The sequence below is a fragment of the Drosophila obscura genome, unplaced genomic scaffold, assembly GCF_018151105.1.
Source record: "Drosophila obscura isolate BZ-5 IFL unplaced genomic scaffold, ASM1815110v1 contig_165, whole genome shotgun sequence".
In the NCBI taxonomy this organism is placed as follows: Eukaryota; Metazoa; Arthropoda; class Insecta; order Diptera; family Drosophilidae; genus Drosophila; species Drosophila obscura.
The window spans coordinates 1,837,832-1,901,740 of NW_024542752.1; the positions used below are offsets into that span (position 1 = coordinate 1,837,832).

Sequence of the window (63,909 nt, forward strand, 5' to 3'; positions counted from 1 at the left end):
GGCACTATTGGATACGATCCAATTCTGTTTCGGTTTTTTATAGGTGTGTGTGTGTATGTGTGTGTGAAAGGCACATTGCGTTCTCTGAGCAGATCCGGTTCAATAAATGACGGATATGCGGATCAGTCAGGCTAAAAGGGAACCCGTCAGTGAGTGAGCATGCTCCGGAATGGGTATGGGAATGGTGTACATACATCCTAGGCATATACATATATATGGGGGAGTGGGGTGGACAAACGATGCATTAAAATGTGGGCATGGCTTAGATGTCTTTACAAGATCTTTCGAGCAGGTGTTAGGGTGAGGAGGTTGGGTCGGGTCTAAGTACAGATGCCAAACTTAAAACTTTTAATACTAGAGCTTAATGCCGAAGCAATCGAATAGATCGATCGATGGATCGATCGTTGAATCGATGGATAGATGGATCGATGGCCATTGTCTGTGTGTGTGTGTGTGCTTTGGATGCACTTGCGTTGAGCTGGTATGTCCCCACATCTATCAATGGATTCCGTTCTATGAGTGGTGTCGCGCGTTGCGCATGAGTGGGACCAGCAGCGAGGGCGGCCCCGCCTGGCGCAGGAACGGATGGGCCAGCAACTCGGCGGCGGTGGCCCGCTGAGCCGGGTCACGCACCAGCATCCGATCGAGGAACGATTGCAGACGTGGCGAGACCTTGTGGGCATTCTTCAGATTCGGTGGCTGCATGTCCCGGATGCGACGCATCGCCTGTAGCGGCGGTTCGTTGAAGAATGGTGGCTCGCCGTCCACCATTTCAATGACCATGATACCCAACGACCAGATGTCCACCTCGGGACCATACGGCAGGCGTGAAATCACCTCCGGCGACATCCAGTAGGGTGTGCCCACCAACGATTTGCGTTTGGGCAGCTCCTGCGACACCTGGGCGCAGAATCCAAAGTCCGACAGCTTCACCCGTCCATCGGCGGCCAGTAGTATGGAGTCCGACTTGATGTCTCGATGGATGACACCCTACAGAGAGATAGAGAGACAAAGAAAGAGAGAAGACAATCAGTTAAATGTGCTCACTCTTTGTGGTTTTCACCCACCATTCCCACACCCAGCCCCACTTGATGCGACCTTTCTGCCAGCCAGCCACTTATCGCATTACCAACAGCCACTGTGGGCCTGACGCCCCAAATGATTCGTTCTTTACTCAGGAAGAACCCAAAGAACTTATCGTAGGAGGGCAGGGCAGGGCTGGGTGCGCGGGTTGGGCTGGGCTGGTCTATTCTTCAGTTACGATTTCACTTTTGCTTGCTGCGCTTAGTTTCGGGTGCTCATTCCACTGTGCGGACGGACAATAACTTCGGTGACAACATTTAGAAATTGAAACCTAAGCGACGCGAAAGCGGAGGCCAAAGAAAGCGCTACAAATGGCAATGGCAGCAGAAGCAGCAGAAACAGCAGCAGCGACAGCGACAGGGCAAAAGAATCGAATCGAATGGAATGGAATGGAAGGGAAAGGAAAGGAAAGGCGCAGCAAATACAGTAAAGAAAGCCCCCAATTGCAGGGGCAGTGGCAGGGTGGTGCCACAGACAATGGGGCGTCTGTCTGCATGCTGGTCACGCACCTGTGAGTGCAAATAGGCCAAAGCCTTCAAGCACTGCTTGCAGACAGTGGCAATCTGCTCCTCATCCATGCGCGAATGGGTGACAATGTCGGTGAGGGCGCCGCCCTCCAGATACTCCATAACAACCCAGAGCTCGTCGTTGACCAGAAAGCTGGAGTATGTCTCAACGATATTTGGATGATGGTAGTCCCGCATGATGACCACCTCGTTGAAGAGCAGCTCGCGTCGTTGCTGCTTGCGCAGGTCCATTTTCTTCACGGCCACCTGGCGACCTGCAAAGCAAAGAAGAAAAAAAAACAAACAAAGAAATCACCAAATCCATTTGGATGCAAGACTATCATAAAGAGGGGGAGGCGTCACACCCACCTGTGGACTTGTCGGTGGCTATGCAGACGGTGCCCGTAGATCCCTCGCCGATTTTGTTGAAATGATCAAGATTCTCGCGCGGATCGCCAGCGGAGACGACCATTTGGAGGGCGGCCCGAAATTGTTCGTGGGTCAGTCGCTGATCCTGCTTCGGCTGCTGCTGGGCGGACGCCTGAGAAGCGGCCAGGGTGGCACTGCTGGCCCCGCCGCTTGAGCTGGAGGCACGGGACGCCGACTTGGCATGGTTGTGTGGATGTTGATGTGGGTGCGGATGCGTCTGGGCGTGGCTATGCAAGGGATTCTGATTCTGGTCGCCCACGCCCACGGACTTTGGCTGGTGCGCCTGTGAAGCGGGGGGATACAGTGGGAAGCCGGTACTGTTTCCGTTGTTCGTGTGTGAGTGGGTGGATCGCGTTCCGCTGGCCACCGAGCCCACAGGCGATGTCTGTTGCGGGATGGCGCCCGGCGGTCCGACGCCTCCCATGGCTCGGTACTGCATATTCGCGCCCTGATCCGTTCGCACGGCCAGCGGACCTGTGGCCGCTCCATTGACGTGCGCATTCTGACTGGAATAGAGCATTGGATGGCCCAGAGGCGGCTGAGGCTTGAAGCCCGTCGCTGGCGTTGTTGTTGTTGTCGCCGCCGTCGACGACGACTCCTCCTCGGGAACGGAGGGTGGTACATTGGCCACGCGACGCACACGCGGCGGACTCGAGCTCCGCAGCGAATTGGAGCGCGCCACATGGGAGGTCTTGGGTAGGACAATGCCGGACGCAGTCATTGGATCCATCAAATGATGTTGCCCGCCAGCACCCAGCATCCCCATCGAGCCGTGCACTCCGCCTGGAGTACCCGGAATCGAACCACCACCGGGACCCCCAACCGAGGCCATCATCATGGTGCTGCTGCTGTTTAGCGATGTGGTGTCCGCCTTATTGTTGTTGTGGTGGGGCCGCACAATCGTTTTCAGGTCGAGAATTTCTGTGGGCGTGATCTCGGAAGGATCGACCAGGGGCAGGGGCCGATTGGTGGACTTGAGGATCTGATTGTTGCCCACAATGGAGGCCCACTGGAGTGGGAGGCCGACATATTTGTTCTCCCGCTTATCGAATCCCGTGTGCACGCGATGCTCAAAATTGCTGGGCATCGAGATCAGAGGTTTCTTCTTCTTCTTGGTGAACATTTTGCAGGGAAATTAGCTGCTGCTGCTACTGCACGGCGTTTAATAGTTTTTACTCGTTCCGTAGCCCCGTTCGCGTTCGCTTTCCCGTTCCCCTTGCAGTTTGTTGACTTTTCTTTTACCGCCCTTTTGCCCGACGACCCGACAATGTCTCTCCAGCTCTCTCGCAGACGCACAAACACACACACACAACCACCGCAATCACCTACACACACGCATGGCGCAGCGGATGCGATTCGGAATTTCGGAATTCTCGATGGCTCTGGCTCTGACTGCCCCAAGGCACTGGTCAGCACATTTTTTGCGGCTTGGAGGCGCACAAGTTAACGGATAGAAAAACACAAACACAATTGGGGAAACAACAAAAAAAATAAATGAAATTAATTCCCGATGATGCCAGATCTTGAATATATTATTTAATTCTGCATGGCATGTTCAATCGATATTTTTGTGCGATATAACGAATATATTTACATTGAAATTACGTTTTCTATCGATGTGCTATCGGAAATGTTCCACCGCCGAGAATTTGATATCGCGGACTATATCGAAGCAATTTTATAAACTTTCTTCATGGTTTATTAGGAATGTGGAGATTGATGAAATTTTTGACATCCTGGCATCCTGTTTGCAGTGACCGATTTTATAAACTTTTTTTTGTATATTTAGTAGGTACAGTCAACACTTCGGAATACTGAAGCAACATTTTCGGATGAACCATTCATTCCGTTGGTCCTTGGCTCGTTGGCTTCAAACAAATTTATTTTTTTCTGAATTCTGAAAATTTTGCCCATACAAATTTCCGCCAATGCACAATATAAATATGTACATACATACATATATATATGTAGATTCCCTACATTGGTTATTTAAATTGGAAAAACAGAAAACAGTAAAAGGCATCATAGGTCATTCTTTTCACAGATTTTTGTAGGTATATTTTGTTTTTTTGTTTTAATTATCATACCGCATATATTTACTTATTTACATTACGATACCGTTTCTTAAAACGAATTCTCTCCGATTTCCACAACTCAGTTTTTCCCGCGACTTACAAATGATCAATTAAAAATTATATTAAAATATTATTACTTTTTCAATATGTATATATGTATGTGTGTGTATGTATATATAAAACATGCGTATAATCATCATAACTGTTTGCTCTGCTCTCTATTATCGCCACTCTGCATCTTGGCCCTCTCTATTTTAATCTTTTTTTCTATCTTTTTACTTATCGTTAGCTATAGGTTTCTTTTATTTTCATTTACGTTTCTAAATAGTTTCTGTTTTCTGTATTTTGTTGGTGTACTGCTGTTGTGGCTGTTGCATCTGCTTCTGTATTCGGAATTCGTTAGTGAATTCCTTTGATAAATCTAAAAATGAAGCACAAAAACTAACACAAAAGTTTTAATGCGGTTCTCATTATTTCTTTCTAAACCTTTCCACTGATTCAAAAACATATCTAAGCAGAGGATGGTCTTTCTCGATTTGCAATATATATGTATATAATAATATAGTTTACTCTCCTTCATTTTCTTTTGCGCTATATCCCTCCTCTTCTTCATCTTGCATCTTCCTCCACCGTTCTCTCCCTCTATATCTCTCTCTCTCTCTCTCTTTACATTTTCACAACATAATTATTACATAATTATAGGTTACTAATTATATTTATAAAATATATATATATATATATATATATGTATCTCATGTATGCATCAAGAAACAATAGTTGCAAATAAAATGACTAAAAATACAATTAAATTGAAATTTACAATTCTGTCGCGTGTACTGTACTGGCAGGTGTATGGGATGGTCCTTGTTCCTTTTTTGGATTGATACGAGGACTACCTACTGTACACTACAACACTGCCCGAAGACCACACACTTTGACGACAAAGATGATGATCCTTTATTCCGGATTCCTGATTCTCTATGTTTTTCATACGCTTTCGGCTTGCCTGCGGCCACATCATACATACACTCACATATATATATATATATATACATATACATATATATATATAAATATACAATAAACATATATAGATATATATTTAAATTTAAATCAACAAAAAAAAACTAGTATAAAAAAGGATCCATTACAAACTAGAGAATAGATACGAGAGCTGCTTGATGAGGACGCAGTATGTGGGTATGTGTGTGCCCATAAAACCAACAATTTAATATAACTTAATAAAATTTTGTGTGTGTTTTAGAGAGAGGACTACGAAATATGGGTTGCCGTTGCCGATTCCGTGCCGTATCTGCATCTGCTTCCGGCTACCAGTTTCGTATGCGTGACTGCGTGTCTCATCATCATCCTCCAGCGATCCTTCACGGCTGCTGTGCTTCAGTCAGGGGTGCTATTGCTTCATTGTTGCTTCGGCGTCGCACCAGTTTGTAGCGGCTGCGCAGGACATGGGGGGAGCTCTTGGCACCGAACCCCGCGACGGAACCGCCTCCTGTTCCTGCTCCCTCGTTATCGTTGTAGCGCTGACGGTAGCTGATTCTCCTGCCACCTCCTCTGTGGCTCCGGTTGCTCATGATGGTGGTGACTCTGCTGCGTGTATACCGCTTGCTGTGCAACACTCCAAACCGCCTCTGTCTGGCCAGTTTGGCGGCTGCCGTGTTGAACATGGTGGCTGTGGTTTCTCCATCCTTTACTGTGTCGCTCCCACCCGTAGAGGCGCTATCCGTGACGCTACGCACGAAACGATATTTGGAAACGTGGGGAGAACTGCTGCTGATTTTGCTCGTGGGGGCGGTCACTCCGACTGCGAAAATCAACTGATGATGCCCCAAGCGTTCTGTCACTGCTTTCGTTGTCCGTCACCAGTTCATCCTCGTCCTCCTCCTCGTCTTCCTCCTCCTGCGGCGCCTGTCCGGTTCGCTTTTCGTCTTCCAGATCCAATCCCATTCGTTGTGCTTGTGGCTGTTCCTGTTCTTCATTCATGTGGTTGTAGTGTGGTCCGCCTAAAGCGATGGCGAGGACGGCGGCGGCAGCCTCAGTAGATGTTGTTTCGGAGGCCTGCGATGCCACTTCTACCGTGGCGGCAAACGGCGCACGGGGGCGCGCATCTTGCGGCGCACCATCTGTGAATTCTGGGCGGCGTTTCCAGCTGGCGGTGGATTGAAGCTGTGAATGTAACGGGATTCGTTAGTGTGTGTGTGGGTACTCTGCAAATGAAATCGGAAGTAGTTCCGGGTTTGTGCAGCACGCGGGGGCTGCGGAGCGAGTATGAAATTCAAATCTTGCGGCCATAAAAAAAAAACGGATCAGCAAATTTGGCGGTAACATAGAAACGTAAAATATCAACGTAATGGAAAAACTGTGAACGCAAAAACACGCGCGCGCGCACACACACACACAAAGATCGTTAAACGTTAATAGCAAACGGATTTTGTTGAACATTGACAAAACATTTAGATGTATGCAGTGTTTGGTGGGTGGGTGGCATCTCTTCAGAACAGAGATATGTAGTTCCATTCGGAGTATCATTTTGTTGTTTTTTTTGTTATTTGTTTGTTTTTTTCTTTTCTGTTAACATACATACATACATACATAACAAACAAACACAACAACAAATATCTTTACAAATTAGTTGTGTAAATGCAATAATAACGGTGAACAGTGCATCTGTGTACAGTTGTTTAGCTGTGTGGGTGTCTGTCTGTGTGTGTGTGTCTAGGTGATTGGCCAATCATTTTGGAAAATTGCAATAGACAGAGAGAGAGAGAACCACCACCAATGATAATGATCCTCTCTCTCTCCTAATCACTTTTCCACTCAGTATTCGTATCTACAGCTCGCTCACGCAGCATTCGCAAGTGCGTACTCTCTCTCTCTCTCCATTCTCTCTCCTTTACTTACGCGAACATATTGGCTGGCGCCGGAGCACCGGCACTAAATTGGAACGGTGCGTTGGCATTTGGCGTTGACTGCAAACAAACAAATAAAAAAAATTCGTGTTTCGGTTTTGTTTTTGTTTTTTCCTTTTTTGTTGGTTTTTTTTTGTCTTTTGTTCAAAGCAAAAATAAAGTTTTTGTTGTTCATGATGAGTGGATGGACGAAGGGTGGGGGAAGGGTTGGGGATTGGGAGATTGCGAATTACTTTCTCAAATGAAAAGTGACATCGGAATTTTGTACATACATACATATATACATATGTATGTTGTGGGTGGGTAGGTGAGTCGGTAGGGTGTGTGCAGTGTGTATGAAAGTGCAGAATGTTCGTCTATTTGTGTGTTACAAGTTTGTGTGTCTGTGTGGGGTTAGAGGTCACACATACAGTGCTGTCAAAAAAAAAAAAATGTATAAAAACGGCATGCATATAATTCAAATATTTATCAGATCAGATTCAATAGCACACGTAGATGTATATATGTAGATCGAATATCGCGACCTCATAGCAAATGTAAAGTTTACCATTAAACAATTTCAGTGAGTTCCACCCTCCTCCCTCCTCCCACTACCTCTAACCCCACTCACCGATACGGTTTGACAAGCACATAACAACACATAAGCAAATGATCGATATATATGTCCATACATACGTAAATTTAATTGTTTAAAATTGTTAAATGTTAATGCCACTGTTAGGGTTAATGTAAATGTTACCTTTAATGGAATGTAAAATGAAACAACTAAAACCAATACCTTTCTTCTATATACAGCTGGTACTATATATATAACTATAGACTACATATTTACAATACTCGCGTATTAAGAGTGCGCATAGGTGATACAAAAATCATTATCGGTTTGGCTTTAGAATCATTTTTTTGTATAGCCTGGCCATCATTTTGGGTTTACCTGCATCTGCATTTGCGGCGGCGATGTGGCGGTAAAATTGAACATTGCCGTACCACTGCTTGCCACACTAGCACCGGGCCCGGTAGCTGCGCCAGAAGGTGGAGCAGCAGCAGTGGCACCACCGAACTGAAAGACGCGCTGCACCGATGCCGTGCCGTAAATGACATATATATATTTTTTATTGTTTTTTTGTTTTTTTTTGTTTTTGAGATTGTTTCAGTGGTGATTAGTAGAATGGATAGTTGATTGATTGATTAATTTGATTTGATTTTGTGTGCCCGTGCGCCATAGAGGTTTTACAGTACAGGGGGAGGGGGTAGGTACAGTGTGTACATAGTAGTAATACATACATGGAGTACGTTATTTTTTTTATTATTTTGTTTTGTTTTTGGTTGTTTTTTTTTTTTTTGTTTTGCCAAAGAACACACACACACACAACAGCGACAACATGAAGATTTTTTTTTGATATCGGTTGGTTTTTGTGTTGTTGAAAATAGAAAGGAGAAAGAAAAAAAAGAAGAATAAATATAAATATAAATACAATACAAATAAACAAATATAAATATAAACAATTAAAGAAATAAATAAATACATAGTGTAAGAAGATCCTTAATTTAAATGGGTCTCCCGCAGGGAGTTATCATGCACAGAAACACATAAAAGAAAAGTTTGGACTTAATTTCGGCCATCTATAAGCTCTATCAAAAAACTCTACGATTAATGTAGGATATAATAAATATTGGCACTGCCGCCCCTTACTGATATATATATTAATAAAAAATTTATTTGTATACGTATTAAGTTACAGGTACAGTTTCAGTTCGTGTCAAAAAATTATGTTCTTTGCGCTATGGCTGAATGGATATGGGTGAGAGGGTAGGGGATATATATGGGATACTTACATCGCCCGATGCTAGGGGATTGGCAATCGCCGAACTGGCGGAAAAGTTAAAGGTAGTCGTCGCCTGTGGTGTTGCTGCTGCGGCGGACACAGTAGCCGAGCCCGTAAAATTAAAGGCCGGCTTTGTGGACGTCGCATTGGCCCCGGTGCCGCCGCCACCACCAAAGTTGAAGGGTCCAGATGTGCCCGCCTGCGGAGAGACGAGAGAGAGAGAGAGCAGAAAGGATGCATTTAGAGAGGATCAGTTATCGAATGGGATTCCGATATACTCACCGACTGGGAAAGAGCCGAGGAGCCTCCAAAGTTAAATGCTGGCTTTGCAGCTGTTGCATTGCTTCCGCCGCCGAATCCTCCACCTCCACCCCCATTGCTGCCACCAAAGGCAGGCGCGATGGCATTGTTGAATATAGGAGCCGGGCCTGATGAGGGCGCTGGCGCAGGCGAAGATTGGGATGCTATCGAGTTACCCGCAAAGCCGAAACCCGTGCTGGGGTGTGCTCCATTACCGCCAAAAGCTGAAGTCGCAGCTGCCGGCGTTGATGCTGGTGTGCTGGCGGTCGATGTACTGCCGAAAGCTGACCCAAATCCACTGCCGAAAACAGAGTTGCTGGACACCACCGTCGGGAGGTTGGTGGTGGTGCTGCTGCTGTCAGTGGCTGTGGCGGTGGCCGGAGCTATGCTGCCATTACTGGGTATGGGGCTAGCGCTGGCACTGGGACTGGGCCAGCCAAAGCTTACGGGCTTTGTCAGGCTGTTTGCGGGAGCACCCGATGCCGCTCTCTTCTCCCCAAAGCTAAACGTCACCGGAGTTGGAGCTGCAGCTGCGGCTGGCGCAGCAGTTGAGGCTGCGTTGGTGCTGCTGCTGAAGCTAATGGACGTGCTGTTATTATTACCCGAGGCTACTGATGTTACTGCTGCGCCAAAGATGGAGGTCGTCGCATTTGAACTCGGCGCTGCCGTCGATGTCGGAGTCTGGCCAAAGAAGAAGGTGCTGCTGTTGCTGCTGGGGGCCAGCTTTTGTCGTGGAGCTAGCTGAAGATGCACTGCCAAAGCTGAACAAGCCTGCCGCTGGCGTTGGCGCTGCAGCAGAAGCAGCAGCAGGAACCAATGCTGGAGCCGGTGTTGCTGCAAACGATGTGCTAGTTGTTGTGGCTGGTCCTCCTGGATTGGTGGTGGTCCCAGCCCCAAAGAAGCCCACGGATGCCGTCGTCACCGTCGGCTGTTGGCTTGTGCTGCTGCTAACGCCGCTGGGCGTGGCGGAGCCAGAGGCAGAGACGGCAGCGCTGAAGCTAAACATTGGCTTCACATTGGAGCTGATCACGCTGGTGGCGCTGGAGTTGCTGCCCGAAGTATGCGTCGAACTGGACACGGCCGATGATGATGAAGGTAATGATGACGGGGCACCAAAGCTGAACACTTGACTCGTGACAGTGGCAGCGGCAGCGGCGGTACCGGTACCGGTAGCGGGAGCGATGGAAGCGTCGCTGCTGGATGACAGCACTGTCGATGTGGTGGTGGTGGGGGCTCTGAATGAAAATTGGCTAGGGGGAGCCGCTGCTGGAACAACTGCTGCCGTCTCGGTTCCCGTGGTGGATGTGGCCTTTGTGGCCGTCGGCATAGCCCTTTAGATCGATCGACTTTGCCTCCTCCTGACTGCTGGTGGTGGTGGCTGGGGCTCCGAACTTGAATCCTCCCATTGAAGCGTTCTTGCTGTCTGCCACATCCTTGCTCTGGCCAAAGCCAAACGAGAACTGAGGAGCAGCGATGTTCGATGTGGACAGGACGGCAGCCGGTTGGACTGACAGTACTGGCTGGACTGGTGCTGCTTCCTTTGCTTTTGGCACAAAACCGAACGTAAACGTGGGCACAGGGTGAGTGGCGTTGGATGAGGATTTGCAGTCGTCGGCTCCCGGCCTCAGTTGCTCGCAGCAGCAGCACTTGGAGAGTGACTGGTCGTTCATAGCCATGCACGTCTCGCACTCCCAGCTGGCTGCCTTCTGGGCAGCCACCAGGTGCTGGAAACCGGCATCCTGTTTAACTCCCGTCTGCTGCTGCTGCTGTTTCTGTTGCTGCTGCTCTGGGGGGAAGCCAAACTTGAAGCTGGTGATGTTACTGCTGCTGCTGGTGCTTGAAGAGACATTGGTTGGAGGATTACTTGTGGAGGAGCTCGAGCTGGACTCGCTGCTGGCATTGGGATTGCGCGACTGGCAGGCGACGCACTCGACGGCTGTCGTCTGATTCATCACCAGGCATGTCTGGCACTCCCATGTGTTGGCCTTGGGCCTGAAGGCCTGCCCAAATCCGGAACTCGAACTGGATGTAGAGAAACCCGATCCGAAGCCAGAGCCAGAGCCGGAGCCGCATCCCGGGCTGTTTGTAATTGAGAAACAGTCGGTGGTGGTGGTGGTCTTGCTGGCCGCTGTAGCAGCTCCCGGGCGTGGCGTCTCACAGGCCACGCACTTGTTGGCCTCATTCTTGTTGGATACCATGCACGTGTCGCATTCCCAGGCACTCGAAGACTTCTTGAAACGATCTCCGAACCCGCTGGCACCCGTGAATGGGACTGTAGCTGGAACTGGAGCTGCAGCTGGTAGAGTAGTCTTGGAAGGCTTTGGCGTCTCGCATGCTGCACACTTAACCAGCTCCGACTTATTTCTGATCATGCACACATCGCACTCCCATTCAGTGGCTGATTTTTTAAACTGCTGGCTAAAGCCTCCTTCCACTCCCACTCCCAGTGTGAATACGGATGATACTTGCTGCTGGCTGCTGCTTGGATTATGTGCAGCTGCTGCGGTGGTGGGGCCGTTCATAAATGGCAGAGACTCTTGCTGCTGTTGCTGCTGCTGCCTCTCCAATGAAGCTGGCTCTGTAAAGGAGAAATCGCGCGTGATCCTCGTTTGATGTGCAGTTCCACCTTGAATCCTTGCACTTTCCTCCAGTATGGGTATGGGTTCTCCAAAATCGAAGCCACGTCCTGATACGCTGCTAGGCTGAAACGCAGCATGAGCTGCAGCTGTAGCTGGTGCTGCTGCTCCAGAATTCACATTGGCACACACAAAATTAACCGCAGGCATAGGGAATGCTGTTTGGGGCGGCTTGGGACGCATCTGAAGATCCGCCGTTGTGTTCGCTGCCACCAATGGCATCGTTGGCGGCGGCGGCTTGATGACCAAATCAAATGTCGGTGTATTTGCCATGGCCGGGAAGTTGATCGTCGGCAAGTCGAGTGGTTCGGGTGCCAGTTCGGTATCTTCGCGCGGCTCCTTGCGCGCCGACTGATGACTCAGTCGGGAACGCATCTTGTTCGTGTGACTATTATTGTTATTATTATTGGTGTGACGGGCTGGCAGAGCCGCCAGGGCCATTGAGGTGGACCCACCGGCCGATGATGCATTTGGCTTGTAATTCAAGAGCAAATCCTTCGAACACTGGCTGACACGATGCAGGCGACGTCGTTCGAGTATGTGCTGCATGGTGGGTGCCAGCAGACTTTGTGGCTGCTGTTGCTGCTGATTTTGCTGCTGCTGTTGCTGGTCTGTGTGCAGCATAGAACGATTGGGCCGGCTATAGGGATTGCTGGTGCTACGCTGCAGCTGCTGCTGCTCCTTTAGGGTGTTGCCAAGCCGCTTAACATCAATCAGTGGCGTGGAGTAGCTCTCCAGCAGGCTCAGGATGCGACGTGTGGTGCTTGAGAGGGACATGCTGTCCACGACCGATTCGTTTGTTATCTCTGGTTGCTTGATGATGGGTTGATTGCTGCTGGGTTGCATGGCCAATGGCTTCATGCCGCCGTAACCGGCATTGGCGGGACTGCCAACTGCCGATGTCACCTGATGGGCGGCCGGCGAACTGCCTCCAGAGTTCATGGCCAACGAGGAGGAGGAACCACCACCAACAGCACTCTGCCCAAAGATGCGATTGTGTGCCGAATTGCCGCCGAATGTGGTCTGGCCCTTGTAGAAGGGCGAGCTAGATGTTGAACCGGACCCACAGGCCGAGGCGGAAGCACTGCGTGTCAACAGCCGGCTGTCGCTCAATGCCGAGGAGCTGCCATAAATGGAGGCATTGAAGCGCTGCCGCTTGTTAAGCGAGTTTAGCGAACAAGTCGAGTTGTGGTGCGGCGGCTGGGCCGAGCCGCGTGTAAATATTGACTTTGCGCTCTGCAAATTCCCATAGAACGATAGATTGCTGTTGCTGTTGTGATGATAGGGATAGGAGTCGCCACCCTCTACTCCCTCCGGATATTCATTCAGTTCGCTCTCCAAATCTGCTGCTCCTGATGCGCCTGTCGCTGTGGCGGCGCCTCTCTTCGATTTGATAATGTTGTTGTTGTTGCTGCTGCTGATATTATTATTGGATTTGCAGATATTCAGCAGCCGCTCAATCCGCTCATTCTCCGACTGTACCACATCGCGACATGTCTCACGGGCCGTGGCCGTCTGCCCCACCAGCAGAGGGGGTCTCTTGTGGTTAGCCAATGGCATGGCGGACAAATTGCTGCTAGTTTGCGTTTGTCCAAAGCTGAAGCTGCGACTGCGTGGATGCTCTATGGCTGGTATGTTCAGCGATCGACGTATACTGCAACGAGGACAGCGGGGAATAGCGATGGTAAAATCTCTAGCTAGTAACGACAACGGGCAGGTGCCAGAGGACAGGGGGTTTGGTCAGGGATAGAGAGAGAGAGGCTCACCTGACTGGCAGATCTCCTGTGGTGGCCTCGGCGGCCGTCTCGTTGCCCGCAAAGAAATTGTAGCCCGACTCACGATGCTGCCGCTGGTGATAGAGGTTCAAGTGGGTGCGACGATGCGGGGCAACGCCACCCGGATTGGAGCCACGGCTATGGCTGCGGGTGCCTTCCACTACCTGAGAGTTGCCTGAGGTGAATAGTTGGCCGCCGGAAGCGACAGCGGCGGGCGTAGAGGAAACCAGTGGCAATGGCAGTCGCCGCATGCTTGGCAAATTGACGCTTATCTCCAGCTGGAAAATCATTTGAGATTCGAGATTATGAATAGAATATAAAGAATAGGGAACATCGAATGGGAGAGGAGGGGCAGGGGGGAGATTTCACTCACTTCCACACGTCGACGCTTAGTCGGGGCAGAGATGGACGCTTGTGCTGGACCATCGTCATCCTCCTCCTCCTCTTCGTCACCATCTCCCACATCGTCGTCATCTTCATCAAAATCATCATCGGCGGCAATCGCAGCGCGCCGTTTGCGCAAGAGGAACACATTGTATTCGCTGCGTCGCGTCTGCTCATCCTCGGCAACCAAGTCATGCTCGGCTATGTTGTCGGCCAGGGCCACCTCCTCGTAGTCCAGACCTCGTGCAGCGGCACCATCATCCACATCGGGTAGCAGGCCTCCAGCGGGTGAATCCTCGCCATCTGGTTCGGCCAGCTCTATGCGACGGCGTCCACGTTTCCTTTTCGTTAGAGACGTTGTTCCCGTTGTTCCTGTTCCATTCTGTTGTTGTTGTTGTTGTTGTTGTTGCTGCTCCTGTTGCTCCTGTTCGGCCTCCAAGGCCGCCTTGGAGGTTGGCGAGAACCATGACGATGGCAGGATATTTGAAACGCGCAGCTTCACCCTTCCCATGAGAGACTGGAACGAAACGGTTCATTTCCAGCATAAGTAAGTAATTTCGCGCGAATTTCGATATCTGCTCCGACTGGTAAACTGTAACTGTACTTACTTTGCGGGAGACGAGGGGTGTGCCGGCAGCAGAATCATCTTCGGCCCCCTCCTCGGCCTCGGTCGCTTCCTGAAGTGGCGTGAGCGGATGTGTGCTCCCTCCCGATCTCGTGCTGAATGTTGTGGCTTGGTTTCGTTGCAGCTGCAGTTGTTTTTTTGTTTGGTTATTTTGGTGTGGACTATCCTCATTATCCGACATTATTGGATTTTAAGCCGGCGATGAAACACGGCACGACACACAAAATGAAAACTAACCAAAAAGAAACTAACACACGCCCACACACACACACCACACACACGCGCTAACGCGCAAAACAACAATAAAAAATAAAAAAAGAAATATAAACGGAACACACTGTTGCAATCCTGGGTGAGTGTGTTCAATGTGTGTGTGTGTTACGCACGCCGTGTCACTGTATTGGTTTTCTGTCGACGAGATTCCACACACGCGGCGATTTTTTTTCTTTTAAATTTTTTTCTCTCGATCTTTTTTTTGTGTGTCTTTGCACTTTGGCGCCAGAAAGTGCAGCAGCTCTGAATGTATTTATTTATTTATCCATCCATCACACGGCAAATATATGTATATTCCTCTGCAAGCACAAGAGACGCGGTTAAATGAGATTCACATCGGGATTATAAATTGTAAAGAAAATTCGGTACATATATGATGTATGTGCATATGTATGTGGTAAATTGTTCGTTTTTCACGTCTCGATCAAATGAGGATTATGTTTATTGCGGACTCAATTTCGTCAGTGAACCAAATATGGCAAAACGGGCGGGGGGTTCTTTTTTTTACATATATATATATATTTTTTTAGCTTGGCGGAGGCCGCTGCCTGCCGACTGCTGTTGCTTGGGTTTCTGCTTGGATCCACGCTTGGCGCTGCGCCGGATAACACACTAACCGCACGCCGCGCTAAGAGCGTTTTTGCTATTTTCCTTTTTGCTTTGCCCTACCGCCTGCCTGTTTGATTTCGTCCTACAATCGCTTCGTTTTTTTTTTTCGTCTTGTTTTTTTCTTTTGCAATTCTTTTATACACCACACACACACACGCGCGCGCGAGATACCCAGCTATGGCATTCGCCTGCAAGCAAACGCACTCATTTGGTTTCAAAATGCTTGAGTTGTACAGCCAGAGACGCAACGTATGCCCTGCTATTCTCAAATCATTTTAGCTGCACGCACTGCCAACCGGATTTGTGTCGCAAAACATCTTTAATTAAATTAAATTTAATTTAATTTTTTCACAAAAAAAAGCACGATTTGAGAAAAACGCGTGTAGCTAATGCGACGAGTAGGAGCAGCTCATGCACAATCAACGAGTCAAATGACGACGAGTGTGTATCGATAGACGATAGAACGACATCCAAACCATAAAAGGGAGTTTAACGAACGGAAAGGCCTTGTCTAATGTATAAACAGCAGTCGGGGCCAGCACTTTTTGTTTCCGTAAGTCGGCTTTTGAGCTTTGATTTGGCTATAAGAAAATCTCGCCCAACATCGCACATAAATATCGAAATTGATAAAACGCCAAGAAAAAATTTTCATCGATATATATTATAGCTCCTTTTCTGCGTTTAGCACATCTCTAAACACTAACACTAGTTCGGACACAATTTTTATTTATTGGCAATTATTTTAGATCCAAGAATAGGACATAAATCGAAAGAGTGCAGTCCTTAAGCGCAGCGCAGCGTGCAGTGCGGAGCGTTCCGAATCCGATTTCAGTTACGAGTGTGTGTCCCGTCCCTATAGCAAACCCATAGTCGCGGCACCATGAGCGTGTTGGCGTATCCACGTACAAACGATGAGGAGATTTTTCGTCACTGCACAAAGGATTGTGGCGTCGTTACGGCCACGGAGGACTTCCAGTATTTCGCCCTGCGCTGCATATTCTGCAGCGAAAAGTTTCTCTACTTTGATTCATTCATCAGCCACATGCAAACGGTGCATCTGGGCACCGAGGGGCACGTACCCACAGCAGCCAGCCTCACCCTCAGCTTTGGTGAGCCCATGTCCCTGTCGATGGACGAGGATGCCCTGCACCAAGGAATCCATCATAGAAATGGCCACCACTTTGACGAGATCGAAGACTTGACCGATGCGGACACAGCTCTGCTAGAGCCCCAAATGGTCATCAAACAGGAGCTGCCCGAACCGCCCTGTAGCGATGACGACGACGGCGACGCGGATCCTGATGAAGATGAGGATTTGCTCCGTTTGCCCGCAGACGAAGACGACTCGGAGGCCATTGACGACGAAGAGGCCATCCTACCCGAAAGCGATATGCCTGAAATTATACCGAGACCTCGCCCCCGCATGAAGGTGACCAAGCCGCGTGTGGATGTCAAAAACGAACCCATCACCGCCGACGGTGACTCGTCGATGGACGATTATGCCGACCACGATCGGAGCTATATGGGCGACAACGACAATGACAATTCGGGCGAATATTTGGACTACAGCGGCGGCAGCAGCAGCTTCAATACAGCACCGAATCAAACTTTCCCCGGCAACGAATCATCCGATTTTCTCAGCTACGACGAGATGGTCGAGGAGTCCCTCCTGGGGGTACGTTGCCTGCACCAAAGCATTTCCGAACTGCTTGATTCTAATTAGAATCCTAATCCCTAATCCCATTACTTAGCGGGATCGTGAGCTTACGATGCACATCAAGGATCGCAAGATGATCCAATTTCTCATACAATCATATCAGCGAAATCCGTTCCTGTGGGACCACAGCGATGCCCAGTTCCGGGATCGTGTGAAGCGTGCCCGCTTCCTCGATTGGATTGTACTCGAGTTTCAGGGTCGTTTTAACATCTCCCTGGCCAAGGATGCCATCACCAGGAAGTGGGACAATCTGCGCACCGTTTACAAGCGCGAATGCAATCGGATGGCCCTCGAGAAGACGAACATCAGTACGCTGTGGTACTTCAAGGAGCTGCATTTCCTCAACGAGGTCTACAGCTACAATTCCAAAATGTCCGATGCTGTTGTCAAGGTGAGTGTTGGCTTACCCCATTGCAATCCCCCGCCGCCTGTAAGATTAGCACCTGTGTTTCCATTAGAAACTTGAGCCATTGATGTAAACATCCTCTTGGCTATACATAAACAATAATCATAATAATAATAAATAACAAATCGTCTCCCCGCCGCCCCCGTTCCGTTCGTGTTTGGGTTCTGTCTTTCTCTCTCTCTCTCTATCTCTCTGTGCTTCTTTATGATTTAGGAAACGTCATACCGTCGCCGATTTTCAGCCATTTGGAACGACACATCGACTGCGAAATTGCTGAACATGGTGAAGCGATATCAGTGCTTCTATAATCGCTTCGATCCGGACTACCGCAGCAAGGAGCGTCGCGGCGAGGGACTGCACCAGATGGCCATGGAGCTGCAGCAGCTGATTGATGTGAGCACCATTCAGATATCGAAGCGCATCTCGCAGCTGCGCTTTGACTACTCCAAGCAGAAGCTGGAGCGCCTCAATTGCGATCGGGCCGGTCGCAAGTTCATACCGAATTACATCTACTACGATCAAATGAACTTCATGGACGACGATATACCGCCGTTCAAGTGCCAGCACTGTGCAGAGATTGTGCAGACGCTGCGCGAACTCGACCTGCATATGCTCACCCACCAGCCGAGCCTCGGCGGCGGTTACTATTGCAATGTGTGCAACATTCAGTTCACCAGCGCCGAGGAGTTCGAAAGCCACAAGCAGTTGCATCTGGGCGCCGGCACCGAGGGCAAATTCAATTGTGAACTGTGCACGGCCAGCTTCCGGGAGAAGTCCAACTACGATGAGCATTTGAGGCGCCACAACGAGGAGCTGTTCCTGCCAACGCTGGCGCTCAATCTCAATCACAGTATACTGGAGTCATCGGGTCCCGCCGATTCTGGTTCGGGTTCGGGTTCTGGTTCTGGCAGTGCTCGCAAACGGCGCCGTCGTAGCGGTGTCCAATCGTCTGACGAGAATGTCGAGGATCAGGATGACCAGCAGGACGGACAAGCAGACGGAGAGCTGAAGCCGTTTGGATGCGGTGTGTGCCAACGGAGCTTCGCGACGCCCGGCCACCTGAATGCCCATCGCATTGTGCATCAGGATGAGCGGGAGCGCTCGTATAAGTGCGACTATCCGCAGTGCAACAAGTCATTTATGGCTCGCAACAGCCTGTTTGAGCACCTGAAGTTGCACTACAGCAACGAGGAGTTCAAGTGCGACATCTGCGGCAAGACCTTCAAGTCCACGAAGAACCTGCAGAATCACAAACAGATCCACGACAAGGTCAAGCGATATGTCTGCCAGATATGCGGCTCGGCATTTGCCCAGGCCGCCGGCCTCTATCTCCACAAGAGACGACACAATCGGCCCAATGGTGCTGTTGGTGCTGTTGGTCGATCGGGTCGTAGTAGCCTGTGAGAGGGACGAGAACGGGATCGGATCAAAACCAAGGCTGGAACTGTTCGCAATCGTGGACGGGGTCGAGGAAGCGCCAGTGGTCGTCATGTCAAATAGGTTCTTAAGAAACTTTCAACGTCCTTCAATTTGCCAACTAACAAGGCAGCTAGCTAGCTTTTTTCTTATTTAACCTTAGCTACCACTTACCATGTATTTTACACTTATTTAATATTAGTTTAATTAGGCATTTAGTTTGTTCAACTGAGCGCTGGTACCTGCGGTACTTAAACGAAAAGTATTTCCCACCACCATCACCACCAGCACCACCACAACACAGCACAACACAACACAACACAACAACAATACAAACCAACAAATAAAGGATATTGAATCCCCAATCCTAACTATATTTAAGCCTAAAGTCGTACACGTGTTCCCTCCATCGTCATCATCATTATCATCATCAGCATCAGGCAGACATTATATTGTACTTATTGTCCATGTTGGGTAGACATACAAACTCCCTTGACAGATTCGAATTAATTATTATATACACATTCCTATGCCACCCCCCGGATCACCCCCCCGTAAAATTGCAGAGTGTGTGCGCGCGCGTCGAAACATTCCAGAACTAAGTATTTTATATAAAGTATTCTATGTATCGTAACTATGTACGTATTATGTATAACGAGCGATGGTTCCATCCTCAGCACAGGATGGGACGGAACCCTCGCTCTCACAATTACCAGCAATATCTAATTTAATAAGTTCTACAAAATCAACACAAAACAAACAACAAACACAACATCATGTACAGAATGTTTAGGGAGCCATAAGGCATCATCAAAATTACACAAAAGGATAGAGCCTCAGATGAATAGATGGAGATTCGATTCGATTTATTCTATTGGATAATCGCAAAAGGAATTGCAATTGAATTAAATTTTAGAATCATAGCTTGAAATATTTAAATTAATTGCTAGAATTATAGTTTGAAATTTTTCATTAAATTAATTTCCAGAATTATAGTTTGAAATTTTTCAATTCATTTTTTTGTAAATTATATTCCTAAAATCTGTTTTGCCTGAGTACTAATCTTTTTAATCAGTCTTTTAATTTTTGGATGGTTCTGAATTACAGTCGACCTTTTTTAAAACTCAAACTCCAACCCCCGCCCCCCCAAATCTGCCATTAGAGAAATTATACTTTTAGAAAATAAATCCTGAGATATCTGCAGTTTCCAGAAAATTATTTATACATCATTCGACTCACCGAAAGACTTCCATTTTATTAACACTAATCTAAGAATAATCAAACATTTGAACACACACTATTTAAGTCGAAAATGTTTGTAATTTTCCAAACAATTTTTTTTGGATAATGGAACTGAGTCTTGAAAGAGCTAAGGATATGGCTTGGAACATTGACATTTAGTTTAATTCAGTTTCTTTTGGGCTTGGAAAAAGTTCGATTAAAATCCCCCACAAAACAAATTTCGATGCTATTAAAAATATAAATGGGAAAAACTGGCTGGAAAAAAAAATAACTTAAATGTCTACCATTTTAGAGACAGAGCAGGGAAGGAGCTTCAGTGTTTAGATGGATTAATAAACCCTTAATATTAATACGTGAGGAGTGCGCAAATGTGCGCTGTAATGGATTGCCTTATGGCCGCCTCCTGATATCTTCACTGTACAACCAACGACTGACTGAATCCCGAGTACAGGGCGTAGGGAAATTAAAGGTTCAATCTAAACATGACTATGTAAATATGTAATTTGAGATTATGCACACGCTGTACACCACCTGCTAATTGATTATAGCAGCTAAATAGGCCTATATATATATATATGAACCCTAAGCAATCAGATCCAGAGACACACACCCATACACAGACACACACACGCATACAATATGTAGAATAAAATAAGTAAATCCAACTAATGGCCGTAGTCCCCTAAACTTGATTTAACTAACTGAAAGGTAACTAAACTATATGTATTTTATATCTCTGTATTGTCTAGTGGAATACAGTTATTGGCGTACAGTCATTGAATAGGACTAGGACCTTCTTCATTTAGCACAATTCACAGACTTTTTGAACCAAATTTTCCCCCGGATTCATGCGTATTTGCATTTCGCTTTCAAACTAATAAGAAAACACAATATAGAATATTTATGAATACCTTGGTCTCTGGCTTATCAAAAAGGGGCGTAGTCAGCGTAACTGATAGGAAAGGAGAGGCTGAGGCCGGATGCTTTAGATAGCCCTTAACTACGGTCTAGTCTCTGAGTTTCAACTTCAAACCCAAGCCCAAATCTCAACTTAACATTTACTGCAGCAAAATAAATAATACATTTTTTATTTACTGTATTAATTTTGTATCCTTGCTTAGAATTCGAATGGGGCACTCCTCCATCGGTGTATTCTGCGGTGTATAATTCGGCTCGTTCGCCCCCAAAAGTAAGTTATTCTTTCTGGTTTTTTTTGTTTGTTGTTTTGCGGCTAATGCCAAGATAAGTTGTGAAATAGCTGAAAGCAAACAAAAAGTAGTTTGCCCGTAGGAGAACATTTGCATATGATTTGGGGGATCATAATCACGAGAAATACAAGAGCAAAGGGTGTAACAAAAGTGCGCTTCCATACGAACCAGAGAACATACAACAAAACATTGCAAAATAAACCTTTTCTGTCTGAAAAAGGGACAAACAATATGAATGAGAATATATTTGATCCATTAGGTGTAAGAAGCGAAGCGGCGCGGCGCCATCTGATTATGTAAATGTAAATCAAGAATAACAAAAACAAATGAAATTACATTTTTATTTATACTAGCAATATCGAATCGAATGAGATTTTAGTGCGGATACATACCAATGTAATGTACAAGCTTACATACAATATTCGAAGCATTCTCGAATAAAATAGGTTTAAATCAGTAAACAAAAAAAAAAAAACAAAACCCACACACATTAATTGTTTTCTTTACGCTTTTATGGCACCGACATACATACACCCTCAGCAGGCCGCACGCAGACCGAACCATGATCAGGCCCGATTCTAATCAGCTGCTGTATATGGTTGTTGTCGCACGTCTGGGTAGCTGGCTAGCAGCTACTACTACGATTCCTCATGCTTTTAGTTCCTGGAAACACAAACGCCACAGGAAAGTCACAGAGCTGGCCAGAGTTAATTCCATACTGCGTCACAGTTATCGCTAATTGGAGACTAAAGTTTTGGCCAGCCTTAGGCGAAGACGCAGAAAACGATCACACTGATGGGGCGTGGGCCAGCCATGGTGCCTAGGCCTCTTCCCCACCCCACCCCTTTCACAATTTCTGGGGAAGCAGTGTGCCAATTTTTGATTTTTACTGTGATAATTAGCACCGTCGGGGCTGTGATCGATTCGATCAATTAGCAACAGCCAAGCCCCCTCGGCGTTGCCCGGCCAGTTCCATGGCTCGCTCTCTGTGGACTGTATCTCTTGGAAGTTCTGTTTCTGGGAGAGCTTTCACTGTACGAGCTGAAATTTCTATAATTTCGGGTAAACACATTAATCAGCGAATACATACACACATGTGCGTATAAGCATATGGTATGTACGCACATAGATTAGATTAGGAAAAGTGAAAAAAAACTGATTTCAAAATTTGCTTTCGATTTGGTGTGCTTATTTTTTGTTGTTTAATCATTGCATTACTCATCAACAATTAAATTCGAGTGCAACGTTTTTTTTAGCATGCGGCTATATCTCATATAATCGATATAAAAACAACAACAAATTTAGAACAGAATTAATGAGAAATTAGTTCAGGTTTGTTCGGCTGCAGACTGCAGGTTCAATGTTCCGTCCGTGTTGTGTTGGGACGTTTTGCGTGAGCAGAAAACGCAGAGAAAACTGAAGCGACTGGCGACAGGATCAGCGGAGATGTTGATCGATCGTTGACTAGATTCCTAAATAAGCTCGCCGTGCTCGTTCACCTTGATTATGCGCACCCGGGCATGACGTTCGGAGAGCAGCTGGTCGATATTCTTGCCGGTACTTGTGCTGGTGTCGCCCTCGCCATTGGCGAACAGTCCCAGATTGTCCTTAATCAGGTGATCGACCGCACAGCCGTCGCACTGGAGAATCACAACGCCGCTGTAGTAGGCCTCCTCGCTAATGGTCTTCGTGTTGCGTGTGTTGCACAGCTTGCAGCGGTAGACCAGCTCCATGCGACGCTGCATGCGGCGGAACCGCTTGAGCGTTGTGGGTGATAGTGAACCGCTTTGCTGGGCAACCGCCGAGCGGCCAATGTCGAACGGCTTGGCCGTAAACTGACAGGCGTCGAGGATGGAACGCGGTATGGATAGCGGCGATGGGCGGGCATCTTTCAGCGCTTTGTCCGCATCGGCAAGGGGCAGGCTGGGGTCCACAACCGCCGGCTGCTGTGTGGCATTGAGGATCGCGTTCTGTCCATTTTGGCGCAAGTAGTTCAAAGTACGCGATGTGAAGATGTTGCGCAATGCGTTCATCTTACATCAGTCTCTGCATAATAACGGCGATGGGATGGATTTTAATATTTAACTGACTGGCCTGTTCTATTCGTCAATACGGGCGACACTAACACGCATGCCACGTGCCGTTATAATTAAAGTTTGTGCCAAAGTTTGTTTTTATTTGGTCCTAGAGGTGTCAAACCATCGAGGGCACTATCGATAGTGCTATCCGCTACTATCGACGGTGTTGCGACTATCATGATAGTATCGAGCTACAGTTGTTGCGCTTTTGATATGTTTGGATTGGCTGCTCTAAAATACGAAGACAAATTTGTAAACAAATCGACAGGTGGCATCTAATTTTTACAATTGACAAGTTCCTAAAAGGTTTCAATAGTTTTTAATAATTATGTGAGCCCGATACTATTACGATAGTATTGATTTTTTTTTTCAAAACATCCAACGTTGATATTCCTCGATTTTGATATTCCGTTTAATATTACTAGCTAGTTGGCCCTTTCAGCCCTAAACAAATAATTTTATCCAATTCCTCAAAAAATTTTGTTCAGGATTGGCTATTTTTCAGAACTATTTTTCATTGGATTGTTTACATAATAAAGTTCAAACAAAAACGGCCAAAGCATAAAACGTAAATGTGACGTCAATGTGCAGTCAACCAAGTTTCTGGTCTAGGTATATATTTATACCATATTTCCTTTAATGGATGTTAAATTTGTTGTTCCAAGCTGCTTTAAAACATTAATATTGCATTTTTCTTAGATTGGCATGTTTTTTACCTATTAATGCATATGTTTTTTGTTTTATAAATACATTTATCCCGGTTCCGATACCTATTATTGGTACCCGCAAGCTGCAACATTTCGTTAATATCTTTACCGGCCGCGCGCGGGGGCCCCCGCCCCGCCCCGGGGGCCCGCGGCCCGCGGGCGGGCGCCCGCCCTCCACCCCCCCCCCGGCAAAGCAGAGACTGAATTTGTGAGCGAAAAATGTCAGTATTTTTTGTGCGCTAAATGGAGTTTGGCGGTCATTTTGAAAAGTATCTTAATATATTGAAAAATAAATATTTGATTTGTTTTGTCGGTGCTGTCCAGTGTGACTGGAACCTCAGAAATATACCGTAATATACCAAAAAATTGTTTAAATATACTATTATACACCCAGAAAGTGTTAAAAGAATGAACAACTTGAGTTAAGCCGGGTATATTCTCCTTGTAGACTACCTGTGTTCCTACAAACAAAGCCCTGGTATACCTCTACCAGAGATTCATAGCTAAAGGTAGAGGCAAATACATTAAGCACCCGAAACTTTAAAAAGTATTTCCCGTATTATCCGACATAAGGGCCGGCGGCCTCATTCTATTCTTATCAGACTGCATCGTCACGATACAGATAAAGAGTTGTGAAATATGAAAGATCTTTTCATCATCTGCCCTCACAATCTAAATGATGTTGAATGGTGGTTTGAACCCAGCTGAAGCACACGCAGCACAATAAAGTTGGATTGGTTTGATACATATAATTTAACATCTTCTCATTTACCAATAATTGCTTAACCATCTGCTTGGGGATAAGGAAATATAAGCAAGCGGCTCAGCGGGAATTTGGCGCGCCAGTGGAGTACTGCCTGAACACTGACTAGATGTTGGAGGAGCCGGAGTCGTGTGCATGTTGAGCAATATGCGAGTCAAGTCTTCTCAACATTGATACGTGGGAGAGGAGGGAGTGGGGGGAACGGAACAGCCTTCCGACGGTTAGGGGTAGGTAGTCTTATGATTGAATCCATCTAATCACAGGAACCATCTAACCAGCCATCACGCCATCGCTCGTTCACCTTGGTGCAGTCAAAGAGCGGCTTCCCGAGCTTGTCGTTCACTCGATTGTGGAACATGCACAGCCATGAAGACAATTCCTTTTGGGAGTTCACATTTATTGGGTTCACTGTCAGACTGAAAGGGAAACGCACGACTTAGAGGGGAGGCGGCAACAGGCTCATTAAAGCATACTTACTCAGTGCGGAAGTCCTTTGCACAGAACTCGCACGGATAGAGGCGGGATAGTACTTCAAAGAAGGATTTCATGTCACGCTTCTCGTTGTCTGTCGGATTCTCAGAGTAGAAGGCGGCCATCGTGTGCAGCAGGCCCCAGGTAGAGATGCCCAGGCTGACTTTGTCCAACGGGCAATCCTCACGGGGCAACTGGGCCGCGTTTACTGTCAACTTCTCTGCCGCTGCCATGTGCTTGTCCTAGAAGATACTGGCCGGTTATGACGAGTGCCAAATAATTTGGGCAACATTGGCGTTACGTTACCTTGGAGTTCTGCACATTTGAGATTATGCGCTGCTGCTTGGACCATGACTTAAAGTCGTTGCAAGTGCGACAATTGGAGTCCGGCTTCCCCTGTCTGTGCGAGCCAAAACTATGCTCGGGCTGCGGCTGCGGCTGTGGTTGCGGTTGCGGCCGTCGGAATGAAGAAGGATCGGCCTCGGACATTATTGAATGGGGCTCTCGTATAAGTCGCAAGATGCTTCGTTGTATTTGTCGCACGTACCGCCGGGCAGCGTCTTCAATGATCTCTTGCTTGGTATATTCGAAATAGTGACGTTCACGTTGAATAAATAATGATGAAGTTGTCAGCAGGCCGCCTGAAATCTTGAAACTTCGCTGAACTATTGTGAAAATCCTAAAATTCAATCGCATGGTTGTCACCTTGTTTCAAAATTGCACATTCTATAGAAACAGTTTTTGTTTTGGCCAATTATTTATGCAAATTTTGGCAATAGAAAACCGTGTGTTAGTATGTGTTCTAATCCCATCTCATTATTAACAAAATATTGCTATTTGTCGGCTGAAAAGCAACAAGTCTACTCTGGTAGCAATGGCAAGGCTGGTAATACTGATACTAGAAAACGCTAGAATATGCTAAAAATACTCCAAAATACTAAAACAGTATACAAAGATGCAAATCGATGGAAACAAAGCGCGCGCAAAAATCAAATCATCTACAAAAAATAAATATGAATTGCATTGCCCCAAAAACAGTACTTACTTGTGGAGTGGAGTCGAGATGCGGCTATTGAGTTATGGGTGGCCAGGCAGTACCAGAATCGGGCGTACGGGAACCTATGATTTTTTGATAATTGAAAATTTACAATATGCGACTATATAATTTTCGAAATGTGTTGTGACATGAATTGAAAACGACTTGTGTCTGTCGTATAGTATTATTATTCCAAAGGCACACTTTTAGTTTATTATTATTAATACGATACAGAGTAAAAATTCATTTAGTAACAACTACGGGCATTGTAAAGACAAGTTAACAACAACTGGCCGGGTGAACATGGAGTGGGTTAGCTCTGAGCAGCTGACAATGGTTAGGCAATACACATAAATAATAGCGTAAACATTAAAAAAAAAAATTATAATAAAATGTAGAGTAAACGTGAAGGGTGTGGTACATGACTTAGGATTAGGCATAGTCCCTGAACATGGTGAACAGGCTGTAGAGAACGCGCAGAGTGGACTTCAAGTCCATGTTGACAATGTCCTCTGGTCGGGCCTTCGGCTTGGGCAGGCCCACGTCCTGCATCAGGTCAAAGGCAAACGCCACATTGTTGACCATTTGGTCTAGATCCTGGGGCGTCAAATGGAACTCGTGCAGCGGCACAAAGAATCCACCCAGCAGCCCCATTAGCAGGCAAAGATAGACGCCATCACGGAAGTCCGCATTCAAGTCGGTTATCTCAAAGTTCAGCTTCGCCAAATGCTTGTTGACGAACGTAATCAGGGACTTCTTCACCACGGCCAGCTTGTCCGGCGCACAGTCGATCAGGGTGTCGAAGGCATCCTTCTCACATCGCATGCCCAGATCATCGTACTCTGATGTGATTTGCTCCTGGAACTTCTGGGCATTCAGAACGCCCGCATTTTTCTCAGCAATCACCACAGTGACAAACACGTTCTCCGGCAAGCGTACGGGCGCTCGGAAGTGACGCACCAGAGCTACCAACAGATGTAGAATGGCCACAATGTTCTTTGAGTGAACGCTGGCCACCGACCACTTAGGTATTTTCTGATGAAAGCCGAGAGTCTGTTGGAAGAAGGAAGCAATTGATTAATAAGTGAACTGTTTTAGCCACTGCAGGATGCAGAAATGAAAAGCAACGCAACGCACATGGTTAACGGCCTTCAGGACTATATTGAGCTTCTCGTGCTGGCCTTGCTCTGACTGTGTGACCTCGGGCACATCCAGCTTCTTGCCCGTCAGCTTTTCCCAGAGCTTGTGCAGCACCTGGCCATCGTACATGTCCTCATCCAGCTGCTGGACTATTATGCGCTGCTCGGCCAGCTCATCGTTAATCCAGTCGACCAGAATCCTCTGCAGTTTCACCACCTCTGGATCGTTGATCGACTGGGGATCGATGACGGCGCGCTGCTCGTGTTCGCCTGCAGGTGCAAGGATTGAAGAGAACAATTGGGATGAGGGACGATGATCATCTATTTTTAGAAGATTTACTTACGCAGAGCATAGTCCTCGGGTGGTATGTCATATTGGTTGGGCGATCCCGGTGAGTCGATCGCGTATTTGCCCTCCTCTTGGATTTTCTTCACTACGTGGGCGAGAAGGCAGACAAGGTAGTATTAGTATGTAGCGGGCAATGACTGATGACGACACAATGACCACCCTTTGATGGGGAAGTCTGTGGCACCCAAACCACACACACATACACATGCACACAGAGATCACAACTTGTTTGTATGAGTCACAAATGACGCAATGTTCTCAATGGCTGGGGGCCCACAGCACACAGGCACAGGCAGAACCACATCTGTTCCCATAAACGCTCCCTAGATGTTCTGGAAGGCGTTGTCCGGGTACTTTTACACCGCATTTTCATAGTTTGATGCATAAGAGTAGATTTGATTGGGTCAACACAATCTCAGATGCTAGTTATGATGTATTTTTAACTGTTTTTAGCAAAATATTCTCTCTCACCTTCGCGGGTGCCGCGTTTGCGACCCAATGTGCTAAATTTGTCCCAGAAGCTGTCTTCCTTTTCGCCCTTTTTGATTGCTGTGGGCGTGTGCGGGGACTTTGGACGACTGAGAGTAGACATGGCGACGGTGAAAAACTAAACAAAACAAAACAACAAACGATTTCGAGGCAAACTTTTATGTTATTGTTTCCAATGATTTCTCTGCGGGTTGCCACCTAGCAGAGTGACTGTGCACTCGAATTGCCCAACACTGACGATAGATTCCTTTGAATTTTATATTTTAACAATGGTTTATTTAGAATCTAAGCTAAATCTATAGATTATATAGAATTGGGCAGCTGACAGGCCCGGACAGCCACCAACTGCAGCAAGACGAATATCGGCGAGAAGACCTCGCTGTATTCCAGCGCCGTATTCCTGCCCGACAGCTTGAGACACAACAGATACTTGAAGATGGCAATCAGCACTAGGAAGTAGGTGCTCCACATGAAGCGATGCAGCGCCTTGCGCTTGTTGTCAGAGTCCAGATACATGCGGATGCCCACAATGACGCAGAAGTACGCATTGCAGATGTCAATGAAGAACAAGGGACTGAAGACGGTGAACCAGTCTTTCATCAGCTCTGGGAAAACCTCATTCAAGGTGCCGGATATCTTAAAGGCTAGCGTTATGGTGAACACCAGCAGGCCGCACAGGTTGACCAGGATCTCGAACTCGGTCAGGCCCAGCCAGCGCACTAGTTCCGATAGCTTGAACATTATTCTTGCTTTTGTGACCTGGGCGGCTGCTTCTTGGCCTTCGCCTTCTGTGGTTGTTGCTGCTGCTGCTGCTGCTGGTAGGGCTTTGACGGCTCGCGTTGGCTGACCTTTGGTAGAGCAGGCTGAGCCGGAAGCTGGGGCACATCAATATTGAATAGGTTGTTGCTGAAGATCTTGATGTGCAGTGCCGAGTTGTTTCGCTGCCGAAAGGTTATGTCGTCCTCATCACAGAGCGGATGCAGCTCGTCCACCAGCTGTATGGTGGAGGTGTTGATGGTGTAGCCCAAGGCGCCCTCCGAGTTCTTGATAAGACGCAGGGCTAGGTTGAGGCCGCGAGTGATCGAGTAGCCCATGCAATGCAAGAATATCTCCTTAACGCCCGAATTGAGCAGTTCCTCGCATCGCTTCTGCTGGGCCTGCGCGATCGTGTGAGAGTGTAATGACCATACTATTATTTGTTAAAACGCAATCTAATACACACCTTGAAGTCTGTTTTGCTGGTAATGTAGATGTTGCAGCGGTCGTTGCCAGCACGAGGCGGTAGCTTGCGAACCACTCTGTTATTGGCACTGTCGCTTTGGTTTCGCCTAGAGTGGCCGTTTCTATTGTTTGTTGTTCTTGGCTTGGCCCTGAGCTCAGGCGCATTACTTTCCATCATCAGAGTAGATTAACACCCATTACTTTCTTTGTGGTACGGTGTTTTTACCAGTATTCGGACAGAGACGAGACAGACGAGTGTTGCGCATTAATCAACACAGCTTTTCCGAGATCTGGCACCCTGGCACTAGCTGTCACTTTGACAATTCTCGGTTTTCGTTCGTTTTGCATCACTATCGTCAGGGGTTCGTGATACGCTCGCCAGTTGAAAATTTTTCGTCTAACATTCGGAACAACAAAGGTATGTTTTTCGACCCAGAAACGCAATACTAATTGCATTTGCAAGCAAATTGTAAGCCTCGGTATTGATTCCAATCGCATTAAAAGCAAAACCCAAAATACCCACGAGAAATCTTGTGGCGAACCGACACACATACACACACACACGCACTTACGCATTGACATCTCTCCGCTGTTGAGGCTTTGGCAGCAGGAAAAAAAGTGCAAAGCAAATTACATAACTCGTTTATTTGTATATACATCAATTAGTTTGAGGTAAAAAATTCTACATCATCTGCATAAGTAAGTTAATAAGTAAGCGAGCCATCTAAGTTTTACCATTGAGTTACATAAGTCTTAAGAGTGGCGACCGAAAGAAAAAAAGAATGAGAAAAGAACCGAATCGCATCGAATCGAATCGATTCGAAAATACCACCCAATCGCAAGTCGATGTGCCCCCCGAAAGCCTAAGTATATTCCTAACCACAAAACAAATGTAGAAAAGAAAGACAAACCTCCTTGCACAACGTTTTGGTTCAAGTAACGTTTTGTATTCATGCGTTCAAGTCATTTTTCCATGCAGGCCGAATATCCGATACGATTTCAGAGTCCTCACAATCCAAGAGTCAGAGTAAAACAAGCACAAATACACACAAGCAAGCAGGCAAGCCATCAAACGGGCCAGCCCAGAACTACGGATAATACAGCCTGGATAATACAGTACGCAGCCCACAGGAGCGAACGCGGAGAAACATCATCTGATCTTGGCCGACAATCATCTCTCCTAGTGGACGCAACGCAAACAAGTAAATTTTACCATATCTCATTTTAATCAAGTCAATCAAGAATCGAAAAATAACAAGAACAAGAAATCAACAATCAAGGACTCACTCTCGAGTCTACTAAATCCAAGTACAAGTATCCAAATTGCATAAGAATCCCCATGTGCGGGTATATCTTGTGAGGTGGTGCTCAGTTCTTATTCAGTATATTCTCGTTGCCTCATCTGGCTGGGTGCTGGCTGCTAAGCTGCTGGCTGCTCGCTGCAGCTCCAGCCAGGTCGGAGGAAACCAGAAACTGCTTGACGACCCACAAGGAACGATTAGCTCGATTTTGAACCGCAGAACTTACAGATATACAGAAAAAAAAACAGATACAGATACAGATATTGTGTATGCATAGGTATTCCGTAAAAGCGAAAACTGCAACTGCTTGATTTAACGCGGCACAGTTTCGAATTGCAGATCAACCCGACATGTCGGCGGCTCGCTTGCCCTACTATCAGCAGGATCATTCGCCGGACAAGCAGCGGCGCGGTGGACGCGGCCAGCGTGGCTATTCCGACCGCAACGCCTCTGGCTCTCATAGACGGGACCGTAGCCGCTCCGTAGAACGCCGCCGCTACAGTCGCAGCCGCTCACGCTCTCGATCCCGCAGTCGTTCCGCAGAGCGTTCGGGCCAACGGCGGCGACGTGACGAACGGAACGACGAGCGACGTCAACAGCAGCCGACGCGCTACCACCGCGAAAGGGATTCCAGGGAGCGTTCACGGGAGCGGGATCGCGACCGTGACTACTCCAGACGCTCTGGCCATTATCGTCGTTCAGACTCGCCTGCATCCGTCGGCGGAGGCGGAGTAAGTTCCAGTTCCAGTCAGCGGCGCCATCGCCAATCATCTGGAGGCGGATCGGAACCGAATGCCGCACATAATTCACACAATGAGGCCCAGCCAGCTAACAGATCCAATGCCATGTCCGCGGTGGGAGCCTATTACAACCTAGACACGGAGGAGCCATTCGACAAGGAGCGCATTCATCGTGAAATGGAGGAGAAACTGCGCGAAGCCCTGGCCAGAGAGGGCAAAGTTTATCCGCCACGTAAGCCTGAGCCGCCGTCGCATCCTGTCTTTGCCAATGATGGCTCGTTCATGGAGCTGTTTAAGAAAATGCAGCAGGAGAAGAGGCAGCAGCTGCAGCTCGGCCAGGACTATCAGTTGGAGAGCAGTGCACTCGCATCTGGCAGTACGGACCTGCAGTCACCGATAGAGGCTCATCCGGGCATACCCTGCCTGCCCGCCATTGCAGTGGGAGCTGCAAACAGTGCGACAGCACCCTACATTGCCGCTGCGGCAGCCGGAAAATCAGCTCCACCGCCCCCCATGGTGGGAAGGCGGCGCGGCGGTAAGGTCCTGAAGACCGGCATGGTGGCCAAATTGAAGACACAAAATGAACAGGAAGTGGACCCAAAGGACTTCTGGTCACTATATTTAGCCGAGGTCAATAAGTACAAGAGCAATGCCTGCGACACGGACAATGGCAAGCGTCCGTTGGTCAAGTAGGGCATGGAAAAATGAAATTGAACGCAGAAGACACTCCCTATGGAGACGCTCCCTTCAGGAGCGATCCTTCCGTTTGGTTTGCTTTATTCCCCGCACCACACCACACAATCCGATCAGGGCATTCACGCGCCTTCAAGCTCACATTAAAATTACTTATGTACATTATGCAAATGATGGTAGATCCGCGACAGAAATGTAGTTTGTGAAATGTAAATTACGACAAATCGATGGATTCTTTTTTTTTTTTTATAGATATATACTATTTACGGATATATATATATATATAGTAAATATGTATGTAACTTTTGTACACGTTAAGGGACGAAGCCGTAGCCGCTGCCTCAATATAAGAATATTAATGATTAAACATAGAATAGCTCATAAGGCCGTAGCATAGTGGATATATACGAACTGTATGTGTGTCCCTTTCTATATTATATACATACATACATCTACATATACATATGTAAGAAGCATATTATTAGTGCATAGAAAAGCGCACATTCAGCATCGACAAAAACATGAGGAACTAACCAATATGATTCTTTATAATCTATCTCTTTCTCTCCTCTCCGTCTCCGTTCATGCACCAAAACTCAACTCAACTCGAAACCCTATTCCTTATTTCATTACATTTTATTTTTCTTATAAATAACTTCACGTTCCTTCCAATCTTAACCGACTATCAAACCGCCTATCTGTCTTGTCTATATCATTCTCTCTCCCCTCTCTCTCTCTCTCTGTATACCTATGTACCTTGGTTTACAATTTGCTTGGTTTCCTTTCATTTCTGTGGTTTTTCCCCCTTTTTTTTTTTTTTTTTTTTTGTTTTCTTAACTAAAGTCTATATGCAATTTTTCATGTCCAAAAACAAAAATAGCGACAAGTCACCAGACAGCAGCAACATGTCGGCCTTAAAGCTGGAGACCGCCCCGTTTGATCCACGTTTCCCGAACCAGAACGTGACTCGTTACTGCTACCAGTCGTACATCGACTTCCATCGTTGCCAGAAGAAGCGCGGCGAGGACTTTGCACCATGCAACTATTTCCAAAAGGTGTACAAGTCGATGTGCCCCAATGCCTGGGTGGAGAAGTGGGACGATCAGCGTGAGAGCGGCACATTCCCGGGCCGCATCTAAGCCCTTCCGGTCCTGGCCCCACAATCCCAGAAAATAGAAGCAGAAGCAGAGTAAAAACACCAACACCAACACGACACGTAAAAACAACAACACAACCCAACCAGAGCTGAGCAGAGGGTTGTCTCCAACATCCAAGAGCCAGGATATCTAGCAATTGCAGCAGTAATGTCACACTGTCACCAAACTGTTTCTGTTTTTAGTTGCCGACGGTGAAAAGCATTGACAAAATACAAATAAACAATTGTTCAATTCTGTGAATACCAATTCGATTCGATTGTTTATTTAATTAATTTCTTATTCGTTGTTATTGTTGTTATTGTTGTTGTGGAGCATACTACAACCACAGACCAACAGAGCTGCAGACAAGGGCCACTTTTAAACGCTGTTAATGTGTAATTAACAAAAAAAAAAATAAATCCATTAGAAACGATGCCATTACGATTTGATTTGATTGCTTTGTCAGTAGCAGAATGGTGCAGCATCGAAAGAACTTCGTTTCCGTTTATAACTAGCTATATGGTAAGTAATCTGATGTTGATCGTATTTGGCCGAATTGGGTAGGGTTGGATAGCCCATAGCCCAACCTATGGCAGGATATAGGCAGGAAATACATAGATGCTTTACATCAGCTCTCGATTTATTATTCGCACTTACTTTTGGCTATAAATACAAATTAAAATGGTACGGTATGACCTTGTTTTTTAATGGTTGCAAGAAGAATGAAAAGAAATCAAATAAATTGGCGCACTTGAAGCGGTTTGGTTTCTGGTTCGAACAAAGGTAAATGCACTTGCAAACCAATAAAAAAAGGCTACCACCTCAGTGAAAATGGATTGCAATCACTTCATTCTTAAGCGATAAAAAAAGCCGGATAAGTCGAATGGATGTTATAGTATTCCCTTGGATGCATGCAAGATTACGAGCTGCGAGAGTAGGAAAGCTTAGGAAATCCAAAGAGAAACCATCTTTGGCATTTAAGTCGTTGCCCCCGATATCTAATTAATGAAGTATGGATTTATGTTAATCGGATCGACTATTGGCAGCCAAGTCTGGTTGACAACAATCTCAGTTAAAAAAAAATGTACCTGAAACTAGCAGGCCTTGAAATCGATCGACATTTGCCTGTGTTGTAGAGCCTGGATTTTATTCCGAACATATTCAGTTAGCTGCTTCGAGCAGTAGAGAACACATCTAAATTGGAAAAGTGAAACAAAATATTTCGGTAAAAGTAAAAAAAAATTAAAGTGAAAAAGAAATATTTGTTTGGTGAAAAAATATTTCTTTAAAAGTGCATACAAAATGTTTAGTGCGAGCAATGTTCTAATTAATTTATAGTTCAAATTTATTTTTAATTGATTAATAATTTATTTTGGTTAATGGTCAGTTGAATTAATTCACGAGTTACAACAAAAATTTCTAAATTGTTTTGTTTCGAGTTTTCTTTTTGTTCCAACGGACTCCAAGTTTACTTTAATTTTTGACTATTTGATTGCCAAATTTTTTTATTCGTAAGTGTGTTTAAATATTTGTAATTTGGAGACTTAATCGAAATTCTTCCCAATTCCAAGCAGTGGTTACATTTGATTGATTGATTGCCATTGGACACAATACATAAAACTCAAAGACAAGATGTTATATTTCTACTGTCGCTACAGGCTCTGGTTTCCTACCCTCATTGAAAGTTAATTGCCGGTTTTATTCCACTCTACAACATAAAATTCCCGAAACCAGAGGGAAAATAAAACAATTAAAAAAAAAAACAGTGAGTACAAAAAAGAGATTTATGTAGCAAAGAAATATATTTATACAAATTATTGAATTTCAGCTCTCATTACTTAAATTCGTTTCGAATTAAGTTCGTTTGGTTTTTTGAATTTCATTGGAATGTGCCAACCGCCAGTCAAACCACCAGAACTAAAAACACCCAGAGACATGTAAGAGCCTGAATATCTAGCAATTGCAGCCACCATATCTAGCAATTGCAAAAATAATTTTACACGCCAAACTGTTTATGTTTTAATCACAATTTCGCAATTTTTAAATAATGTTCAATATCACCGATTTAATTGTTCAAACAAAGACACGTAAGACCCCAACAGCAGCGAGGGTCGCCTTCAACATCACAGAGCCAGGATATCTAGCAATCGCAACAATAATTTCACACTTTGTTTTTTTTTGTTGGCGGTAAAAAGCTTTGACAAAACACAAGTTCACAATTGTTCAATTCTGTTCAATATCGATTAATTTTAATGTTACTCACTGTTAATGTTTAATTAAGCAATAAAATAACATTAAAAAATAATTAATACCATTCGTTTAAATATCTCGAGTCAGCAAAGCTGAATTCAACGACTCCCTTTAAATGCGAGTCTCTCAGACAAAGCTTCACAAAGTCCAGAACATCGTATTTGGAATTTTATTTAACCTTACACAACGGAAGTGTTCCTTGCAGAGGAGCTGAAATAGAGAATTTTGTGAAAGTTTTTATGATCGTGATCATTGCAACGTTTCCTGCTTATAAACAAAAGTCCATCGATTAAGTTTGGCCTGCATGGTTTATTTATTGTAATTGGTATTCTTTCTGAATATTATTAAGTGTTTTTTTTTTTGGGAGTACAGGATGGAGGCCATTCCAAGCTTTGATTTCACTTCGTCAGATTTGCTAGATAGTTTGAGAGATGTTAAGATCATGAAGAATGGAAGTTCGAATCAAATTATTCTCTACAAAAGTGTCCATCTTAGAGGTAAACTTATGTCTAGTACTCGGATACGGATTGGATTGGCGATTTCAAAGTGAAATCGAAAACCAGAATAGGCCTGAACATTATTGAGTGCTCTCGACGGGCCACTTGCATTAGCCTCCGAATTATTATTCTGTGTGTGTGTGTGTATATGTATGTGTTTTTTTTTTAGTTTGTTAAATCTTTGATGATTTCTACTACTTTAGTATGCATCTGCTAGTACTCTTATACATTAAAATGGAAATAAATATGTACGAACCCCTGTCTGACAAGAGTTCTCTTAAATGCTGAGCCACAAAAGCGACTTCTGTGGTGTGTTCAATACTAGCCCAGTATCAGACATTGATGTTAAACATTAAAACCAGGATACATCAGAAATTTCATAGTAACTCAGAAGTCGGGAACAATAATGGTTAATAAAATATCCAAGGTGTTATGTAGTTGTAACAAATCAACAAATTGCGGACGGCAGCAATTGCTAGAAACTTAAATTTGATGAACACAATGCGAAAGGAAACAAATGATTGGCGTTCATTAAACCGATTCGATATAGAAGTACATATGTATCTGCCTGGCATGTGTCTAATAGCTTTCAAGGCTTTTGTGTGTGTGTGTCGTATTTTTCATTATATATCACTAAAATTTCATATATCCTCAACTTGTGTTGATCGCCTGAATCCTGAATATTGGAATTGTTTTTTTTGTTTTGTTTTTAGTTTGTACCGCAGTTTGAAAGGATCTTAGATCATAATAATATAATATTAATCTTATGGCTAATGCTAAGACGGCTGAACGAGCGGTTCGTTACTGGGTTCATCTCAATGGGGGGAGCAAAACGGTTTTCGTTTTTCCCCTTTTCACATACAATGGGGGGATGTACGATAATATCTGTATGACATTTCTTCTTAACTTTGGCTTATTAAATTGCTAAAGCTACACACATACATACTATACATATGTGTCTTACTCTAAGTGGATACATTTACGTTTAGCTGTACAGGTCTAAAATCCAAATTCAGCTGCCTAGACAGGACAGTGTACTCGCATGTATATAGTGTATATAGTGTAATACAAGGACATGTGCTTAAGCCTAGTACATATTTCCCTTCACTGTTTTTTTTATTGTACTTAGTAGGTATTTTTTGTTTATATTTATAAATTGTATTTGGTTTGGTTTCTTGGTTTTCTTTTTTCTGTTGTGCCTGGCTTCAGTTGGCATATACATATGTACAATATACATATATGCCTGTTGTCTCTATAAGGAGTTTCAAACGTGTTCTTAGGACTATTTGATAGTTAAAATGGAACGAAATGCCACCGAAACGATTCATGAAATCGTCTCAATTTTTGATATAAATATCTCCAAACTCGTAACTTGGTTTATCGTATCGTATAAATATAACACAGATATTAACTGATTAGTAAATTGCGATATTTGAAGAAGGAGAAGCGTAACTAGTATTTGTTGTTTTTTTAGTTAAGTTAGTTTTAGTTCCAGGAATACGAAATACCTATGACTCGTCGTGAATCACTCATCACTCACTCGACTCACTCGCGAAAGTCAACTTATTGTAGTCTAAAAACGTTCCTCATAAATCTTAATCAAATTACATGCCATGCCATATCATATGTATGTATATTCTGTTGTACATTTTGATTAAGTTAAGTGAGGAGAACAAATGACTTATCTGCACCATCTTGCTGCGTATGGATTTTGGCCTTAAATGCTAGCTGTGCACGAATAAGTAGAGTAAGGTTAGGGTTTGGTTATGGTTTCTGCACCTTTGAATGCAATGCAATTCAATCTCTCCTCTGATCTGCGTATGATCTGCAGTGTTTTCCATTCAAAATTCTTCGTGTATTCATAGTTATTTTGAGCTGCTTTCTAGAGCCGAGCCTCTCTAACAACTCCATCATGGCTTGTGCTCTGCTCCCATTCCGCTTCGTTCTTGTCCAAGTGTTAAGGCATTTTGCGCCAGATTCATAGCTTAAACATGTAACCGTACGTCCTTCTGTGTACTCCAAACACTCCAGCTGCTCATTTGGAGCTCAATTCGCTCGCTCTCTCCATCGCTCTGTCGCTCGCTCAATGCGATTAATCCCCCGACCCGTGTCCAAGCCTTTTCAGAGTACCACAGTCCCGTAGTCCCCCCTTACGGGTATAGCTACATGTAGCTATTGCTTGTTTGTTATCCAATGTCACGCACAATTTCAATCTTGTCGCACAGCTCCGAGTCCGGATCGTGGATGGTGGTAAAGTGGGTGCGGTCGCTTCTGAAAGTGTTCCGCTCGTTCGAGCTGGTCTTGATCGACCTCTCCGATGGCGTCTCTGTGCCACTTAGTTGGATACGCTTCTGCAGGGCCGACACAAAGTTCTGCCAACAAGAGTCATGATTACGGTTACAGATTTTCTTCCAGGTAGTTGGTGGTGTGCTTGTGGCTGACACTCACCTGTGATATGATGTCGCCCCGTGCCGTTCGCACCTGGTACAGGTAGCGGAATTTGCGCTGTCTGGCCTCCTCGCGGGTCTCGCGTGTGCGCGATTGTGAGCGTCTTACGGGTGCATGGGCGTGGCCCGGTCCAGCCTGCTGCTGGCTGTGCGGCAAGTGCGTGGCATGGGGATGATTGGGATGGTTATGGTGCCGCATGTAGACACGCTTGCGATGATCCACCCGCCAGGCGGTTATGAAGCACTGCACCATAATGCTGAGCACAATGGTCACGGGCCAGGCGGCTATCAGGAGGCCGCCATAGCACGGAGGCGGCAACGGATGCGGCCTCATATTAAGTATCTGCAGCAACGACAGCAAAGCCGATCAACATTTAGTTTGAGTTGGGCAAACAGAGCAAGACGCACTTGGTTTACTTACCCAGTTGATCGTCTCCAGGCCGTGCATGAAGAAATCGATGGCTCCGATGATCATGGCCGTGCCCACGATACTGGAGGTGAGTATGGTCACGTATTTGACACAGCACAGGGTGAGCACCGAGCATATAACGGCACCACCCACCACGGCCACATATATTTCACGGTACTGAACGAAACCGGAAAACAGAAAATCAGAAGGATAAAGGCGATAGTTGGATAATAACGCGCTCCACTTACCCCAAATTCGTTGTCCGGCATTGTGGCCACACAAACGGCCATTGCGGCACCGGACAGCAGGGCTCCGGCAAAAGCACTGATCAGCACCGAGGCAACTGGATATGTGGAGCCGAGCACGGCGCCCAGCAGTCCGGCCACAATGGCCAAAGCCGAGTCCGCCGGCTTGCCCAGGAATGTGATCTGGAAGTCCTGCAGTATAAATATCCCATTGGCGCCCACCATTAGTCCGCTCAGAAAGCCCACGGCTCGAAGGCAGCGGTAGCCGAGCAGGGCGTACACGATACCGAATACGGCGAAAATGGCCCATAGTATGGCGGCCAGGGTATCCGGTGCGGTTGGGGTGCATGTCTGGTTCTCCAAGATGCCCTAATTACAAATTACAGTGTAAAAGAGTTAGAGAGAGATAAAAAACCATTGGCCTGCTCTGTGTAATTCGATCAAGGACATGTGACACACATCGCCAGAGTCGGCAACGATGGGCACCACTTAGCTGTTGGCTACTTATGTATGCATGCAACGTACATATGCACGCGTCTGACTCATGCACTGCAAAGGTTTGCTTATATTAAGGTAATGCACTCAGAAAGAGTTTACTTTTTTTTTCACTTGTGCATTGCAGGTTTAAGCATTGTTTGTGTGTTTGAAATTAAGAGAGCGGCATTATCATTATGATACCTTGTGCATGCATTAATGTACATACATACATATGTATTTATGTTGATGTGGAGCACATTACCATTTGGTACGTACATATGTATGTACATTCACTTATGTATGCATTGTCGAGTGCATACAAGCTGTAACGTACATACAAACAATGTCAACACTGGAATAATATGAAAGCATAACAGTAACTAAGCTAAAATCGCTCTCGTTACTTTTCGTGAGGCATAAAAGCAGCCTCCTGTTTTGACAAGTACACCAACACTTGTACTCTTTACAGTTAACACTTTGCATATTGTGCGACTTAACCTATAAAAAAAACATTGCAAATACATATGTACATATGTGTATGCGTACGTACCTTTATCAGAAATGGCCAATCCAGCGGACTGCCCATGGCATCATCATTGCCATAGTCGTGGCCATCGTAGACCACATCCGCCCCCACCCTCATTCCGGCGGCAGAATGCGTTTGGGGTCGTTTTTTTGTTGTTTTTTAAAGAAATGCAAAACGGTTTTGACGCTGGACGTCGAGTTGGATAGCTGTGGATAGAGTCCAGCTATTTGTTGTTCACTCTGCCACGCATTCCAGCACTGAACCGTACATTGTACCACCTTCAGCCTCGCATCCCTCCTCTCTCTTCTGCCCACAACACTCCGCTTTGTGTGTCAAGCTCCTGCAACAAGGCCTCAAAATAGGGCGGAGCACTCTCTTACCGTCCTCGCATCTCGAGTCTGTCTCATTCGAATGTCGACGCCTTTGTTTCACTTGTAACTATTTATCCGTGCATGGGAAAGGCGGGAGGCGGGAGGGGATGCAAATCAACGGTTTGTTTTACCACTCAATTTTCTAATTTAGATGTGCTGCAATTTTATTATTTTGTGTACACATATTTGCAGCGGAGGCGATGTCAATAGCTGGTGGCGCTGGGGCATGGACGTGTGCTGTTATAATCGGGGCCAAGACGAACTCGCTTGTGGTACAACAAAACACACTCCTGCGGCGGCAACAACGGCGCACCAGTGGAGCAGCGGTGCGAGACAGGGATGGATAGACCACGTCAAAGGCGGAATCAGTGTTGGTTAGAAAAGGAACGATAGAGGACGACTTGCGTAAACAAAACAACCCTTGAACAGCTGAAAGCCACACTCCAAAAGCTTTAAGCTAAGGATGACCCAAAGCTTCGTCCTGCGGTCAGGATTGTATTGGCATGTATCATCCCTGGTTAAAAACATTTACCATTCATTTCTCTCGACATGAAACACAAAAAAACAGGATATCAATGTTTCGATTATTTAGTGCGTTATATGTCATACATTTTTACTAGGACACACATACATACATATACATAGATGCATGCATTGGGGGCGGTTATATTATAGATTTTGGAATGCGACTAACATCCGATGCTCCGGCATCGATTGAATTGGATTTCTACGGAGCATGCAACGTTTAATAACAATTAACATTTCTTCTTCTCGCGTTATTCATTAGGATTAGTATTACATATGGTGTGTGTATGTATGCACGTATTAATGTTTTGTATATAGGTATATATGTAGGTGCATGGAACAATTCGCAACTCCCAATATACGCACAATGCAATAATAGTAGTTATAATATAGTACGTAGACTACAATTTGCTTGTTGTATCTGCTATAAGGTATAACACCTACAGAAAACATTAAGAAACGATTCTGTGGCTCATGGGTATCTTATTTCGATTTGTGTTTGGAGTTTAAGGCGAGCGAATGATGGCCTCGTAGGCGGCGAAAATGATATTGGCCACCTCCACGGATCGTGACTTGAGGCTGAGCGTGGCATCAGGGTTGCCCGGCTGCAGCTTTAGTTCCAGCAACACCCAGATGTTGTTCGTCAGCCTCAGCGACTGATAGAGCATGTCTTGGCCCTCGACATTGCGCTTGGCAATGGTGAAGATGTTGTTGGTGGTCATCTTGGAGGCGATGCCGTCAGTGGTTCCGATGACGCCGCTCAGGCTGTACTGCAGCTCGTTGGCGGCCGGTATCTCCTTCCAGGTGTTCAGGAAGACCCGCTTGTCCAGCTGGCCGTCCTCAGCGAACAGCACGTTGCCGTGCACCAGGCAGGCGAAATAGAAGATGTCAATGTTGTTCTTCACCGCCACCTGAAGGTTGTTCAGCGGCTCCATGCGCTGGATGGGTCCGTTGGTGCCCAGGGCGAGGCTCACCTCGGCCGTCTGGTTGGGTGGCAAGGGCACCGCCGCCAGCGGTGAGGCTGGCGACAGGCCAAAGCTGTTCTTGTTCAGCTGGATGGCAAAGTTCGTCATCGGCTGCATGGCTTTGTTGGTGAGCGTCATGTCCATGAAGACTTCACCGTTGCGGCGGGAGAAGGTGCCCTGGATCTCCAGGCCCTTGCCCTTCTCCGCTGGCAGCCACGTGACTTTCGGAATTTGAACGCCCACAGAAAGGGAGGTGCCGGCCAGGCCAAAGATGTCGCCCAGCAGGCTGGAGGCGCCGCCCGGTGCTGGTTCAGCTGGTGGGCCACCCAGCAGTATGTCCAGGCCACCGCCTAGCAGATCCACGTTGCTTGTGGCGGTTGGGGCAGCGGGCATAGAGGGGGCATTGATGTCCATGGACAGCAAATCCCCAATAAGCGATTCTTGGTTGGGTATGACCATAGCCTCCGAACCGGCTCCCGTCTCTTGCTGATCTCCTGCACCGCTGCTCACGCCGGTTCCGGCAGTGCGGTTTGGCAGAGACTTACGCACGCCAGCTCCTCGTCCCTCCACAAAGGCCGTTGGTGGCTTGTGGTACACGCTGGCCAGCGAGCTGATGTGACAGATGAGCTCGTCCAGCAGCGTCGGCTCCAGCAGATCCGTTTCCTCCGAGATGAGAGGCTTGTCCGCCAACACAACTTCCTTGGCGGCGGCCGGGTCCGTGGAGAGTAGACGCCAGTAGATGAATCCACGGTCGCGCAAATCGGGATTGTCCGAATCCTGAGTGGCCAGCGAGAGGACGTGCTGCACGAGCTCTTGGGTATCCGATGGACGCTTAAGGAAGAGCTTCACCACAGCAGTGAGCAACTGCAGCTGCACTTGGGCATTCTCATCCTGAAAATAAATCAAAACAAAGATTTAATTTTGGGTTAGTTTTGAAAAGGGGAATACTGTGTGTGTGTGCTTGTGTTCACCTGGAAGCCCTCAAGGAAGCTGTCGAGCAGCTCGTCTGCGTTATCAATGCGCTCGGCGTACTCGCCAATGATCCAGACCATCGAGGCACGCGCCTCCGGCTCATCCAGGGTGTCCAGATTCTCGCACAAGGTGCTGATAATGCTCTCGTACTTATTGGGATACTTGCGGAAGATGTCTTTAATGACAACAATTGCCTCCTGCACCACATAATTGACCTTGGTCTGGATGAGATCGAGCAGAGTGGAGACACAGCGCTCTGCCGATGGCTCCACTTTGATGGCACAACGACCGATGGCGCGCACTGCCTTCCGCACAAAATCGACATCCACTTCGGTGGCGTACTCCTTCAGTTCGCTGAGCACCTGGGCAATGTTGCTCTGGTTGGCCAGACGGATCATAATGTCCAATTTCTCCAACTTCACGTAGATGGGATCGTTGTACTTCACAAAGAACACCTTCATCTCATGTTTGAGGATGTCGGGACGCTTCTGGACAATAAGATTAATGTTGCGCAGGGCCACATATTGTACCTCTGGCTCCGAGGAAAGCAGGGTCACCAGGGGCGGGGCCAGCTTCTTGGTGAGCGTGGCACAAAAGTCGCTGTCACTGGAGAGCATCTCGAGAAGTTTCATCAGCACCTTGACGGCACTGAGAACCACGGCAGCGTTCGCATGGGCTAAACGAGGCGTGATTCGCTCACAGATTGACTGCGCCTCCCGCTCATCTTTGGGGCTGTAGTTGGCCAGGGAGTCAAGGATGAAGACCTGTCCCCACTCTGTGCACTCGTTGAGGGCCGTCAGCAGCTTGTTGATGGTCACCGAGTTCATCTCTACCAGCGGCTGTCCCGACTGGCTGGCCTCGTTGATTTCGCTGAGGGCAGCCACCGCATTGGCCACGACCATCGGATTGGAGTCGGACAGCAGGTCCTTCAGCTGATCGAGAAAGCCCTGGTCCTCCACCATGGTGGCCGATATGTCGTACAGCTTCGCCACGCACACAGCCGCCGTTTTGCGCACATAGGGATCCTCATCCTTCAGACACTTGCGCAGCGGCTCGCACAGATACTCGGTTATCTTATCCACTCTTATGCAGCCCATGGTACGCACGGCCAGGGCACGGATCAATGGATTGGAGTCCTCGCAGTCCTTCACGAATGTATTCACCGCCATGATGGCCATGTCCGGCTGCGACTTGGCGTAGTTCATCAGATACAAGTAGACCAGCTTCTTGAGCTCCAGATTATCGGTCTGCATGCAGTTCACGACATCGGGAAAGAGGGCGGACACATCTTTGCCGACGGTCATGCTGGCAATCACCTTCTTCACAGCCTCCTTCTTCTTCTCCTTCTTGTCATTGTTCAGCTCGGACTTGAGCTCGAAGATTTCGCCCTTTTTGGTGGTTGTGAAATACTTTGAATCGGTCATCTTGTCAGTTCTGCTCTACGAACTAGCTAGGACTTTCTGCGCCAGCGAATGCAATGGAAAACAAAAACAAATCGTGCGTTAACTGAGAGAAGGATTGACGAAATAATTTATTTATTTATTGATTGCAGCGGCATTTCATTCCCTCTAGGGGCGTAGTGGGCGCACATACACATATGTACATACCAGAAGACGCACAAACAGATACAGAGCTTGAACACGTCTCAAATACAAATTCAAATTTTCAAAGTCAACATAAACCCCGTTTAACACGTCCACATGTAAGTCCTTTTGAGATCTGTTCTACCCAATGTCTGTTCTTTTATGTGTGACAATATTTTTCTGCGTAAACACCGTTTATTACCTGTAAAATTCGTTTTTTCGGGCACAAAAAATTAATTAGAGTGACCGCGGATTTATAAAATACCGCCTCACCTTCAGAAATATACCGTAATATATATTTTCATTATCAGAATATACCGTAAATATACTGACGGTCACGACATTATTATATATTTTATAATTGTTGTACAATCTGAATGAAACGATTAAATAATTATTATATTTTATTTTGCTTTAAGCCCGCACAAGTTTCATATTTACCTATGTACATACATACATACAGAAAACAATAAAAATTAGTTTAAATGAATATAATATACAATAAATACATATTGTTTGACAATCACTTTGAAAAGTACTTTAATATACCTAAAAAAATAGATTGGTATATACTTTTATAGTGTGGATGTGGATTCCATCATGAAAAGAGGAAATAAGTATTGAAAACCGCCAAAAGGTGACAACATAATAGATAGGCAACATCAACTATCGATGGTCGTTGCTTATGATATTTCCGTTGGCCCGTGTTGTCCGTTAGTCTTAAAATACCCCAGACATAGAAAAGAAAACCAGTATCAGCCACGTTTGAATATCCTAACAATTTTTATATTTTAATTCTTTTAATATTCTCAAGAAATATCTTGTAATAAGTTATTAACACATAAAACAAATCAAGAGTAGTATTTGAATAAAAAATGTTTTTTGTCATATATTTTAACCCCATTTTCACGTTGGTTTGCTTGTTTTGTGTGACCGATCCATTGAAATATATATATATATATATATATATCATCGTTTTGGGACTTTCCCGTATATATAATATATTAATAGTTGTATTTTAGCTTCTTTCGCTCTCGACAAGAGTTCAACCTTTTTTTTACGCGCTTCCTTCGCCTTGCTTTGTCTTATTTTTGTTTCGCTTGTTCGCTTTTTTGATAAATAAGTACAGAATAATTTCAAAAATTTGGATGCTCCATTATTAATAGTTGTAAAGTTTCGCTATTACCCCTTAATTATATACACATTTCAAATCAAATCATATTCCAGTAATTCAGTCTTATGAAATAAACAAAAACTTAGGTACGTTATATTCAGCTGGGAAATCAATCAATCAATCAACTAATGAAATTATCGTCTAATGCAATCAATCAAAAACATGGTTTTTTTGGTTTCATTTTCTTTTTTTTACTACTTATTTATGCTTGGCTTTTCAGTTAATTTTAAGGTTTCGTTTCGGCATTGGAATTTTTATATTCTCTGCTATTGCTGTTCCTCTTATTGCTGTGCATTATTGTTGATGCTTATGGTGCTTCTTCGATCTGATTCTAATTCTGATTCTCTGATGTTCGTTCCGTTTACAGTTATTAAAAATACAGTTATAGTGAGCATAGACAGTGTGTAGAGTGTACTCGTAAATGTTCCCCTTCCCCGTCTCTTTCAACGTTTTTTGTTTGTTTGTTTGTTTGTTTGTTTAGATCAAAAAGGTACGAGACGGGTATATAAATAATATATGTATTAGTAAAATGCATACGTTTTGGTAACGGAAGCTTTTCGTTTTTGGTTTTGTTTTGTGTCTTTTTTCATCATTTTATATTTAACGATATTCCGTATTTTAATAATAGGTTTTTTTTTGTTTTTGTTTTTTATTCACTTCAAATTGGAACTGTAGAAAATCTATTATAAACTATCATATTCCCATAACAGTTAGGTTTCTTAACTTGGTGGTACCGAAAGAACCGAAAGGTGGAAGAGCAAACAGCCTGCAGTTATTGGATTGCATTTTACCTGTTGGTTGTCATATATTGTAGTAGTAGTACATAGTAGTTGTTGTTGTTTTAGTAGTACGTGTCAGTCGAAAAGCAGCGTGGATCTAGCTATCAGCCATCACTGAGTACCGATTCTGAAGTTGAGTTTCAAATTTTTCATACTTGTGACCCAGTTCTCTCAACTATCAGTTCTATTTTTTCCAGTCCAGTCTGTGCTGTCATTATCTAAATTTTAATCGGTAATCAGTAATCGCTAATCGCCTGCTGCCTCGATTGATGTTTGATTCGATTTCATTTTAATATCAACTTTAAGCTGTGTTTTAGGATATGTTATTCTTTTGTTCTTTTTCTTTTTCTTTACGTTTGCTCTTGCATGAGTTTCATTTCTCCTTAATTGCTTGTTTTGGTGTTAACTTTCACAAAAATATATATGTATGTATGTATATGTTATATGTTATATAGTATTCAATTTTCCATGTCTGTCTGTCTGTTTGGTTGCTTGTTTGTTGGTTGGTTTAAGTATGTAGTTGCGTATGTACAAATCGATATCTTGCTTTAATTCTCAAACAAATTTCTAATGATGGAAATCATACACGAGTATACGTACGGGTACGAATTATCATATTTAGTTCGGGACCACTTCTGTGGCTGTATATTTGTATATTAAGTAGTTGGTCCAGAAAGATTATTTTTTTTCGAAAACGAGAATGTTTGAAAGTGTGCTGATCGGATCGGTTCTCAGTTAGTTATTCTGTGGAGGGGCTACACGATTATGTGCATTGATTTGGCACTCGAAATTTAATGGATCAACATAGAGTAATTAAAAAAAAAAAAGTATAGAAAATGACAATCGAAGCTGTCGAATCTCTTAGGAATAATTTTGGTTGTATTCGCTCTGTCTCCTGTTGTTGGGGTTGCTTCTTCCAGCTTCAGGGCCCTAGGTTTAGTTTAATTCTGCTGAAATGTTTTTTTTTTTTTTGATAATATTTTCCGTTTTTTGTGTGTCTGTTTTTGTGTGTGTGTGTGCAAGTAAGGCTTGTGTATGTACATAGTTGTGGAATACAAAAAGAATAAAATAACACAAGTAACAAGAAATATTAATATTCATAAAAATTTTGAGTTTTTGTGTGTTTTTTTTTTTTTTTTTTTATGCTTTTTGAAATTTAGTTAAAAATAGTTAGTTATATATGTATGCTTTGCCGGTACATAGTGTATATAAAGTGGAAAAAAGTATGCATTGTACATAAATGTTCTTTGCTTTGTTTGTTTTTGTTATATGATATTTGTCATCATTTCTTTTTGTCATTTTGGTTTTTGACTCCACATTCCGTTTATAGTACATCATAATTTTTTGTATTTTATGATTTTGGTATAGGTTTTTGAATAGTTTTCTTTTCGATAAGTAAATATTTTTTGGTATCCTTCATTTAAGTTTTTTTGTTTTTTTGTATTCCTCATAAATATTCTTGTATGTATTTTTATTTACTTTTCCTTCGGTAATTTGTTTTTTTTTTTGTTTTGTTTTCTTGTTTGGTATTTGTTAAGAAAAATGAATTATTGAATTACAACAAATGCGAAATGCCGCTTTAAAATGTGTGGTTTAGCTTAGCGCGAGCCTCTAGAATCAGGAAACAATAAAATTGTGGATAGATTGAGATGGGGGGAGGTGGCTTGGAGAGGGGAGAGAGAGTAGTAACTGTATTCATACATAAATACATCAAAAAGGTCAAATTTCAAAATGTTATATAAAATGCATAGCATAGCAGGTAGCATAAATATTTGAACAACAATACAATCATAAATACATAAGAGTTGTGTGTCCATGTGTGTGTGTCTCTATAAGTGTTTTGGATGTGTTCCCTGTGTCTGTGTGTGGATCCTAAGCTTAATGCAAAGTTCCTTTCGGTCAGCGCATATCTTTTTGTGGGGGTGGAAAAAAAGTCTTCACTGATCCATCGCTCTTTCCATAAGCTTAGGCATGTATGCATGTATTATCATGTGTGTGTGTGTGTGTGTGTGAGAATATTGAGTGTATAAAATGTACAGTTGTGCACACCCGGCACTCTTACACACACAGTTTTTGCTTACTTTTCCCAATAATATTCATCTGTCGTCCTACTGTTTCCAGGGTACAGTGTCCCCCAGGGTCGTCGTGTCCTCTTGTTGTCCCTTGTTGTCCCTTGTGCTGAATGCCGATTGACCAGCGTCACCCAAAACGCTCGCCAATCGAAGCTGAGCACAAAAGGAAGGGAGGGGACGTAGAATATGTAGTATATGGCATACACAGGATACACAGGATTTTTGATAACTTTGCACTAATAACCAATCTATGTTTTGTAAATAGTATATGCATAGGTATATATATGTATGTATGTATATGTATATATATCTGTATATACTAATGTTGTATAATGGTATAAGTGTATAACGGCGGTCAGCGCTAAACGCTCGCTCGTCTCCTCTCGTCTCTCGTCTCGTCACGTTTCCCATAACCGTAACATGTATGTATGTATGTAACGAGTATACGTATACATGTACATATTCCGGTAAACTTAACATCTCTAATTGTATATACAAGTTGAGTGAGCTCTACCTGGGGGACTGGTTCCGTTCTGGACACCCAAGCGTACACGGCTACGATCACAGATCGACGCCTTGAGGAGCGGCCCAGTTTTTTTGTTGCCAGGACTATCCGATTCGAAACGTGGGATTTGGGATTTGGGGATCAGCAGTCCTGCTGGACACATCAGGGGATATCAACCGAGGATCCAGGAGCGGGGATTGGGAAAAGGGAAAACAACTATGGGTTCGGGGTGAGGAGGGGTTTGAATATTCCAATTTAGTCTTCCCACGACGGGAACTGGCCCTCATCCACAAACATGCTAAACTGCCCGGTATATTGACGCTCCATGGGCGGTCCTCCCGTTCCCGTTCCTGTGCCCGTTCCCGTTCCCTTGCCCGAACCCTTCGCCTGACCAGCGCCTGTGTGCGGCAATGGCGCCACTGGCCGTGTGCCCGTTGAGCTGCGGCCTGGCGGCTTTGTCGCCGCATTGCTTTGGGCATTTCTGGAGCTGCTCTGAGTAGACGACGACGAAGACTTTCCATAGTTGTAGCGTTGCTCTATGTCGGGCAAGAGTAGAGCATTATATATCTAGTATAATGTTCACATATGTATATCTCTATCAGAGCTTACTTGATGGCTGCTTCACCTCCTTGCTGGCCCAGACTGGCTCGTGGGTTTGATTATACGACTGCTGATCCCAGACGGCCTTCTCCTCCACGTTTTTGCTCTATGAATTTTTATAGAAAAAATGAAAAATGAAAATAGATGGCTGGGGAAAACACTTACATAATCCTTGTCCACATGCAGCTCGAGATCATCGCTGGCCTGCTCCAGGCTGCTGTGCGTGATCCCATAGTAGAAGTACATGACAAGGCCGAGGGACATCCAGACGGTGAACCGGACCAGGGTCAGGATGCTTAATTTGAATATCAGATAGATGTTCACGGTGATGGCAATGGCTGGTATGAAGGGTAGTCCGGGCGTTAGAAAGGCCAGTGCATATCTATCAGAGACACAAAGAACGAGACAAACAGACAGACAGACAGAGAGAGAGAGAGAGAGAGAGAGAGAAAGAGAGAGGGGAGATTGCGGAAATTATGTATGGTGTGTGTGTTGGAATAGGTGATGGTGGAGTCATCCGTATACTTGCTGCTTTCTTCTTTTACTATTATTATTATTACCTATTCTGCGGTTGTCTCGATATAATCAATAATATCACAAATATGCCGATAAACAAAATTAAATAAATGAAGACGGCTAGGCCACCGGACCACCCAATGGCCGCGAACAAATCCAAGAAGAATATGAGGCCGAACATGATTCCAACTAGTTTCGTGACATACATGCCTGGTTGGTTTGGTTTGGTTTTGGTTTTGGTTTTGTGTGTTTTTGGATTGAAAAAAGCAAAAGCAAAAGAGTAAAATTTTCCATTTAAAAATTTAAATTTGGAATTTGCATCGCCATCGATTAGAATCCCACTCTAATCACAGTCAAATCGCATACTACATACCACTGTCGGTGGTGGCCTGGCCGGGATTGATCCAGGGAAAGAAGCCGGGGCACAGGTACGCATAGTCATGGATCTTTCGTGTGATAAAGTTCAAGCCCATCGTGTCGAAGGCGGTCGCCTGGCCCGTGGGTCCGGTGGGTGCACCATGAACGCTGCCATAGAACTTATTCTCGGAGCGATCCGACACCAGAAACTGATCGTCCCGCCCGCCCAGATAGCCCTCGGGGCTGTCATCGATGAAGGAGTCATCCGAATCGGACATGCCGCGTGTCACCCGCTTGATGGTCAGCTTATTGGGCACCTCCAGCACCTCGGCGGGCGTTGCATGCGAATCGCTGACGGTGCCCGGTGCCACCGGGGTACGCAGCTGGGCGGGCAACAGTTCCACCAACGAGGTGCTGTGCGGCTGGTAGCGCAGCACCAGGACACATGTCGAGACCAGGGTATAGGCCAGCAGGGTGCCAATGGACATCATCTCAACGAGTATCTCCAGGCGTATGGTGAGGGCGACCAAAGCCGCAGCCAGTCCACTGCCAATGGTGGCCAGACCAGGCACATTGGTGCGCTGCCACAGCTGCGAGAGTTGTCTGAAATGGAGCATGGAGCATGGATGATGGTGAAGATTTCCCACATGAACAGACATTTCTGATACGCACCTGAAAATCAGGCCATCCTGGGCCATGGCATAGATGACGCGCGGCATCGGAAACATTGAGCCAAACATGGCCACGGACAGACCAGCTGTGGCCCCAATCGCCACCACCGCACGGCACTTGGGTGCATTCACATACGACCACATCTGGACCAGAGCCGCTCCCGTGTTGATGTGATCATAGGGCACTAAAAGGTACAGCAAATTCAATTAATAATTATAACAAATAGCTGGATGGATGCCCAGCCGAAGCACTTACCGACTAAAGTAAGGACTAGACTGACGCTGACATAGGCAATCAAAACCACAACCAGGGAGCCCACAATGGCCTTCGGTATGCTCTTCTGTGGATTATGCGCCTCCTCGCCGGTTGTTGCAATTATGTCGAATCCGATAAATGCATAGAAGCATGTGGCGGCCCCAGAGAATACCTGAGTAAAGTAATTAGTCGTAACTCGTTTTTATTTCCATTTTATACAAAAGTTTTCGAAGAGTTAAGGGGTATATTAGATTTGTGCTAAAAGTGGCTGTGTGTAACGCGCAGAAGGAGACGTTTCCGACCCCATAAAGTATATATTCGTATATTCTTGATCAGCATCTGAGCCGAGTCGCTCTGATTAATTTCGGGGCTTTAAAAATTGTTAATAAATTGTATTTGAGGTTAAATTAAAAAGCAGGACATGCTAGTATTACGAGGCAGGTAAGAAAAACCTACACTAAGGCAGCGGCACCGAACGGTGTGCAAGGGTAAAATGAGATTTTGATAGGTGTGTTGCAACGGCTGCAGCTTGGCTATTTATTTAACGATATTTATGCAAGATACCTTAAACGACGCCTTATTGACACGTACTTACAAATAAAATATAAAAGAAAAAGCATATTATTTAATTCGACTTTTCCCAAATTTTTTAAAGTCCAAATTTTAACTACAAAGTGCACAACTTTTTATTTGAACGCTGAATATTTGCCAGAAGTTAAGCTTAAGCTATACAGTCGATCAAAGACAATTGGTAGCTGCATTTGTTAATTTTTATAAAGTTATTTTCATTCATAATTCATTAAAAATCGTTGGAGCCGCAAATCAATCAGAAAATGTCGGCTCGTTGGGTTTATGTAAAACAATAAACATATTGTGTACGTTTGTATGGCGAAGGAAGTATGTTGGGGAAGGATAGAAGTGTAGAAGGATACTTACACCACTCCAGCCATAGGGCAGGAATCCCTGATGTTCCGACCACGTCTTCGTGTCCACATAGAAAAGGCCGGCAGCCATGACAAAGACCCATGTGGCCAGATTGACGGCATTCAGGGAATGATTAAAGATGACCGACTTGCTGGCGCCCATCGCCAATACGCAGGTCATGAGTAGCGTTATGCCAAAGGCTATAAAGTCCGGTGGTTTGCCTGAAAAGGAAAATTAAAAAAAAAAAAAGAATAAATGTAAAGAGCATGGTTCAATGGTTTAATGGTAGTTCCAATCTACTTACCGAATATTGTGCCAATGGACTCGCTTATCGTGCGCGCAATGGCATTGCCAGTCAGGGAATCGAAGCTAGAACTTAAAGCACAGGCACAGGCACTTGTTCCTACATATATAAGGAGAAGTAAGTGATCGAATCAGTAGAATGGGTAGCTGTAGCGCCTCTCCACTCTCCACATACCTATTAGATATTCCAATATCATGTTCCAACCAATTATAAAAGCTACAAATTCGCCAACTGCCACATATGAATACATATAGGCCGAGCCGGATGTGTGTGGCACACGAACGCCAAATTCCGCATAGCAGGCGCCTGCATACGTACAGTATAGTACAGAAGATTATAACATCAAAAGAGATCGATCACTTACCTGAGAAAATACTCGCTATGGCGGCTATAATAAAACTAATAATCACACCGGGTCCGGCTATCTTCTGGGCCACCATGCCGGCGACCAGATACATGCCAGTGCCACAGCAGGAGCCGATGCCCAGCGAGGTCAGGTCCAAAGTGTTCAGACATTTCTGCAAGTAAAATCGGTTCGTTATGCTCGTATGGGTGATAATAATGTGCAGGTGGTATGGTGGTATCTCTGGTATCTCTCACCGTCAGCTTGGGCTTCTGTGGCTGTGCATTGCCGTCCTGCAGCTGCCTCACATCCTTGGTGCGTATGAGCTTCGGTAGGAGCGTCGTCGAGCTAACGCCAGGCGGCAATGGCACCCTGAACTTGACCTGCAATCAAAATGGGAGACAGAGAGTGAGAGAGCAATTAATTGTGGAGTGCCAGCTAGCATCAGCTGCTAAAAGATGAGTGCCATTTGAGTGCCCCTTCCCCCCCTCCACCACCCTCTCAAGTGCCCTCCTCCGCTGATAACCAAGCGAAGCAAGAAAAATGATTTGCACTCAATCGATATTTGCAACAAGTCTCTGGTGTCCTTGCCAAGTGGTTGGCTGGGCCTGCCTATGCATTGTGTATCTAACACCGTAAGAAAAGTCTTTCAAATGTAAAAGTAATTGCATACCGACAGCTGAAATGACCGAGGGGCGCTGCCGCACGTCACGCAACACGAATACAACGACAAAAAATTAAGCTTAATGGCCCAAACAGATTTTTAAACTATAAATATGTTAGTGGCATTTCAGTTTGCAGGTTTAAATAAGAGAAAATTAGCTGGAGCTAATTATTTGGTAATTAAAAGGATATTAAAGATCAAATTGTCGGGCTGTTTGTTCAATCTACTTGTTTTGTTTGAATTAACACATAATTCGAATGGGAGAATCTTTTTGGCGAACCTTCTGGCTGTATGGCGTGATGTGTGGATGTGGCTTTTCATTTGCCACTAACCATTTCAACTACCAATCAATAAAATTTAAGCCATCGCTCAATATGCGATTCACTTAGAATAGATTTTTATTCGTCCCGTTGCCTCGTGAAAGGTCCAACTGAAGATGTGTCTAAATTTAATGTCAACTCAACGGGTGGCCAAGCCAACCGCAGTGACTCTGCCTGTCCTGCTCGGTGATAAGTGTAGGACGGACTTGGCTCTGTTTCAGGAAAACAACCACAACGATGGCATCAACAGCAGCAGCAGCAGCAGCAAAAGCAAAAGCAGCAGCTTTGACGCAATCAAAGCAGACTCGTACTCTCCTACATGCTGTATTGTCCTTTCATTCGACCCCGAGCAGTTCGTTCCCCAGTTCCCCCAGTTCCGGCACTAGCCCCAGCCTCATCAGAGACCCAGTTCTGAAGCTGTTCCCCAGTCGAGTGCAACAAGCAATCATATCCATTAACCATCCCACCGCACCGCACCGCATCACCACCCTTCTCTGCAATCTCCCATCCGTTCTGCTCCAACAAGTTGCATGCTGCGGCGACATTTGTCGTCCCCATTTCTTTTTTATGCCCCCCCCCCCACGCCTTTTATTTTTTTTTCTTGTTTGAGTGAATTGTCGTTATTAATGGCTCGCAAGTAACAGGGGACCAGGGCGCGTGCACCCAGAAGATGGGAGGAGCAACAACTGCAGTAGAAGCAACCGGCACAGAAGGTCATCCCACACAACACCATCCACCCCCGCCCCCAGCCCAACCCCAATCCCATCCAGAAGAGGATTGCTGGGACTTCGCAAAAGCCGTTTTGTGTCGTTTTCCGTTTATCTTTCGAAGCAGTGAATGCTTAAGAGATGAATGCTTAGGTTCTTAGTTCTTATATGTATGTATATCTTTAGCTTATTTTACATAAATATATTATCGGATTGTTTTTATATTTTGATTTTATCTTATACGAAATGTAAACCCTTTTGTTGCAGGTATTCTACGTGTATTTATGTTGGCTTCCGTTTCTTTCCCATTTGCTATATTAAATGTGCTGGATTAGCTGAGCTTTAAATATAAATTAAATGGGCGTACAGATATGATGCCTATGCATACTCGAGTAGCTTCTTTTGCTATAATGATATATGTGCATACATATGTACATATGTATCTGCATATGTTCATCATTCATTGTCCTAAGTTGGAATTTTAACAAATATTAATTCCTACCCCTTATGGAGTCTGGTTTCTGGTTTAATAGACCCATAAGTACACATATTTTTGAATTAAATATAGTTGGCAAATTACTCGAATTTCATATTTTTTTCTTGTTGCTTCTCTTGGCTTTCATCTATTCTGCCTCTGCCTCTGCCGCTATCATCCATCTTCTATTTACCGTATTCCTTTGGACTGTCATTGTCATAATGAGAAGCATACTTTTAGGTTGGTCCGCAACACGGCGTATGATGAATTGAACTCCTCCGACTCTATTCGCATCCCTTTCCCACCCAATCCTCCCAACAACATATGCTTTATTTATAGACCTCTCCCTCTCTCTCTCTCTCTTTCGTTCTGCCGCGTCACCCCTTCACTGGGGGATAAGCTGGACACTAACTGTTCTGTGGGTGGGATTTGGCTATGGGGCTCTAGAGCTTCAAGGGGTCTGGGGACATGTATCCGGCTCCCGTCTCCGGCTCCAATTACAGCTGCGGTCGTAACGGAAGGAGGGGAGGGAGGGAGGTAGGTAGGTAGACAGAAGTGGCCATAAAGATAACGTAAAGCCAAAAATGTTTTGCCCACTCCACAAACCAGGGACGAGACATTTACACGGATGCATTGCTGATCTGAGTTTTTATATTTTTTCGGCAAAATATTTCCCCAAATTGGAATATATCTGACATACGTATGTACATTCGATCCAAAATGATATTTGTTGAATTAATGAAACACTACAGCATAATGTAGCTGATATAGGAACTAAACTTATAGGAGCTAACCACTAGAAAAATTTAATGTTGTAATTTAAAGTACCTATTAAGCAACCGAACTTTAATCAGCTGCAGTTTCTTAAGGTTATTACTGGAGTAATTTTTTGGATAATTTATACCATATGTCTGGAAGCGGAAACATTGTCTCTGAAAGGGTATCCATGTATGTATGTATGTACCTTTGTATGTACATGTACATATTTTCTTTTTTTTTACTATTTCTTTGTATTTTGTGGTTTGTACGCTCCCACATTGCAGCACCTACCCTACCCTCCCATCCCATCCCATCCTTCGACACCCACATCGGTGCTTTTGTTGTGGTTTTTATGTCGTATGTATTTGCCCAAGTGACCCTGTAAGCCTGTGTGTGCTGTGTGTGTGTGCTGCTGCTTCTTCTTAACTCCATGGTCTCTCGCCCTCTCTTTCTATTAAATGGATTTGCATAAGTTCATACACACACACATTTACGCACTAGTCTGTATGTGTATGTATATGTATGTATGTCTGCGTCGGCGTTCAGTATCATAATGACCTTTTTACGGCCATACCACTCCCCCCCTCCCCCACACCATTCCACTCCACACACACACACACACACACATGTACATGTATACACACAGAGGAACAAACAGTAATACATATGCGTACGTAGCGCCGAGTCATTTGCTAAAGTATGGTAGGGGTGTGGGGGGCGGGCTGCTTTAATTTTAGCAGTGACCAAAAAAAAAAAAATATCCACCAACAACTTATGGTATTTTCCTCTGGTGTTTTTCTTTTTGTTTGTTCGTTATTGGTTTTGGTATTTTATTTTTGATTGTAACAACAAAAAGATGCTTTTGCTTACCTTCTCTAGCACCAACAACAAATCCGATGGCTTCATTGCGTTCTTCTTTCTTGCTTCCCTTTCCACCCCCGCTAGCCAAATGCAGCAACAGCAATCAGATGCGTTGAGCACAACTTCTTCTATTTAAAGTCAATGGAGGACCCAGCAACAGCACCAACAATCGAACGGAACGGTGAAAGAGTGGCCAATAAAATGGCAAAGTGAGATGATGAATTGTTTTTTTTGTTGTTGTTGTTGTTGTGTGTGTATGTGGTGCTGCTTGCTGTATTTGTGTGTTGCTGATCTTCTGCTGCTTCCTTGGGATTCTTCCGGTTCTGGCTGTTGCCCTTTTCCCACTAGTTCTAACTCTTCTTTCAGGCGCTTTCCTATTCTTTGCTTTGCAGCTTGATGACCTTCTTCGCTTTATCTCTGCTTGCGTGGTGAGCTTCTTGATGTTGCTGTTGCTTCTTCTGTTGTTTTCGCAGCTCCTGCTGCTACTGTTCCTTCGCCTGCTGCTGCTTCTGCTGCTGCTGTTGCTGTTGTTGAGGATAAGTTTACAGTTACTCGTGCTGGTGGTGCTGCTACTGTTGCTTTTTTGTTGTTTTCCACATTGATTTCTCTCAGCAACGTCATTCTATATTCAACAGTTTCACGTCTGAAGGATCTCACCCCTCTCCTCCTTTCTTTTGCACTTGTCCACGTTAGGCAAATTTTCACTTTCTTTTCAGTTTCGTTTTCAGTTTTTTGTCTCTGCCCAACACTGTCCTGTCTCCCTATCTCTCTCTCTGTCTCTCTCTCTCTCAGTTTCTCTACCTTTGGCCGCCCGCTGCCCTTAGGACTCTGTCCACTGACTCTTGTCCTTCCTCCTTGTTCTTTCCCGCTGTCACTTGGTGTTGTTGGCGCGCCTTTACCTTCACGTGGCTCACACACACATGCACGCACGCACTGCCACACACACACGAATGCAAAATGCAAATATATGTATGTACTATTTTTTTTTCACCGTTGCACACGCACAAACTTACGCACACAAACAAAAATTAATATAAATGCCAACGCCTGCGGTTCTCATTCAACACAGAAACTGAAATAATTAACTTAAAGTTTTTAGGAGTTTTTTTTTTTTTTGTTTCGTTTTGTGGCGTTTAACAAAAAAAAGAATGATTGCTGGCGGTGTTGCCTATGCTTCTCGCCTCGGTATACGGTATACCGTGAATGAATACGGTGGCCAGGTTTTCCGTGTGTATCGCTTTTTTTCGGATGAAGAATGAAGGAAAAAAATGTGTTCGGGTTCGGTTCTTGTGACTGCCTGCTCCTTCTGCTGGTGTTGCTGATTCTTCTTCTTCTTTATTCGCTTTTGGCCTTTGAAAGAGCTTTCGTTACACATTGTGTATGGGGTGTGTGTGTGTGTGTGTGTGTTGCAGCGTTGCCAGGCTGCATGGGAGTTGAGAGATAGCAGCCACGTTCTGGCAACGCCAGCGAACAACTTCCTGCAGGATATATTTCTGCAAGGTGAAAAAATGTTCGCTCCCAGAAGTTTAAAAATACCGTTTCTTACCCCCGCCACTCTATTACTTTCCCTTTCCCTCTTATGTGCTATGGAACTATGGAACAAGATCGCTCTATGGCAAAGACTCACCTCGTACAAAAACATGCCACATCTTGACTTCCTGTATCTATAACAGAGTTTACTCTGCTGCCCCAAAAGCTACAAGTTTCACAACTTTCGATTTCTCCTCTCTGGAGCGCACACAGACACAGCCACACAAGCACGCGGTCACTGCCGCCCTCCCCACTCTTTTTCTTTCACGCACGAATGTAGGCAATGGAAAGTGCAACCATAAAGAGCGCAGACGCACAAACTTGACTTCCCTCCCCCCCACCCACTCACTCCCTTACACGTTTGCGTAGGCGTTTTTACTTTCGCTTTTTTCCAATGCTTTTACTTGCTCGAGTGTTTGTGTGTGTGAGTGTGTAAGTAATAGAGTGTGTCGAAAGCCCCTCTTCCCAAGGATATGTACAAGCATGCATACATACATACCTACATAAATGTGTATGTAAATATGTGCACATGGTCGCCCCCAGAGACCTGATGTTGTATTACGAGTAAAGGCAGAGCTGCTACTGTTATCTGAGTGTATCATAGGACAAGAAGCTTATGCGTGTGCACCTGTTACCGCTACCACTGTGCCTTTGCCTCTTACCCTTACACCCCCCCCCGACTCCCATGACCCCCCAACAAAATCATCCCCCCTCATTCACACCAAAGGTGCAATCTGATTGCCAGCCTTTTGTTGTTACCGTTAACCAATTTACAGTCGCAGCTGCTCAAGGCCCCTCCAGCCCCTTCAGCCCATCTCCAATCCCCATCAAAAAGGATAATAAGGATGCCTCGTGCGCGATGTGTTTGTTGGTTGTCTTTGCCGCTAGATGGCGAGTCTTTTATGCAGATTTCCCTTGGCTCTGCTGTAGTAGTTCACCAGGACATATAATGCTGATAAAGGCAAAGGAGGCCGTGTCATATGTAGATATTTTCTGGCTACGTTTGACGATTGTTAGGTATATGACCTTTTTTCAGAGTTTCTTTGCGTTTCTTCTATAGAAACAATTTAAACACTAATTTTGATTCAGCTTTAATTAAAAACATAATTGTAAATCGAATTTTTTGCTGGAGAAATGCAACTAGATGAATGTCTTATATTTAGATTTGTATGAAGCTGATACAGATTTTCAATGATTTTTTTTAATGAAGAACAAACCGGAGAGACTTGTTTTTCACTTTAAACGTTTGACACATGTTTGAGAATTCCTATTTAATTAAGTCAGCCAGGTAATAATATTAATATTAATTAATATTAATAATATTCTTTATTATTTCTAAAATTCAGGATCAATGTAAGCAGCATTGTCAGAAATGTTAATCGTGTCAAAAAATGCTCATTAAATGTATTTCTACGAAAATGTATCTATGTACAATAAACAGAACGATCAATGGAAACATTGTTTTCTTTTTAGTCACGATTTAATCAAATTATTTTCCTTGAGAGATTCTATTTGGTTCATTTATAATTCTCGTTGCTTCTTGTCCATTATTTTGAAACATTTTGTTCCAATGGCTGTCTTCAACGGTGGTTTGACATCAAAGGACTAAAAAAGATTCATATAAATTCGTTCCCAGAACCTAAGCCTACAAAAATTATTCTAAATTGATGTTTGGGGCTTTTTCAGTGCGTGTTTTTGAGACCGACTAAAGAATAGAGTTCAATAAACCCACAGCCAGAACCAAAGGCAGGCAGGCATGCAGACACTCCATCCATCCATCGATCGCAGCCCATGTAACGTTCGTTATACGAAATTGAATTCTGTACATCATCATCTCTCTCTGGCCAACAGTTTTCAGTTCTTCGGTTCCGTTCGGCTCAGTTCGGTTCGGTTCGGTACTGTTCCGATCCCTAGCCTACGATTGTTAATATGCCGTTTTTAAAAATAGCAACTATAAATCTTATATACTCGTCGCTGCCGTCGTCGTCATTGGTATACAACGTTCGCTGAAACGTTCCCCCGTCGATGTTCAACGCTCGACGATCTCTAGAGGAGATACAAAAACAAAAACAAAAAAACACAAAAATCGCTGGCTGTTCTTGTAAGAGCATCGCCACATGCATTCACTCTCATCTGTCCATCTGCCAGTCCGTCCGTCCCCCCCGTACACATGTTTGTGTCTGGGTGGAAACTATCGAAACTAATGTTACTTAAGTTGCCAATGTGGTTGATGGTGGTGGTGGGGGGGGGAGGGAGAAAAAGATCTTACAGTCCCTGTTGAAAACATCAGACCCAGATACAGCAACAGCTACAGCTACAGATGCAGACATACAGATACTGATGTACAGATGCAGATACAGACATACTACAGCTATACAACCATACAGCCACGATCGTGACGATGGCAAAGACGAAGACGATGATGCCGGGACGGGAATCGGGTTGGTGGTGGCCCGTACGGCAACTACAGAACGGAGCGGAGCGTAAGGCAATTTTAACGAGTGAAAAATCAAGAAAATTTTAGTTCTAAAAATAACCATTGTACTCATTTTCGTTTCAAAACGGAAAGCGGCCGACATTTCAGAGCAGCGGAATATAACAAGAAACCAACCAAAAACCAATAGCTATAAAACGCAAAGATACTAAGATACTCTGCACTCTGCACAATGGGCCCCAGATACTCGTACAGATACAGATTTGTAACAACAACAGAAAATACATAAGCCAGATACAGCTGCAGCTGAAAAAGAAACTTGGCACTGTAAAATGAGGGAATGAGGGGAAAAAAATACATTTATATTACTCCCATATGTATTTACGAGTATAAAGTACGATAAAGGGAATATCAAAATGGGTTAAATATCTGATACTAATCTTGACTTAGTTCGCATTAACAAAGATTCGAATTATTCACGTTTTAAATCTAACAAATGATCAAAAGTAATTTAAAGACAAAATGTATTTTCACCATTCATAAACATGGTAAAAAGCACCAAGAATTCCCTGGCATTGGCGCAGGTTTTATTTTTTCTTTATATCCATATCAAATAGATCATATTCTAAGAAACTGAACTCAAAGAATGAAAGAAAAATGAACGCTTCAAGCTTCAAAAAGTTTCTTCTCAAAATTTCGATGCAAAAATTTTGGAGAATAAAATAATTTCAAGGATGTTGAAAATGAATTCCTCATCTTAAAAAAATCATCTATGAAAATGTTTGTGTTTTATAAAGAATTAATAAACTCTAATATTCCTATTGAAGATGTATTCCTTGCTGTAGCCAAGGAGCCAGCAACTAAATCTGAACTAAACTGTACACTATAAATACATATATAAATATGTTCGAGCGCTCGAAGAGAGTAGCTTGTCTCGATCCACAGTTGAGTCGAGTCTACGGGTGGAGAGCTAACCAACCAAACTGCAGTGACAGCTCATTTGGCCAGAGATAACCGATAACCCCGCCTAACATTGTTTCGGGGGGTGTACAGAGATTATCGTAACTACGCTCACAACTCAAAAACAGATAGAGAGAGAGGCAGATTGGTAATCATTTCTTTCGATTAAAATTCTTTTAGAAAAGCAATCGGAATACGAACAAGTACTAGAACGAATGGTATTTCCATTTACATGTTCGCTCCAGATCTGGTCGGGGGAGGGGGCTACACTGTACCCGACGAGAACACAGCACAAAAAATGAAAACAAAAAAAACCAACAAAAACAAAAATTACGAACAGAACGGAATTATACCAAGTATAACGCAAATAAGTCCCAAAGAGAGTGGGCAACACAGAAATCGTAAAGCGAACCACATACTCGTAGTACGGATGCAGATACAGATACAGAGATACATACACTTATTTTGGATTACAAATAGAATACGATCGTTGCCAGTCTCTGCCAGTGTGTATACGAGTATACTTACATTTGTGTGTGTGTGAGTGTGGTACATATACATTTGTACGTATGTTCTAAAAATTAAAAATAACGGTGGGGCCATGAGTAAAAGTTGTACGCCATCCCATCCACATTCACATCCACCGATCAACGATCCCATCGCTACCAAACGAAAGTCAAGCGAAGTCAAAAGTCATTAGAGCATTTCCAATGGATCCAGCCGATCGGTAGATCTTGAATCCAAGCGATAGCCGCTACAAAATAATCAATGAAAATCGCCAAACACACTGCACACACGGCACACACAAGGCGGAAAGGCGACATATGTAGTAGACACGGTGTCAAAGGTGCGAAACGAGACCCCAAGACAATATAACGATCGGTTGAGCAAAGCGAGGCCGCCAGTAATTTGATTTTATGTATAAACATTTGCCCGATCGCCGATCGCTCACCATGCATACATCAGCATCTACTTATCTTTATAAATACCTCTACTCTGCTCTATTCTACTCGATTCCATTCCATGGATACGTTGGCTTCGGGAACTTTGCCCAAGCCCAGCCACTTAAAAGGATCTACTATGTATTAAACTATCATCAGATTAGATGTAATATTTGGAATCTATAAAAATGATATAGATGTAGATGTTGATGTTTAATTGCATCATGTGTGATCTTTAAGAAGATCGTATACTCGAAAGCTGGCTTTAAATTGTTATATTTTTCGTGATTAATTTTTGATTATTTGATTTTATTTTTCCAGTCTACATATAGTCGTGATATTTATGCGCTTGCATACTTATACATACATATACATACTTAGAAGTTACGCTGATGATCTTCGATTTCGAATTTAAATACATACATTAGTCCTGTTGGATCAATGATGTTCTTATTAGATGTTACGTATATTAATCGTGGTCGTAATTCGCTTAAAGAGTAATTTTATTGTTAATTTTCCGACTATTTATGGTATTTTAGATGATCTTCTTTCCATTATCTTTGATCTATTCTATGATCATCCTTGTGTGATGTTATTCAAGTTTGGTTCAAGATTTTTCAAGGAAATATATGTACGTGTATCCTGTTGAATCTATATATGTATGTATGTATCTTGAGCTGTGGTTCATCCATTGCTCGACGCTGCCCAAAGATCATCAACCCAAAAGTCAGAATGAAAAAACAGTTCGAATCCACTTGGGGTGCCTCGACTGCATACTTTGATCTATTTTTAGGCTACGATTTTTCCCATTTTTCCGATCATAGATCCCTGGTTCCTAGCCCTAGCCCTAGCCCCACCCCCACCACCATCACACAAGCACAAACACACACACACCTATGGTACATATGATCAGAGAGAGAGAGAGAGAGA

At 44.7% G+C, this 63,909-nt stretch overlaps 13 protein-coding genes and 1 long non-coding RNA gene across 17 annotated transcripts; 4 read left to right on the forward strand and 10 right to left on the reverse strand.

The window, feature by feature from the left end:
- Positions 1-513: 513 nt before the first annotated feature.
- LOC111072457 (serine/threonine-protein kinase PAK mbt) lies at positions 514-3,551 on the reverse strand. The gene is made up of 3 exons (XM_022364344.2): positions 1,959-3,551; positions 1,593-1,864; positions 514-990 (listed from the first exon to the last, which is right to left on the reverse strand). Exons 1-3 carry the CDS (start codon positions 3,139-3,141, stop codon positions 514-516), a joined length of 1,932 nt encoding a protein of 643 aa, XP_022220036.2. The 5' UTR covers positions 3,142-3,551.
- Positions 3,552-6,175: 2,624 nt separating this feature from the next.
- Positions 6,176-15,845, reverse strand: LOC111072471 (nuclear pore complex protein Nup153). The gene is given in 9 exon segments (XM_022364379.2): positions 6,176-6,277; positions 7,013-7,080; positions 8,857-9,045; positions 9,129-9,872; positions 9,874-10,479; positions 10,481-13,436; positions 13,549-13,835; positions 13,931-14,458; positions 14,550-15,845. Coding segments are annotated over 9 exon segments (5,670 nt in total). The 5' UTR covers positions 14,748-15,845; the 3' UTR covers positions 6,176-6,183.
- A 292-nt stretch (positions 15,846-16,137) lies between these two features.
- Positions 16,138-19,955, forward strand: LOC111072473. Its single transcript, XM_022364380.2, has 3 exons — positions 16,138-17,123; positions 17,200-17,556; positions 17,785-19,955. The coding sequence occupies exons 1-3, from the start codon at positions 16,329-16,331 to the stop codon at positions 18,973-18,975; spliced, it is 2,343 nt and encodes a 780-aa protein (XP_022220072.2). The 5' UTR covers positions 16,138-16,328; the 3' UTR covers positions 18,976-19,955.
- Positions 19,956-22,615: 2,660 nt separating this feature from the next.
- Positions 22,616-23,647, reverse strand: LOC111072474. The gene has a single exon (XM_022364381.2). It carries the CDS (start codon positions 23,468-23,470, stop codon positions 22,910-22,912), a length of 561 nt encoding a protein of 186 aa, XP_022220073.1. The 5' UTR covers positions 23,471-23,647; the 3' UTR covers positions 22,616-22,909.
- Positions 23,648-24,956: 1,309 nt separating this feature from the next.
- Positions 24,957-26,640, reverse strand: LOC111072402 (FAD-linked sulfhydryl oxidase ALR). The gene is made up of 4 exons (XM_022364252.2): positions 26,502-26,640; positions 25,763-26,182; positions 25,463-25,698; positions 24,957-25,401 (listed from the first exon to the last, which is right to left on the reverse strand). Exons 2-4 carry the CDS (start codon positions 26,150-26,152, stop codon positions 25,239-25,241), a joined length of 789 nt encoding a protein of 262 aa, XP_022219944.1. The 5' UTR covers positions 26,153-26,182; positions 26,502-26,640; the 3' UTR covers positions 24,957-25,238.
- A 22-nt stretch (positions 26,641-26,662) lies between these two features.
- On the reverse strand, positions 26,663-28,659 carry LOC111072400 (beta-parvin). Its single transcript, XM_022364246.2, has 4 exons — positions 28,452-28,659; positions 27,976-28,065; positions 27,630-27,901; positions 26,663-27,545 (listed from the first exon to the last, which is right to left on the reverse strand). Exons 1-4 carry the CDS (start codon positions 28,570-28,572, stop codon positions 26,925-26,927), a joined length of 1,104 nt encoding a protein of 367 aa, XP_022219938.1. The 5' UTR covers positions 28,573-28,659; the 3' UTR covers positions 26,663-26,924.
- Positions 28,660-28,685: 26 nt separating this feature from the next.
- LOC111072404 (transmembrane protein 203) lies at positions 28,686-29,210 on the reverse strand. The gene has a single exon (XM_022364254.2). The coding sequence runs from the start codon at positions 29,208-29,210 to the stop codon at positions 28,773-28,775; it is 438 nt and encodes a 145-aa protein (XP_022219946.1). The 3' UTR covers positions 28,686-28,772.
- LOC111072403 (ribonuclease P protein subunit p20) lies at positions 29,210-29,965 on the reverse strand. The gene is made up of 2 exons (XM_022364253.2): positions 29,692-29,965; positions 29,210-29,626 (listed from the first exon to the last, which is right to left on the reverse strand). The coding sequence occupies exons 1-2, from the start codon at positions 29,866-29,868 to the stop codon at positions 29,210-29,212; spliced, it is 594 nt and encodes a 197-aa protein (XP_022219945.1). The 5' UTR covers positions 29,869-29,965.
- Positions 29,966-30,018: 53 nt separating this feature from the next.
- On the forward strand, positions 30,019-33,827 carry LOC111072405 (cytochrome c oxidase subunit 6B1). Its single transcript, XM_022364255.2, has 2 exons — positions 30,019-30,108; positions 33,305-33,827. Exon 2 carries the CDS (start codon positions 33,330-33,332, stop codon positions 33,561-33,563), a length of 234 nt encoding a protein of 77 aa, XP_022219947.1. The 5' UTR covers positions 30,019-30,108; positions 33,305-33,329; the 3' UTR covers positions 33,564-33,827.
- LOC111072401 (arginine/serine-rich protein 1) lies at positions 30,123-33,261 on the forward strand. 3 transcript variants are annotated; one of them, XM_022364251.2, is made up of 3 exons: positions 30,123-30,389; positions 30,670-31,268; positions 31,331-33,261. In XM_022364251.2, exon 3 carries the CDS (start codon positions 31,342-31,344, stop codon positions 32,422-32,424), a length of 1,083 nt encoding a protein of 360 aa, XP_022219943.1. In that variant the 5' UTR covers positions 30,123-30,389; positions 30,670-31,268; positions 31,331-31,341; the 3' UTR covers positions 32,425-33,261. The 3 variants fall into 3 exon arrangements, with proteins under 3 accessions (XP_022219943.1, XP_022219942.1, XP_022219941.1); XM_022364250.2 differs by having other exon boundaries at positions 30,670-30,892; XM_022364249.2 differs by having other exon boundaries at positions 30,124-30,389; positions 30,670-30,892; positions 31,318-33,261.
- A 923-nt stretch (positions 33,828-34,750) lies between the features above and the next one.
- On the forward strand, positions 34,751-35,865 carry LOC111072406. The gene is made up of 3 exons (XR_002607592.2): positions 34,751-35,071; positions 35,135-35,325; positions 35,389-35,865. It is a non-coding gene; the product is annotated as an uncharacterized LOC111072406 (long non-coding RNA).
- A 2,528-nt stretch (positions 35,866-38,393) lies between these two features.
- LOC111072399 (transmembrane protein 198) lies at positions 38,394-40,874 on the reverse strand. The gene is made up of 5 exons (XM_022364245.2): positions 40,436-40,874; positions 39,412-39,777; positions 39,176-39,340; positions 38,756-39,097; positions 38,394-38,679 (listed from the first exon to the last, which is right to left on the reverse strand). The coding sequence occupies exons 1-5, from the start codon at positions 40,526-40,528 to the stop codon at positions 38,494-38,496; spliced, it is 1,152 nt and encodes a 383-aa protein (XP_022219937.1). The 5' UTR covers positions 40,529-40,874; the 3' UTR covers positions 38,394-38,493.
- Positions 40,875-41,354: 480 nt separating this feature from the next.
- Positions 41,355-45,106, reverse strand: LOC111072393 (AP-1 complex subunit beta-1). Of its 2 annotated transcripts, none has more exons than XM_022364236.2 (3): positions 45,030-45,106; positions 43,244-44,704; positions 41,355-43,163 (listed from the first exon to the last, which is right to left on the reverse strand). In XM_022364236.2, exons 2-3 carry the CDS (start codon positions 44,666-44,668, stop codon positions 41,814-41,816), a joined length of 2,775 nt encoding a protein of 924 aa, XP_022219928.1. In that variant the 5' UTR covers positions 44,669-44,704; positions 45,030-45,106; the 3' UTR covers positions 41,355-41,813. The 2 variants fall into 2 exon arrangements, with proteins under 2 accessions (XP_022219928.1, XP_022219929.1); XM_022364237.2 differs by lacking the exon at positions 45,030-45,106 and adding an exon at positions 44,852-44,952.
- A 3,152-nt stretch (positions 45,107-48,258) lies between these two features.
- LOC111072394 (probable cationic amino acid transporter) lies at positions 48,259-57,891 on the reverse strand. The gene is made up of 13 exons (XM_022364238.2): positions 57,124-57,891; positions 53,586-53,711; positions 53,350-53,503; positions 53,160-53,291; positions 52,986-53,084; positions 52,694-52,902; positions 51,758-51,929; positions 51,503-51,686; positions 50,847-51,433; positions 50,518-50,683; positions 50,123-50,339; positions 49,967-50,063; positions 48,259-49,893 (listed from the first exon to the last, which is right to left on the reverse strand). Exons 1-13 carry the CDS (start codon positions 57,157-57,159, stop codon positions 49,613-49,615), a joined length of 2,460 nt encoding a protein of 819 aa, XP_022219930.2. The 5' UTR covers positions 57,160-57,891; the 3' UTR covers positions 48,259-49,612.
- Positions 57,892-63,909: the final 6,018 nt, after the last annotated feature.

Bases quoted from the DNA above. Each gene is read 5' to 3' on its own strand.
- LOC111072457 (XM_022364344.2), bottom strand. From the start codon at position 3,141: ATGTTCACCAAGAAGAAGAAGAAACCTCTGATCTCGATGCCCAGCAAT. The intron at 1,865-1,958 runs GTGGGTGTGACG...TTTGCTTTGCAG, and splicing joins AGCCACCGACAAGTCCACAG to GTCGCCAGGTGGCCGTGAAG. The intron at 991-1,592 runs GTGCGTGACCAG...ATCTCTCTGTAG, and splicing joins TGGCCTATTTGCACTCACAG to GGTGTCATCCATCGAGACAT.
- LOC111072473 (XM_022364380.2), top strand. From the start codon at position 16,329: ATGAGCGTGTTGGCGTATCCACGTACAAACGATGAGGAGATTTTTCGT. The intron at 17,124-17,199 runs GTACGTTGCCTG...CCCATTACTTAG, and splicing joins TCGAGGAGTCCCTCCTGGGG to CGGGATCGTGAGCTTACGAT. The intron at 17,557-17,784 runs GTGAGTGTTGGC...TTTATGATTTAG, and splicing joins TGTCCGATGCTGTTGTCAAG to GAAACGTCATACCGTCGCCG.
- LOC111072474 (XM_022364381.2), bottom strand. From the start codon at position 23,470: ATGAACGCATTGCGCAACATCTTCACATCGCGTACTTTGAACTACTTG.
- LOC111072402 (XM_022364252.2), bottom strand. From the start codon at position 26,152: ATGCGATTGAATTTTAGGATTTTCACAATAGTTCAGCGAAGTTTCAAG. The intron at 25,699-25,762 runs GTAACGTAACGC...AGTATCTTCTAG, and splicing joins CAAATGTGCAGAACTCCAAG to GACAAGCACATGGCAGCGGC. The intron at 25,402-25,462 runs GTAAGTATGCTT...TTTCCCTTTCAG, and splicing joins GCAAAGGACTTCCGCACTGA to TCTGACAGTGAACCCAATAA.
- LOC111072400 (XM_022364246.2), bottom strand. From the start codon at position 28,572: ATGTCTACTCTCAGTCGTCCAAAGTCCCCGCACACGCCCACAGCAATC. The intron at 27,902-27,975 runs GTAAGTAAATCT...TTGCACCTGCAG, and splicing joins ACCCGAGGACTATGCTCTGC to GCGAACACGAGCAGCGCGCC. The intron at 27,546-27,629 runs GTGCGTTGCGTT...TTCTTCCAACAG, and splicing joins TCCTGAAGGCCGTTAACCAT to ACTCTCGGCTTTCATCAGAA.
- LOC111072404 (XM_022364254.2), bottom strand. From the start codon at position 29,210: ATGTTCAAGCTATCGGAACTAGTGCGCTGGCTGGGCCTGACCGAGTTC.
- LOC111072403 (XM_022364253.2), bottom strand. From the start codon at position 29,868: ATGATGGAAAGTAATGCGCCTGAGCTCAGGGCCAAGCCAAGAACAACA. The intron at 29,627-29,691 runs GTGTGTATTAGA...ACGATCGCGCAG, and splicing joins CCAGCAAAACAGACTTCAAG to GCCCAGCAGAAGCGATGCGA.
- LOC111072401 (XM_022364251.2), top strand. From the start codon at position 31,342: ATGTCGGCGGCTCGCTTGCCCTACTATCAGCAGGATCATTCGCCGGAC.
- LOC111072405 (XM_022364255.2), top strand. From the start codon at position 33,330: ATGTCGGCCTTAAAGCTGGAGACCGCCCCGTTTGATCCACGTTTCCCG.
- LOC111072399 (XM_022364245.2), bottom strand. From the start codon at position 40,528: ATGAGGGTGGGGGCGGATGTGGTCTACGATGGCCACGACTATGGCAAT. The intron at 39,098-39,175 runs GTAAGTAAACCA...TCGTTGCTGCAG, and splicing joins GCCTGGAGACGATCAACTGG to ATACTTAATATGAGGCCGCA. The intron at 38,680-38,755 runs GTGAGTGTCAGC...TCTTGTTGGCAG, and splicing joins GGGGCGACATCATATCACAG to AACTTTGTGTCGGCCCTGCA.
- LOC111072393 (XM_022364236.2), bottom strand. From the start codon at position 44,668: ATGACCGATTCAAAGTATTTCACAACCACCAAAAAGGGCGAAATCTTC. The intron at 43,164-43,243 runs GTGAACACAAGC...ATTTATTTTCAG, and splicing joins GCTTCCTTGAGGGCTTCCAG to GATGAGAATGCCCAAGTGCA.
- LOC111072394 (XM_022364238.2), bottom strand. From the start codon at position 57,159: ATGAAGCCATCGGATTTGTTGTTGGTGCTAGAGAAG. The intron at 51,434-51,502 runs GTGCGTATCAGA...GCTCCATTTCAG, and splicing joins CAGGATGGCCTGATTTTCAG to ACAACTCTCGCAGCTGTGGC. The intron at 49,894-49,966 runs GTAAGCTCTGAT...TGCCCGACATAG, and splicing joins GGAGGTGAAGCAGCCATCAA to AGCAACGCTACAACTATGGA.